The sequence below is a fragment of the Elephantulus edwardii genome, unplaced genomic scaffold (genome assembly GCF_000299155.1).
Source record: "Elephantulus edwardii isolate Elephantulus edwardi_28Jun2011 unplaced genomic scaffold, EleEdw1.0 scaffold00093, whole genome shotgun sequence".
Classification (NCBI taxonomy): Eukaryota; Metazoa; Chordata; class Mammalia; order Macroscelidea; family Macroscelididae; genus Elephantulus; species Elephantulus edwardii.
The window spans coordinates 1,779,381-1,830,162 of NW_006399843.1; the positions used below are offsets into that span (position 1 = coordinate 1,779,381).

Here is a 50,782-nt window from a genome sequence, read left to right on the forward strand (position 1 = left end):
CTATGAGTCGGAAACGACTCGACGGCACATAACAACAACAACAGGCCACCAGAGCTCCAGTGTGTGTGTGTGTGTGTGTGTGTGTGTGTGTATTTTTCCCGTGTTATGTAGTATTTCAGTAAATCATTGGTCCTTAGTGCTGCACAGTATTCCACTGTGTGATTGTACCCTAATGTCTCAATCCATTTGTCTGATGATGGTCATTTGGGCTGTTTCCATTTTCTTGCAATTGTGAATAATGCTGCTATGAACATAGGTGTGCAAATCTGTTTCTGTCTGATTTCTGAGATACACTTTCATCTTAACAGTAATTCATAAACAGAAAAAACTAAAATTATTTAAAATTAAAACTTTAAATGTTTTTATAAAGGCTAAATTTTAGAGCACTCTAAAGCTAAAACCAGAAGGAAAAAAGTTATATGTATTAACTGTGGTTATGTTTCATACATTACCTTCTGATTAGGGGACATTTATGACCATAAATGCAATGAAGTCAAATAAAATAGCGTTTGAGTGTGGCTGTGAATTGGACATTGTCTAGGTTTCCATCCAGAGAGGTAAGAATCCTGCAGTGAAATGTAGGAATGTGGGACCAATGTAAGAAGTCATAGGTCATTTCCTCAAAGAAGTGGGGAACTGCATAGACTTTTTTTATAGTGCCTTTCCTGTCACTGATCTTAATATGTGTCTATTTATAATCTATTTTAAAGTGATAATACTCACTAGAAACTTGCGCAGTGTGAATACAGATAATCACATCATAAGCCATTGTTCTGCATCTTGTTATACTCAAACTCACATGCTAACTGTTCTATAGGTACTTGTAAGCTTTTATCTTTGTTATTTTGTGTATGTTTATGTTTAGGAGTTTAACTTCTCTATTGAAGGATGTCTTGCTCAGAAGGATGGAGAAAAGGAAGACACCAGATATGATGGATTGACCCAATAACTGGGGCAGTGGGGGTAGGAGTATCAGAATCAGTGACATTGGCTCAGAGCTTCTATACATAGGGGTCGCTATAAATCACAGGTGACTTGATGGCACATAACAACAACACTGAATTTCTAAAAATATATGTTTGTAAGCTAATTATCAGACTCAAATTATCTTGTTTGTGCTGTAAGAGATTATTCACTATGTACAAATATTGTTTTGCGATTTGTGTTTGTGTTCGTGTTGTGTTTTTGTGGTGTTGTGTGTTTTTTGGTTTTTTTTAATGTAGGCAAGTTAGGAGTTAAAGCTAAAGAAGTAAGATCAAACGTGGAAAAGAAGGACCAAGCAAAAACATAAAACAGATGAAACATGGGGCCAAAAATGAAAAGACTCTGATTTGGGAAAATTGTGCATGATTCATTCAGCATGTATTTCTAGGGTACTTCTCCATGTGCCAGGCACTGTGTTACTGCTATTATTAGGAGCCATTCCACTGACTATGGCTCATAGCAACACTCGGAACAACAGATCTGAACATTACCCAAACCTTGACCCTCCTCACCATCTCTGATGTGCTGGAGCCCATCGTTAGAGTCACAGCACCAATCCATCTTGTTGAAGGTCTTTCTCTCTTTTTTTCACTGACCCTCCACCTTTCCAAGCATGATGTCTTTTTCACAAAGATTTGCCCCTCCAGACTGTGTTGGGCAGTGGAAAAAAACAATGAACAGCAACATAGGGCAGGTTTTAAAGATAGAAACCTTTATGCCTTATGGAATTTACAGTCTCATCAGGGAGAGCAAAGAATTTGCCAGGAAATCAATTCTGACTCATGGTGAACTCACATACTACAGAGCAGAACTGTTCCATACGGTTTTTATACATTCACTGATAGGTATTTTCCTCTCTCCTCCTTCCCCAGTCCACTCTGTAATGCATGTCCTGTTCCATGGATTAATTGTCCTACACACAATGTTTAAGCACTCATTCCTTTCAGATTTTTCAGACAGTATTCTTAAGAGAAGCAGAGTATCAAACCTTTCGCTTCTACTGCAACTGGCAGACTCTTAACTACCAAACTATAAGAGCATTTAATAAGGGCAAGATGTATATTTTTTTTAAAAGTCAATAATTAAGTTGAAATTTGAAAGGAACTTGAGTATAAAATAGGCCAGAAGGGAGAGACTAGTGGAAGCTCTGGGAGTGTGTTCTCAGGCAACAGAACCTTCATAGACAAAGATCCTGTGGTGGAAAAAGCATTTCTGAAATTGAATGGCTGATGTGAGCGTAAAAACAGTAAGAAACTGCTAAAGGATTTTAAGATGATGGGTGAAACAGATTCATCTGGAAAAGGTCAGCAGACTAATATGGGAAAATTACTTCAAAGTAGAAAAACACAATAGGAAGTCTTTGTAGTGATGTCAGCTTGGATTAGAACCTGGTAAGTGGGCAAAGGTAGAAACCTTTGTGAGAAATTTAGTAAATGAACCACCCAGGACTTTGATTACATATTGGATATGGAAGGTGAACCATAACAAGGTTTCAGAGATACCTCACAGTTTTCAGGTTGCAAAGCAGGATGGATGGTGCCTTTATCTAAAACAAGGAGCATCAGAGGAAGTTCTAGTGGTTTGTTTTGTTTTGTTTTGTTTTGTTTTGTTTTGTTGGGAAAAGGAAGAATATTAAGAGAGTAGATAAAAAATTCAGCAAAGGTATTTTTTTACATAAATGCATGGAGCTGTCAAATACAAATATGGATATGTAGCTAGAAAGTCAGTTATATATGGGCCAGCTGTGACGTTTGAGAGTCACCACCTCCTTAAATCATAATGGGCGGCGAGCTCTGGTGGCCTAGTGGCAGGAAACTGCACTGCAATCCCAGAGGTGCACGGTTCAAATCCACCAGATGCTCTGCTGAAGAAGGAGGAACAATCGCCTCTTGTACCAGTCAGATCTAATTTGACGGTACACATATTAAAAAAAAAAAAAAGACAACAATAAAAAAAAATCATAATGGGCAAGATGAGAAAGACATGCCTGAAAGATTAGGTCAGTCCTGTGCACCCATTCACTATATCTATATAACTATCCAGCATGATCAGAGTCTTAAAAACTCGGTAGTGACTTGTTTGCTAAGAAACAAGCTTTGATAGCTAACTGCAGATCAAATCATCAATATTATCTAATTCAACCACATAGAGTCGTTATGTATCATCAAGTTGGAACTGATTCACAGTTGACCCTCCAGCAGGTTTTCAGAAGTAGCAAATAGGGAAGAAATTGCCTATCTTTCGTGGAGCAGCTGTTAGATTTGAACTGTGTGCATTCAGGCTGGCAGTGCAACTCCTTACCACTAAGCCGCTGGAGCTCCTTCTATAAAGCAAGCTATTTATAATACATATATATTTTATTGAATTTTTTAATGTAATGCTCATTTTATGCTCATTTTTCTTAACAATAAAATTCATGTCTCATTTACTACTTTTGAAAACATAAATGCCTTTTTTTAATTTTTATTTTATTGTTTTCTCTGTGTGTGTACCGTCAAATTGGATCTGACTGGTACAGGAAGAGGCGGCACCTCCTTCTTGGCAGAGCATCTGGTGGATTTGAACTGCATATCTCTGAGATTGCAGTGCAGCTTCTTGCCACTAGGCCACCAGACTCCCCTACAAAAATGCCTTTTTAAACAATATGAAAGCATTTTTTTTAAAGTACTTACACTTCTACTCTGCATACATTTTTTTAATGTGTATGAGTGTTTTAAAACACAAGCTACTCTCATTAGGTAATTCATATTGGGACTTTTAAAATTTAAAAACATAAAGCGAAGAAAATACGCTTAGCAGTTGTTGTTGTCATGTGCCGTCGAGTCGCTTGCGACTCATAGCGACCCTATGTACAACAGCCCTAAACTCTGCTCTGTCCTGTGCCAATCGCACTGTCTCTGACACTGATGCGTTTGAGCTGTGGTGCTGGCAAAGAGTATTGAGAGTACCATGGACTGCTAGGAAAACAAAACAGATTCATCCTGGAAAGGGTTAAACCTGGTGGCTCCTTGGAGGCAATTATTCTGAGGCTCCATCTAACATACTTTGGGCATATTGTAAAGAGAGACTGGTCCTTGGAGAAGGACATAATGCTTGGGAGGGTGGAGGGACGGCGCAGGAGGGGAAGGCCCTCTATGAGGTGATGTTTAGCAGGTCAAAGAAAAAAAAACACCCTAAGTTTTCTTCCCTATTACAATAAATTTCTATTTTACTGAAATGCACATTTAAGAAAAAATAATATTGAGTCCCTAGATGTAATGACTGATATTTTTTTTTCAATTTTGTAAACTGTTCTTTTTAAATGAAAATTATTTATGTGGAATAAAGAACTTGAACTAATATGAAGCCATTTCCAGGAGGTGTGGAAAAGTCTGGAGATCTGCATGCTTTCCTGCAAGTCAGCATTCCTCCTTCCTCCTACAGCATCTTTCATTCTCTTCCATAAATTATAGCTACTAGATCCATCTTCTCAAATCAGATTAGTTCCGGAGAAAACCTCTACACTGATTATTCTGTCTGTCTTTTACAGTGCGATCCAACAGTTATGTCTTGTTATTATAAAAACTTGTTGCCTTCAATTCTATTTTGGAATCAAGCTTAAATATAAGATTTTTACTGGTAAACAGTTTTATCTTATGCCAGGCTTACCATTCTTGCCTTCCTCTATTACATTTGTAACATCATTGGCAAATACGCACCAAAACTCACTAAAAATCACTGCCATCAAGTCAATTCTGATTCATAGCAACTTTCTTTTCTCATTTTTATTTTATACTGGTTTATTTACAAAGTTCATATGCATTGTTTTTCACACCAGATCTTTCCCATTTCCTTTATCACCACCCCCATCCAACTGTGTGATCCTATGATTAACACCACCTTTCCCCATCAATCCTCACCCCCCCGCCCCCGCAGTACTCGCACTCATTCTGCAATAATGCTCTTATACAGTATTTGTCCTTATGGGTCTGAGTTAGTTCACTTACCATAATCATAGCAACTTTTTTGAAGTGTTACAAGAACTAAGGTGTGTCTGACTCAAGCCTTGTATTTTCAATTGCTTCATATACATGAGAAATCTGAACAATAAGGAAGTCCAAAGAAGAATTGATGCCTTTGAATTATTGTTGTTGCAGAATATTTAATATACCATGTACTGCCAGAAAACCCAATCAATCGTCCTTGGAAAAAGTACCATCGGCATACTGCTTAGAAGTGGTGATGTAGGAATTCAGGACATGTTAATAGGAGGGATCAGTCCCTGAGAAAGACCTCATACTTGATAAAGTCAGCAAAAAAGAGGTAGCCCCTCAATGGTATTGCATGACACAGTGACTGCAACAATGGGCTCAAATACCAACTACTGGGAGGGAAGCACAGGGCGGGGCTGTGTTCAACTGCATTGTGATGGCTGCCTGTGATTAGTAATATTTGTATTATGTTTCAACAGATTTTTATTGTTTTGGGTGAAGAAGGTTTCCTCAGTAGTCTGGGTCTCATTCAGAAATTCCTATATAAATTGTTAGTTGAACTTGGTTGCATCCTACATAAAATGTAAACGTTCTCATTATTCCTATTCTTGTGATTCTAGTGATGTAGTCTTTTTAAATGCTTATTTTGAAATCTCTTTGAGGTTCTTCTCTCTTAAAAAAACTTACAGCCTAGAAAATTCTGTTCACTAGTTCTACTGTGTCACATGGGTAACTAAAGGTCAGAGTTTACTTGAGAGTACTTAACATAAACAATATGAAATTTCAAATTAAGCTGTGGATTTTGTATGGACATTATTTCCTATATGTGAATTTTTATATTTTCTACTGTTTTTCATAATTATATGTTAGCATTCATATCAAATAGAAAAATGTCTTTTTAAAATTACTATTTGAAGTCATATCTTTTCCCTACTATGTCTCAGTCAGTTTTCTTAATAGTTTCTCTCTCTTGGATGGTATGTCCATCTCACTAGATAATATTTTTCAGATCTATGTAGCATTTATACCATAGGGACTTTACTCCCTATCTTACTTAATTCTTATAACAACTTTATTTGAACTTGAAACATAGTAACTAACTGTTTCAACCTCATACAGCTCATCTCATAATTTTTGTTGTACTGCAATGAGTTACTGTGTGTAGAATGAAATTAAACCTTTCTGGCCTAACACTGACTCCTAATTACCTGCATCTCTAATCATATTTCTCTGACAGTGATGTGTCAAATGCGATAATGGTTACCTGTGGCAGACAGTGTTTGGTGGAGCTCCGCGATTAAAACAAGCTTACAAGCAGAAGTGGCATCTACTTCTGAAATAGCTTGCCTCTGGAAACCCTATGAACCTAGAGAAAGGATGAAAGTTATACAAATGTTCAGGTCTTTCATTCATAGGCTCTCTATGAGTCACCTATGACTCGACAGCACTTAACAACAATAACAACAGCTAAAATATAAAAAAGATAAGATTTGCACCCAGGACTATCTGGCGATGAAGTACAGATGTCAAACTACTACACCACACTGTTTTCAAGAGTTTCTATATTCTTCAAGAATTGGGATGTTGCCAGTTAACTAAGCAAAATGGAAGCAATTCAGTATACTTCCAAGACAATTCAGCAATTTATCTTTCATACCATGGTAGTCAAGAGAAAATTACTTTTGGTAATGAAGATAAGTAATTTGAGGGGAAAAAAATAACCCCTCTTATTGTTTTTGATCAATGTTTCAGTCAAAAAAGTTCAATCATAATCTAAGGACAGAAATGCTATTTTAATATGAGAAGTAGATCTTGGGAAGAATGGGACTTACTTTTCTTTTAAACGTAGGGAGTTGTGGTGGCATAATGTGTAAAGCTGCGAGCTCAAGTCTGCATATGTCTGGACATTCAAATCCATAAGCTACTCCTCAGGAGAAATATGGGCAATCTCTCATGTGATTTACTGCCTCAGAACCCCCCCCCCCCCCGGAGGTTCAGTATGAGTCATTATTGATTCAATGGCAATGTTGTTGTTAGGTGCTATTGAGTTAACTACAATTCATCATGACCTTGTGAACAATGACTCTGAACCTTACCTCATTGCCACAGTCACTACGTACATCCATCTCATCCATGGTCTTCCTCTTCTATGTTGATCTTCTACCCTTCCAAGCATGATGCCTTTTTCTAAGGACTGGTCTTTCCTGGCAATATGCCCAAAGTATGTGAGAAGGAGCTTCAAAGTCCTTGCCTTTACATAGCAAGCTGGTTTCACTCCCTCCAGGACAGATCTGTTTGTTCTCTTGTCAGTCCATGATAGGTTCATACGCTTCTCCAGCACCACAACTCAAAGGCACTGAATCTTCTTCTTTCACCTTAAGTCATTATCCAGCTCTCAGATGCATATCAAGCAATTGAGAGGACTGACATCATTACTCTTTAGTACTCTGGAGTGATCTTCGATGGCAACGAGTCAGTATTTATTAAGAGATATTTTTATGATTGAGGAGAAAGTTTGTAATATGCTAAAGTTGTAGAATTTCTGAGGAATAATGGCTACATCATGAACTTTCAACTCTTCTCTTCAATGGAAATAAAACAAACCCACCGCCATCAATGGATTCTGATTCATAACCACCTCTGCCTTGTTTCTGAGGCCGTAAATCTGCACTAAAAGAGACTGTCCATCTTTCTCCTGTGGAGCAGCTGGTGAATTTAAACCACTGACCTTTTGGTTCACATTCCAACCTGCTACTCACTGTGTCCCCAGAGCTCCTTAATGACTTGAAAAAAAAAGAAAAGAAAATAAATTTGTCTTAGAAGAAATGTAACCAGAGTGTCCCTTGGAAGCAAGATGGTGAAATTGCATCTCACCTACTTTCAGTATGTTGCCACGAGGGACCAATCTTTATAAAGGACACCATGCTTAGAAAAGTAGAAAATCAAGAAAAAATAGGAAGACTCTCAATTAAGTAGATTGAAATAATGACTACAACAGTGGGCAGCAGAGATGGTGAGACTGGTGGAAGACCAGACCGGGTCTCGTTCTGATGAACCTTGGGTCGCAGCTATCTGGAACGATACCCTAACAAGAGAAACAAAGACCCTCTGGACAGAAGAATTTTTACACCATATTTAGTGTAAAATAGTCTTCAATTTTCCTAGTTTCTCCTATTGCCCCCTCTAACTATATTCATTAACTAATCCACAGTTGTAAGGCTGAATTATTAAAAACCCTTCATGCCTCTCCACAGAAAGGGGCAGCCTTTCCCTTCTGCTTGTTTTCTCTCTTTTTTCCACATTTTGAGTGTTTTTAAAGAAAAGGTTTTTTATAATCATAATGTGTAATAATATTACTAAATATCTACCTATATTGTATTATGCTAAGCATTTTTATCATAACTAATTGTCACAACCACCATCCATATAGATGAGAAATTTAAGACTCAGCAGAGTGATTAATGGATTTATTTTACCCAGCATCACAATCTCTGACCTATGGGTTAGTGATTATAGTTTGAGAAAGAAAGGGAGACAAGGGTAGTTCAGGTAGTAAAACACACATTAAACATATAGCAATACTGAGATTTGAGCCTAAATTTATTTTATTCCACCAAATCGTATTACCACCCAAGTTCTTTGGCTCTAAAAAGTCCAAAATACAGAACTAAGTAGTTTAATTGACACTACAAATCATTAACTACCTATGAGATACTAAATAAACATGTACTCAAATTTCCTGCAATCAATTTCTTAATAGTATACTTTGGTTTTTCAGGAATTATTATAAAAGTAAATAAAATATGAGCAGAAATCAATTAAATGTCTAAGTATAAAATAGAATACTCAAAATATACGTCCTGACCTAAGAGTACTACTTTAAAGATTAATAAATTGCTTTAAATGTCTTACAAAACTTTAATAATAGACATAAACAATGCATATTAGTAAAAACAGAGGCACTTTGTTGTGAAATTTAGAAGCAGATTCTTTTTCCCTCCTAATAAGGTTGGAAGGATTTCCTCTTACCATTGAAATAATATTTTTTCCCCACTGAATTATATTTAGTTGTCCTGAAAGAGATTTCCTAGAACAGTAAGCAACTATGTTCAGATGACACAATTATTTACAGTAGTTTTATTATTCATTTTCAGGAAACAGATTCAGGAAACAGAAATCAAATCACATTTGAAAGCCTTGTTTCTGGTGCACTATAATATATTACAGAACTAGTTAGGTACTAAAATCTATCACAATACTACAAGGACCTAAAAATGAAAAAAAAAAATCAAATGTATTCTAATCTACTATTTTCTAAATAATTGTCTGTATATTAGAAGTACTATGATAATAAGCTTCATCTCACATCCTTTGAGCATGTTGCTAGGAGAGGTTATTCCTTGGGAAAAGGTCATCATTCCTGTAAAGGAAGAGGGTTAGCAAAAAAGAAAACCCTCAATGGGATGAATTCACTCAATGACTGCAGCAATGGGCTTCATTGGTTTGTTCATAGGGTAGCTAGGAATTGTACTTGACTAAAAGTCATGTAACAGTAACAATAACAGCATGGGTATTCAGTAGTTAGAGTGAAAATAATTGTTTTGTTCAATGGAGATTTTAAGAATTTTCCCACCATTGATTTCACCTTTTAAAACTTTTTTCTCTCTATTTTGCTTAGGTTAAAAGCTATGTATTAGCCACTCACATAACCATGACTCAATCAATTTAATTCAAGAAAAATTTGGTTAGTATCATATGGAAGGTTCCGCTAAGCTCTAAAGAATAATAAAAAGATAAGACTTGAGGCATAGACATGGCAACAACTAAGAGATAAGGCAGGGAAGCTAAGGTCAATAAAGGTTTGAGATGCTGTGCAGTCACAGTGTGGGAGCAGTTAATTCCAGCTGAGTCTATGTGTAATGGAAAAGTTGGAAAGGAGCTAAGGTTGGCTATTAGGTACATTGAAAATACCCAGGGTATTACCTACAGACATTTTACTCCATCTATTGCAAGGCATTGGAAGCTTTGCTTAATTTTTTCTTTTGGTAACTATAATACATCATGTCTAAATTTTTAAACTAAAGATCCAATTTCAAAAGAAATAAAAGGTCTTGCTCTTGCTCTCCTTTCCTGCTGGCAGCATGTTGTAAGGTTTGGGTTCACCCCTGTTTTTCCAGGGCTCCATTACTCCTTTACCCTCTTTCTTCCTTTTCACTTTACGTTTCAGTAGCTATGTCTCTTTCTTATTACCTTAATACACCTTTCTCTCTTGTTCTGCTAAATTGCTAAAATAAAAAGACTTTGAGAATTCAGAAGGAAGATTCATATCATTTGAATAGATTGACACATGGCAAAGATACCCAATGTACTTAGCCCAGCTGACCATTACTTTTCGAAGAATGATATCCTTTACCTAGGACTAGCTCATCCTGATAAGCTGTCCAAATAATATAAATAATATAAATAAGATGTAAAGAAATAGAATATAAAAATACTAGAAATAAATATTCTGACCTAAGAGTATTACTGTTTTCTGACAAAATATACTGGCTTCTAAGGGGCACTCTTGCTACAAGACTTGTCTGTTCTTTTGACAATCCATGTTTATGCAATATTATTTGTTCACACCATGATTCAAAGGCATCAATTCTTCTTCAGTATTGCTTATTAATTTTCCAACTTTGACATGCATATGAAACAACTGAACATACCACAGCTTAGGACAGGCACACCTTCGTTTTTAAAGTGACATCCTTGCTCTTTAGCACTTTCAGTAGGCTTTTGAAAAACAGATTTCCCCTATGTAATATATAATAGGCAACTGTAATTACAGGTGCAAAAAAAGGTTGAAATTGCCAATGATTTCATTTTACATGGATCCCAGTCACCACACTAGAGGGATACTGCATTGCGGAAATCTTGCTGTCAGGGAACACTCCAAATTACCGCACCTTAATCTTTTCAATCACCTGCTACACATCTGAGAGGTAGACAAGGAATAAAGTTGACAGAACAATTGACTCCTTTTGAGTTGTGGTGTTGAAGAAGAGTATTGGATATCCCATGACTGCCAAAAGAACAGATAAATCTTGAGAAAAGCACAGCCAGAGTGTTCCTTTGAGGCATGGATGACAAAGCTCTGTCTCACTTTTTTTTTTCCATGTTGCTAGGAAAGGCTATTCTTTGAAAAGGAATATCATGCTTGGAAAAGTGGAGAGAGCGAGAAAAAGAGAGGAAAACATGCAACAAGATGAATTGACACAGTGACTGCAGCAATAGGCTCAAGTGTATCAGAGATGATGAGGATGGCACAGGATAGGGCAGGGCTTAGATTTGCTGTTCATAAGGTCAATATGAGTTGTATTTGATTGATCAGCACCTAGCAACAACATTGTCACTGAATTCTTTTGACTGCTGCTTTGTGTGTGTTGATTTTGAATGTAGGGAAAATGAAATGAATGGAAACTTCAGTCTTTTTGCCATAATTTTGCCTATTGGTCCTATTGTGAAGATTTCAGTTTTCTGTATATTGAGATGTAACACATATTGAAGACAACAGTCTTTGAGTTTTATCAATAAGTGTTTCAAGTCTTCTTAGCCTTCAGCACTCAAGGATTTGTTATCTGCACTTTGCAGGTTGTTAATGACTCTTCCTCCAATCCTGATATCATATTCCCCTTATGCCCGTATCACAGGTTATTTGCTCAGTATACAGACTGAATAGGTATGGGAATAGGTATGGGGGGGGACCCCACAACACCCTGATGCATACCTTTTCTGATTTTATACCATGCAGCATCCCCTTCTTCTGTTCAAACAATTGCTACTTGGTCCCTGTACAAGTTCTTCATGAGCATAATTAAATACTCTGAAGTTCTAATTCCTCTAAATGTTATCCATAACTTATTATGATTCCCACAATGGAATGCCTTTGCATACTCAATAAAAGAGAAATAATCATCTTTCTGGTAGTCTCTTATTTCAGCCAAGATCCATCTGGCATCAGCAGTGGTACCCCTCATCCAGCATCATCTTCTGCCCTAGTCTTGAGTTTCTGACAGTTTTCCATGAATATGCAATATGCTGTTACAGCTGTTTTTTAATGATCTTCAGCAAGATAGTGTGTGATATTACTAAGATTAATCAACAACTTCCATGCTCTTTGAGACACAATTGCACTGGGAAAATCAACTGTGAGGAACCTCTCAAGAGTACTGAAGAGCAATGATGTCAGGCTGGAGACTAAGGTGCTCCTGATCCAGGCTATAGTCTTTGCAATTATGTGTTATGCATTGGAGAGTTGGACAGTGAATAGGGACGATAGAAAGAGAATTGATGCCTTTGAGCTGTGGTGCTGGAGAATGAATGTCTTGTGAATTAATGTGTTGAATATACCATGGACTGCTAGGAGAATAAACAGGTTTGTCCTGGAGAAGGTGAAGCCAGAATGCTCCTTGGAGTCAAGGATTCTGAAGCTTTGTCTGACTTACTTTGGGCATGTTGCAAGGACGGACTTGGTCCTTGGAGGGGGACATCATGTTTGGCAGAGTGGAGGGGCGGCGAAGGAGAGGAAGACCTTTGACGAGATGGATCGATTCTGTGAGTGGAGTGGTGGGAATTAGCACGTTTGAGATGGCAAGGATAGAATGGTGTTTAGGGCTCTTGTACATAGGGTCGCTATGAGTCGCAAGCAACTTGATAGCACATATCAACAACAACAACGATTCCTATGGATTTCAATGGCCCATTATTAGATAGGTGAATAACCTGTCTGGCTTCCTAGTCTGCTATGGTCTAGAAACTCCACTGAAGCCTGCTACCATTGTGACCCTGCTGGTATTGTAAATCCTGGTAACATAGCTTTCAGTGTCATAACCATGAGCAAGCCACCACAATAGGAGCTGGATTCAGTGAAAAACTATCGTAACTATGAGTCCCAGGGTAGCACAGATTATTAAGTGTTGAAATACTAACCAGAACGTTTGTGGTTTGACCCCACCCAGAGGTGCTTTTGATGAAAAACCTGGTGAACTCCTGCAAAAAAGACACTGAGAGAGAGCTCTATGGAGTGCAGTCCTCCTCTACCCACACCAGGTTCCCGTGAGGCAGAATCAGCACCAACTGGTGGTTTAGGGTTTGGGTGTTTTTTAAATATCATGACAACTCTTCATACTTCTATTAAATTCTATTTTTATTTAACAATTGAGAATAAGGCCTTGATCCCTTCTGCAAACCATTAAAACGGTTTCTTAACCATAAACTTTGGCAGCTGTGTGTGCTCTTTGAGCTTGCTGATCTTGTATATATTGCTTACTTTTACCCCGCTGAATTGTGGCAGTCTGCTTCTGTAAAGATTCCAGCCTTGGAAACGTTGTGAGGCAGGTCTGCCCTGCACTGTGAGGTCACTGTGAGCTGAAATCCTCTAGACAGCGAGGAGTCTGGAGCTTTTGTCTGGCCGCTTCAGTTTCGTCATCTATAAAATGGAGGAGTAATAGTAGTCTCAAACTCCTGAATTGTTATAAAAAGTATGTGACGTAATGTCACATTCATTATGAACAAGCACTTAGTCCACGTTGTGAAGGTTTACGAAAAGTTAGTTATTCAATGGAGGAAAGACAATCACTTTGTAAAGCTGTATCCTTTGAAATCTACCCAACATTGGGTTGTGTATATATTTTTTTTGTACCGGAATGATAAGAGCCTAAATATTTCATGGGGGAAAAAAATCTTTTTTTTTTTAAAACCACACCAAAGAGTATAAGAAACTCAACTCTTGGCAGGTGGAAGGTGTAGGGAGAAAACTGTGCAACAATGAATTAATGGAAATCTGAGTTTTCTCTAAACTTTCTTTAAAATATAAATAAAAATTTTAAAAAATTAACAAAAAGTCGGGTGCGGGGTGGGGTGGGGGGGGATTGTGTACCAGGGAGGGAGTGTTTCTTTTACTTTTGAAAGAGAGGAATGAACTGGGGTGGGGGGAGGGCTAGGCGGGGAGAGAAGTGCAGCAATGAATGAATGGAAATCCAAAATCTCTGTAAATACTCATTAACATTATTAAAAAAATAAAGCTTAAGAAGAAAAATTTTTAAAAATTAACAAAAAGTCTACCCTGCACATGCACCAAGTTTTATTATTGAGTCAAAGCCTCTTTTTTTTTTTTTTTTAAACAGGCTAAAAAGAGGGACGAGATTCTTCAGTTATTAAAGAAACAAAGAGAAGAAAGGATCATGGTGAGATGGGCGGTGGGACACTGGGCTACGTCTGAGGGGTGAGCTGTGGTGACTTCCCTGTGGTGACTTCCCAGAGTTCTGATAGGTTAACACCTCAAATCTAGGTACTCATGCTCCAGAACTTTCAATAAACTAGAGGAGAGGTATAAATAGCAATCCTGGACAAACCAAATGTATCTTCAGAGTTTGAAGTTCTGCTTGTGTAGACGGTGAGGTCTTACTTTCTAGGAAATTTGCTGAACATGTATTATAAATCCATGAGGGGAGCTCTGGTGACCTAGTAGCAAGAAGCTGTGCTGAAATCCCGAAAGCTCACGGTTTGAGGCCACCAGCATAGGAAAAGGATGGGCAGTCTCCTCCCATGTGATTAACTGCATCTGAAAACCTGCCAGACGGTCAGCTGTGGGTCAGTTCCAACTCTGTAATACATAATAATAACAACATTAACATAGCCTTGTCCAGTGTTCTGCAGGGCTTGCTCTAGCTTAAATCGTAAGAAAACAAATGCTAAGTGAAGAAGAACAGCATCCTGTAAACTAAGAGGCTAATCTGTATAAATTATTTTATAATTTTACCTCAGACTTGTCTCAAGTAAGCACATTTCAGCCAGTACAGAAAGTTTAATTGTTCCTTTTTAGTTTTTGTTTTCTTTATTTTTCAGAAAGAAATTATTTCGCTCAATTACAAAACAAAGGCCAAAGTACACAATGCAAAGTAAGTTTACTTCTGTCAAAGTACTCTCACTTTTCAAGTTACTGTATACAGAATTTCTTACTCACTTTGCCCCTTATATCAAGACTCCCTCGAAATCTGTCCTACTGTGTTAGAGATTTCTTGCCTTAATTTTTTTCTCAAAGCCATTATAGGTTATAGATCCATTTGCATGTCAAGAAAACAGATTAGCCTTGAATCTCTATATATTCTTTTCTTGTACCTTTTTATTCCAGTTATTGTGTTAACCTACCAATATACTTTCTCAACTCCACCGTTTCCTACCCATAATAACTCTATCATCTTTAGCAGATCTATAGGCCTTATAGATCACCCACCATAATATCTATATCATGATCTATACCATATCATGACAAGGCATGCCTGAGATTTCTAAAACCAAGTTCATGTAGCAATAGCTTTACAGACTCTTAATGATGAATAAAATTTTTAAATGATGTTAGAAGGGGACCAGGCACATAGTCCAAAGGATTTTAAAGGGAGCCAGCTATCACCCATTAATCATTAAAGAACCCATAGCCAGAAGGCTCTACATTTTTTATACTATGACTGAGGACTAATCTAGCTAACTTAACTTTAATTTGGCAAATATTTATTTGCATACTAAATTCAGAGAACAAATAGAAGTTAAAGTAATTGTGATTTTTATCTTGAGTCTGACTCCAGTTAAGGTTATCTTTGCAACAATATGCATAAGATACAATGGATATGTTGTTGCAGGGAGGTGTCACTGAGTAGGTTTAACTCAAAGCAACTCTGTGTACAACATCATAGAACACTACTTGGTCCCCTGAAGTTGTCAAGTCATTGCCATGTTTGAGTCCATTATGGCTGCCACTGTGTCAGTCCATCTTGTTGACGGTCAGTGACATCACTTGGAGTTTGTGAGGGATGCGGATGGCCCTGGGTAACACTATCAGCGGGCATGACACTAAAATGATGACTATTTGTAAAATTTCTGTGCAGTGTTTCTGCAGAAAATAATTCTTTTTCATAAAATATCAATCTATCTATAGTAACCAAATCAATTGTCCTTATGTCCAGCGTGCATTTATTACTATACTTGCTAGAGTACCAGAAGAATGTCTATCTGTGTCTCATTGACAATGCAAAGGCATTTGACTGTGCAGATCACAATAAATTGTAGCTAACCTTGAGGAAAATGGGACTCTCAGAACACTTGACAATGCTTATACGAACCAATACTTAGACCAAGAAGCAGTCCTCAGAATGGAGCAAGGAAACACTTGTTGTTGTTGTTGTTGTTATGTTGTTATGTGCCGTCAAGTCACTTGCTACTCATAGCAACCCTATGTACAACAGCCCTAAACTCTGTTCTGTCCTGTGCCAATTGCACTGTCTCCGATACACCCATCCTCATTACCCCAATCACTGAATCAATCCACCTCATAGGGGGCCTTCCCCTTCTGCGCTGTCTCTCCACCCTGCCAAGCATAATGCCCCTCTCCAAGGACCTGTCCCTCCTTGCAACATGTCCAAAGTATGTTAGACAGAGCCTTAGAATCCTTGCCTCCAAGGAGACACCCGGTTTGACCCTTTCCAGGATGAATCTATTTGTTTTCCTAGCAGTCCATGGGTACTCTCAATACTCTTCTCCAGCACCACAGCTCAGAGGCATCAATTCTTCTATCCTCCTTAGTCATTGTCCAACTCTGATGTATGACAAGTGATAGCAAAGACCATGGCCTGTATCAGATGCACCTTAGTCTCCAGAGAGACACCATTGCTCTTCAGTACTTTGGAGAGGTCCCTAACAGGAGACTTTCCCATGGCAATACGTTTTCTAATTTCCTGGGTACTGGTGCCAAGAGTGTTGACTGTGGAGCCAAGCAAACTGAAGCTGTGAACAATCTCAATCTCTTCACCATCCACCCTGATGCTGCCAATTGGTCCAGTGGTGAGAATCTTTGTCTTCTTGACACTGAGCCTCAATCCATATTGGAGGCTGCAGTCCTTGACCCTCTGCAGCAAGCGCTTCAGGTCCTCCTCAGTTTCAGCAAGCAGGGTTGTATCATCTGCATATCGCAGATTATTGATAGATCTTCCACCAATCTTGACCCCACATTTCTCCTCATAGAGCCCAGCCTCCTGGATAATCTGTTCTGCATACAGGTTGAAAAGGTATGGAGACAGGACACATCCCTGGCATATGCCCTTCCCAATTTTGAACCGTGCAGTGTTCCCTTGCTCTGTTCTGATGACTGCCTCTTGGTCCCAGTATAGGTTTCTCATTAGCACGATCAAATGTTCTGGTATTCCCATTCTTCTCAGAGGAAACACTACATGGTTCAAAATCAGGAAAGGAGTGCATCCGGGATGCATCTCTGTGCCTTTTCAATCTGTATGCAGAATAGATCTTATGGGAAGCAGGGCTTTATAATGAGGAGTGTGGTATCAGATTTGGAGAAAGACTCATTAACAACCTATGATAGCCAGATGACAAAACCTTGCTTGCTAAATCTGAGGAGAACTTGAAGCACTTGCTACAAAAGGTCAAGGACTGTAGTTTTCAATATGGATTGAAGCTCAACATCAAGAAGACAAAGATTCTCACCTACTCTTATGTACCTCTCCAGAGTACTGAAGAGCAACGATGTGAGCCTAGATAACAAAAGTGGGCCTAATCCAGGCCATGGTCTTCTCAATTATGTGTTATGCTTCAGAGTGTTGGACAACGACTACAGATGACAGAAGAAGAATAGATGTCTTTGAGTTGTGATGCTGGAGAAGAGTCTCAAACATACCACGGACTGCCAAGAAAACAAATAGGTCTGTCTTGGATAGGGTGAAATTAAGTTTCTCCTTGGAGGCTAGGATTTTGAAGCTCTGCTTCACTTACTTTGGGCATGTGGCCAGGAGAGACTGGTCCTTGGAGAAGGACATCATGCTCAGAAGGATGGAGGGACAGCACAGAAGAGGAAGATCCCGGATGAGATGGGTTGATACAGTAACTGGGGCAATGGGGGTTGGTGTGTCAGAGTTGGTGAGACAAGCTCAGGACAGAGGGGTTCAGAGCCGCTGTACATAGCGTTGCTGTACATCGCAGGCGACTCAATGGCACATACAAACAATGACATACTAGGATGGGTTTGGAAGCAGGAGTGGCATCCACTTCCTAAACAACATGCCTCTGGAAACTCTATGAACTTTAATGAATGCTAATAGTTGTAGAAAGGCTTCAGGCCTTTTGTTCACAGGGTTGCTATGAGTCAAGCTCAACTTGAAGGCAATCAACAACAAAACAAAAACAACCAAAATACTGCTGAAGATCACCCAAAAACAGCTGAAACAGTACATAGACAGGAACTACCAGAAGTTCAAGTGGAGATTAGAACAGCCCATGGTACCAGGCACATCAGATGAATGTTTACAACTAGCACTGAGAAGAATGAGAATCCCAGAAACATTTAATTGTGCTCATATGAAATCTATACCTAGATCAAGAAGCTGTTGTCTGAATAAAGCAAGGGATCACTGCATGAAGAAAATAATGCATAATTCATGAGGGAGCTCTAGTGGCCTAGTGGCAAGAAATTGTACTGCATAGCAAAGGCACACAGTTCAAATACACCAGATGCTCTGCTGGAGAAGGAGGGACAACTTTCTCCTGTGCCAGTTGGATCTGATTCGACAGTATACAACAAGCAAATAAATAAAAATAAAATCTTTAAAAATAATGCATAATCCAAAATATGCATTACCAATGATAGTTGTCTACTGGTAAGAACCAGCATAGCAACTTCAAAGGAAAGCACTTGAATTCACCAGCTGCTCTATGGCAAAAGGATGAGAAATCTCCTCCTAAACAATGTATTACCTCTGAAAACTCTCTGGAGGGTCAACTTTGAGTCAGTTCTGACTTGATAGCATACAACAACAACAAAGAACGAAATTTCAGAAGTTTAACTGTGAACAAAATATGTTGGATAGAAGGTCTTCTCCCATGGGTCTTCTCCAATGTCTTTCAAATCACATTTCACATTTCCTATGTGACATCACATTTCATATGTCCTATAAAATAGAACATAATTCTGAAATGCATTTCAGAATTATGAATGTAGGCAGCATGAAAATGGCCAAATTTGGCTTCTACTAACTCTAGAAGTAGAACAGTCCTCTTCAACAGCATCCACAGCACAAAACTAATTCCTATAAGGTCAGGCATGGGATCCCACGCTCTTACACCAACTTCTATTAATTCCAACACCAATTTTGCTGCTGTACTGAGCCCAAAATCTATTGTAGTGACCACACAGATTTCACAAAAACCATATTCATGATTATGGGGTTTATTAGAGACGTTAATAGGTTATAATTCAGGTGACTAGCAAAGCTATAATCCTTCAGCCCAGACAGCTTCTCAAGTGTGGTTGCAGGCCCTTGACCTTCACCTCATGACTTAGGTCAGTGTTACAAAGTTCCTTTAGTCCTGCCAGGTAAGGGATCTTCCCTCAGTCCTCTAGCAAACTTGTGCTGAAGGCCTCTGGTTCTGGCTCTGTGAGGCAGAAGTCCCAGGTCAGCTGTCTCATATTGGGCTCTGGTTCTCTTCTTAGGCTCTGTTGCTTTGTGTAGATTGTGTTCTGGCTGGCACAGGAAGCTCTGGTCCAAAGGACATGCACTGCACTCTGCTTCCTCTTCTTGCTAATTAAGATTCTCATTTCAGCTGCTGAAATTGCTTGATATAAACCTAGTAGGAAGGCAAGACTAGCCAATTGCTTTTTGGCCAGACAAACACACCCTAATAGTTTGATCATCAAAGTCAATAGTTAGGAAAGCCATAGAACAATAAACCCTTGACACAACACTACTAATAAGTTTCCCTTAGCCACATAAGGACTAGACTAAACTTTGAAATTACTCATCCTGAATGCTCAGAATTTTGTTAAGGCCCATCCTCCTATCCAATCTCTGGAGGTAGAGAAAGGAATGGAATCAGTCTTCCCACATACATGGTTGCAAGTAAACTGTGTACATAATAAGAATCTCAAGACAGTTACTTTTTACTGGGGACATTTAAAAGTTGTTTTCATGCTACAGAATTCTTTGTACAAAAACTGATTTGTGTTTCTATCTACAGGAAGGTGATAACAGAGGCAGAGAAACAAGAGCAAGAAGATGTCAAAGCCTTGAAATAATTTGGTTGGCACATGGTGGAGGATGGCTATAGAGCTTCACTTTTGAAACCATTTACTCTCACTGGGATTACTTAGTTAAATGGGGAAAAGAAATAATTAAAGGTTAAATATGCAAACTTCTTGATGTTTTATCAATTATTGAATACTTATTGGATGTTATTATATTTAATGTAATTATGAATCAGAATTCAAGAGTTTGGTTTTAGGCTTTTTGATCTTTGATGTCACACAATAATCATCTTTGCCCTCTTATATCTTCTCAAGCTCCTGTTTATCATATTTGCACCTTAAGAATATTTCTAGAATTTATCAATTTAGCCTGAATCGATATAATGAATATCAAATACACTAAAAACAGGTCGTTTATATGCTTCAACCTGTGGGCCACCAGTAGAAACAATTATTAAAAAAAATAAGAAAATTCTTCAAAATGTTCTTACTTTAAAATAAAAACAAACCCCAAAACCAACACAACACTTTCCTAAAATTTGGTATACTCCATTTCTGGAGAATGTATATATTGGAAAAGAGAAGGCTGAGCATATGTCCCCCTCCAAATTGCCCAGTAGGCAGTCCTATTCACATATGCTTTCTTTCCTGGTACTTGTCACTGTATTAGGACCACTATTCACTGTTGGCCTCCACCAGAATTCCTTGGAATAACTCCTGAGATGCTACTTCTCCACAGTGCCATCAGAGGAGTGGATGTGGGGCCTTCCACATGTCCCCTTATTCATCTCACCCTTTATTTTCCCCACCACACGTCAGACAACCTCTGATATTATTCTTCAGTATTGGTGTGCTGCTATTATCAGGTGACAGTGAGTTGGAACCAACTCATAGTTCACCCTTCAGTAGGTTTTCAGAGGCTGTAAACTGCATGTAAGGAGACTGCTCATCTTTCTCTGGCAGAGCAGCTGTTGGATTTGGACTACTTGACTTTGAATTGACAACACAACTCCTTACCCAGTAAGCCACCAGAGTTTTGGGATAATCAATGGGCGTTATAAAGAAAGGAAGAGAAATATTAAAATTGTGCTATCCCTAATGTTTTTTGTCTAGAGAGTAAATAATTTCACTATCATTTTAGTTACATTAATCCATACCTTTTCAACCTATATGCAGAACAAATTATCAGGGAGGCTGGGCTCTATAAGGAGAAATGTGGGGTCAAGATTGGTGGACGATTTATCAACAATCTGCGTTATGCAGATGACAACCCTGCTTGCTGAAACTGAAGAGGACCTGAAGCACCTGCTGCAGAGGGTCAAGGACTGCAGCCTACAATATGGATTGAGGCTCAATGTCAAGAAGACAAAGATTCTCACCACTGGGCCAATTGGCAGCATCAGGATGGATGGTGAAGAGATTGAGATTGTACACAGCTTTAGTTTGCTTGACTCCACAGTCAACACTCTTGGCACTAGTAGCCAGGAAATTAAAAGGTGCATTGCCATGGGAAAGTCTGCTGTTAGGGACCTCTCCAAAGTACTGAAGAGCAATGGTGTCTCTCTGGAGACTAAGGTGCGTTTGATACAGGCCATGGTCTTCGCAATCACTTGTTATGCATCAGAGAGTTGGACAATGACTAAAGAGGAGAGAAGGAGAATTGATGCCTTTGAGCAGTGGTGCTGGAGAAGAGTATTAAGAATACCATGGACTGCTAGAAAAACAAACAGATTCATCCTGGAGAGGGTGAAGCCGGGCTGCTCCTTGGATGCAAGGATTATGAAGCTTTGTCTGACATACATGTTGCAAGGAGGGACCAGTCCTTGGAGAAGGACGCCATGCTTGGGAGGGTGGAGGGACAGCGCACGAGAGGAAGACCCTTGATGAGATGGATTGATTCAGTGACTGGGGTAATAATGGGGGCAGGTGTGTCGGAGATGGTGAGATTGGCACAGGATAGGGCAGAGTTTAGGGCTGTTATACATAGTGTCATTATGAGTTGCAGGCGACTCCATGGCACATAACAACAATGTCATAAAGTAAAATATGAGTGACTATATAAAAATCAACATAATTTGTAAACCATATTGATTTTTTTTTTACTTTTACTAGCTTATTTACAAAATTCTAATACAAATTCAAACAAATTCAATTTACTGTATTGAATTTCTTTTAAAAACATATAAAAGAGAAAAGGTTTGTAAAGTAGATTGTAAGGAGCCAAGAATTAAGCTTTTAGAGGAGGTCCCTCCGCAGGCATACCTGTTTCTAACTCTGCTCCGCTATCGTTTTTGTCCAGAAACTTCCACTTTACTCTTTCATCCCACTCTTCTGTCCAGAGTCCATTCATCTTTCCTCCTCACAAGCACTATTTATTCCAAGTCTATACTTTTAATCCCATAACTGTTTTCAGCAGTACAAATCAGGGTAGTCTAAGAGTGTAATGCATGAAAGGGAAAGAGTTGACTCGATGGCAACTACTTTTACGATGTGGAGGAATATTCATTTTCTTTATGTATCTACTGTTGTTGTTGTTGTTGTTGTTAATTGCCGTCATGTACAACTCAAAGCAACTCTATGAACAAAAGACCTAATGCCTTTCCATAGTTATCATTGTTTCTCCAAGCCCATAGAGTTTCCATAGGCATGTGGTTTAGGAAGTGGATACCACTCCTGTTTCCAAATCTGTTTCACTACTGAGAGCTCCACCAAACACTGTCCACATTGGGGAAACCTTTATGGTATTTGATACCCCAACAGCACAAGGTTCAGCATCACAGCAAACCCAGATTACCTCAGTACAGCAAAAAGAATGATGTACAAACTAGAAGAATATGTATCTACTAATCCCTTTCAAATGATTTCTCAACTCCTAACCAAAAGGTTAGGGAGCTCTGGTGCCCTAGTGATAAGGAATTACTCCCTCAACCCAAAGGCACATGGTTTAAATCTATGAACCACCCTGCAGGAGGAAGTGCAATTTCTTCCTTGTCAATTTACTGCCAGCAAAAACTCCTGGAAGGTCAGCTGTGAGTAGATCCCAACTCAGCGGTACACAACAAACAAAAGATTGGCAGATTGAGCTCACATAGAGATATCAACTGACAACAGCATTTTGCTATTGCTCACACATGTGCAGGTCAGCTGGAGTCTGGATGATCTTGCTTGATCAGACACCTCTGCTTCAGACTACAGGATCTTGGGCAGCTCTCCTCACTACAAGTTTGGTGATTGAAGTTGCACTGCTTTATTCATCATGATCTTTAGTAAGATATCTGGAGTATGTTTCTTTCAGAGAGTAATCAAAAAAAATCAGAAAAACAAACAAAAACGTGACACCTCTTATGAGCTAGGCTTAGAACAATCTAACTCATTCTACCAGCCAAAGTGAGTTACGAGTTACATAACTAATCACAAAAACAAGGGGTGTGGAAATACACTCTGCCCCTTTAGTGTGAGGGACTATGAAGTCATGTTATAAAGGGCATGAATGCTGGAAGAGGTGCTAAAATTTTTAGGCCAATACAGTCGTCCATCCCAATCTAAATGCATACTTTAACAAAGTCAGCGTTGATCAACACCCAAGATATCAAAGGGACTCGGTACCATATAAATATTTGGACAAATGAAGTTTCTTTAAATTGCAAATGTTGTCATATTGAGAATACTTTTCAATGGTCATTTGGTTCTGTACCGAGTTTTTCTGTGCATTTGCACATATAACCCTCATCATTGAAGAGATCCATATTTGTTCCCACTCCCACGAAAACTGATCAAACAGAATTTGGAAACTATCAAGCAATATCTCTAATATCACATGCAAGCAAAGAGCATTCAAAACCAACTAGAACAGTACATAGATAGGGAACTGCCAGAAGTTCAAGCAGGATTTAGAGAGGCCATGGCATCAGGGGTATCAATGCTGCTGTCAGGTGGATCCTGCCTGAACGTAAAGAATATCCGAAGAATGACTATTTATGTTTTATTGACTATGCAAAGACATTTCATTGTGTGGATTATAATAAGTTATGGCTAACATTGAGAAGAATGGGACTCTCAGAACACGTAGTTGTATTTATGTGAAACCTGTGCCTAGATCAGGAGGCTGTTGTACAAAGAAAGCAAGGGAACACTGTTCTTAAGTGTCATTGAGTCATAGGCGACTCAGCAATCCTATGAAGGAAAGTCCTCAACACTTGTGTGACTGTCATCTTTTCTCTAGGTTCATAGGGTTTCTGGAGGCAAGCTATTATGGAAGTGGATGTCACTCCTGCTTCCAAGCTTGTTTTAATCAGGGAGCTCCACCAAATGCTGTCCACCATGAGTAACCATTAACACATTTGACACATCAGTGTCACAGTGTTCATCTTCACAGCAACCACAAGTTACCGCTGTACGGCAAGTGGACACACCAGGGCTAGACGACCTAGAAGAATGTTTGAACAAAAACATTAAAAGACAGGCCTAAGGGCACACATGGTTTAAAATGAAGAAGAAAGTGCATCAGGGCTGTGTTCTCTCTCCATACCTATTCAATCTGTATACTGATCAATTTATTCGAGAAGCTGGACTCTCTGAAGAGGAATATGGCATCAGGATCTAAGGTAGACTCATCAATAACCTGTGTCATGCAGATAACATAACCTTGCTTGCTGAAAATGAGAACTTAAAGCATTTGTTGCAAAAGACAAAAAAAAATACAGCCTTCAATATGGATTGCAAGCATCTCAATGTCAAGAAAACAAGGATTATTACCACTGGGCTGATAGGCAACATCATGATGGATGGAGAAGAGATTGAAACTGTTTAACAACTTGACATTACTTGGATCCACAATTAAGACCCTTGGTACCAGCAGTCAGGAAATGCACTGCACTGGAAAAGTCTAGTAAAAGACCTCTCCAAATTATTGAGGACTAAGGTGCATCTGATTCAGGCCATGGTCTTTCTAGTCACTTGCTATGCCTCTGAGAGATGAACAATGAATAGGGATGGTAGAGGAAGAATTTATGCCTTTGAGCTGTGGTGTTGAAGAAGAGTGTTAGACATCCCAAAGACTGCCAAAAGAATAAATATGTCTTGGAGAGGGTGTGGCCAGAGTGCTCTTTGGAGGCAAAGATGATGAGGCTTCGCCTCACATACATTGGGCATGTTGCTAGAAGGGGCTATTGAAAAAAAGTTCTTCAATTTATGGAAAGTCAGTCAACACCAGATGTCAACTCAAGGGCTTTACCCTAAAGCAGCTCTCTGTTTGAACATTTTGATAACTAAGAATTTCTACAAAGAATGTGTTTTGGTATGAGAAGGTGTAGGAGCAGAGGGGTGAGGATGGGGGGTAATCAATAGTGTGGTACCATTTGCTAGGTGGAGGAAAAGGTGAAGGAAGTGGGAAAGATCTGGTGTGAAAAACAATGTATATGAACTTTATAAACAAACCAGTATAAAATAAAAATTTTATTTAAGAAAAAATAAATGTGTATTGGATGGGAGGCAAAGAGAAAGGCTATAAATGAACTTACCATAATGGTCAATCCTTGTCTCTTTTGATGCTACTGTTTTCTGAAGTACAAAACTTCCTCATATTATCAGCTGATAATAAAATAGACTCCCCCCTCAACTACCCCCTCCCCAAAATCCTGTTTTTCTATAATAGCAGTGGTTCAAGGCCTAGGAGCAGTTCTATTAACTGTGCTTTGGAAAGATGGGCCTATAGATAAATTGAAGCAACAACAGCTCACTCACTCTCTAATCACGTGGGAGGAAACTGCTAATCTTTCCCCTGCAGAGCAGCTGGGAGATTTTAACTGCCTGCCCTTGGGTTGGCAGTGCAACTCCTTATCCACCAGGCCAGGAGAGCTCCCTGAGGCAGAAGCAAGTGGGCCAGGCATGAGGGGCCTATGTTTCCCAACAGTTTCATTATGGGGCAGGGAGGAGAAATGAGATCCACATTTTGACACTTAATAGTCTTTAACTCCTATTATTTGAGGATAGCTGAAAACCCTTTACGTAAGAATCAAATGTAACTTAACAGTTGGAAGAGGGAGCAAACTCTAAGGGCTGGGTTGGTTCAGAAGGCTCTTCCAGAGGAAATGGGGTCCTTTTTCTCTGGCTGGATCTTCGGCTTTTTACCAATAGTGCAGCACTGATAGCGGTGTGTAATCTTCGCTCCTGCTTCACAACATACGCCCTGCAAAAACCGAAATCACTTCGTGCTGAGTTTAGGAACACCCGTCAGCTTGGGGTTGAAGGCCCTGCCCTCTCCTGTCAGCCAGGAGAGCCTTCACTTAGCCATCTTCTCCAGATACTACCAGACTCGCCTCCCCTTCGTGAGCTAAACTTGCTCCTACATGGATCATCCCTTTCTCAGTCGCAGCTCTAAGGCTGCAGTACACGCACACGGTGGCTGATCTCCCACTGTCTGCACCAGACCCGAGGCAGAGGGTGAACTTGGATGTGCCTGCACAGGGGAGTGGGAGACTAGGCCTTGTTTGTAGCCATAGGGAAACTCTTGATCTGATTTCAGGGGAGTCTGACAGATCTTCCTCCGCCCTGCCCTCTGGCCGTGAGGAGCCATCGCTTCTGGTCCCTTGCATGTAGACCTGATACTGAAAGGGCCAGTTTGACTCTAGTCTCTCCCGGCAGAAAGATCGAGGCCTCCTTCAGAGAAGATTTACAACCCTGGAAGGGTGGATGGAGGGAGGCTGTGTGTTGGGTTGTGCTCTGGGAAAGCGTAGGATCTCCAGGAAAGCTGGGACTGTGAGGCTCCCCCGAGACCAGCCCACCAGCCGGCGTCCTCTGCGCTGAAGGAGGCGGTCCGGCTGGCTGCCCTCCCCACGGTGACGTCTCCGGGGGCGGAGGGGCGGCGGCAGGCCAGGTCCGCGCCCTCCCCGCTTCTTCCCAATGCCCAGCCCGTCGGTCCTCTGGAGATGCTGTCGCCGCGGTCGCCTTGGCAGTTGTAACACACGCCGCTCCCCTTCGGTATCTGCGGGGACGTCGGAACCGAGCCATGCGCCCGCGAGCCCGGCTGCTGGCCACACTGCTGGCGATGCTGCTGGCGGGGCGGCGGGGCGCAGCCGGGCGCCTGCTGAGCGGTGAGTGCGCTCCAGGGCGGAGGCTGGGGCGCCGGACGGGGGCTCCCCTGCACTCCAGCCGCCGAAGGGTCCCTCCAGGTCGCCGCATCTCTCCTCTGGTCCTCCGCCCGCCCCACTCCAGGGCTCAGCCCTGCGGCCCCTGCTTCCGGGGCAGCGCTCGCCAGACCCCCGAACCCCAAGTTCCCAGAGCTGCCTGGGCTCCCGGCCCTCCCCGCCCCTCGAGCGCACACGTTCCTAGCCGTGCATAGGATGACCTGAGGGTCGGGAAGATGCAGGCCGAACGGGGCAGTAGGTGGCCCGCTCCTGCGCGCACCTGGCAAGAGCCCCGCGCGGGGAAGTCCGGGGATCCCTTCCCGGGGGTCCCTACTCCCGCCTGCCTGGGAGGCAGCCTCTAAGGCCGAGGGCATCTCTGCTTCACACTACTTGTCGCTTCTTGAACTTCTTGTCGCTTCATGGCTGGAAACACTAACTGAAAAAAGAGCACTTAGAAGTCGGGAAGCGGGAGCCCTGGTGGCGCTGTGGTTAAGGTGCCTGGATGCTAACCGAAAGGTCTGCTACTGAGCGCACCAGTGGCAGGAAGCAGGAGTGGGAGAGATGGGCAATCTGCTTCTGTAAACATATACAGCCTTGGAGACCCTACGGGGCAGTTCTACGGGCCTGTCCTCACTCACTCACTCACCGTCTGCCTTCTCTTAGGTGACCTTCCAGCGAGTTTTTGGAGGCTTGTAAATCCCTGGGGAGGAGATTGCCCATCTTTGTGCCGCGGGGCAGCTGATTCCAGGTGCCGCCTCTGGGTTAGCGCGACACCCTCGGAACTGTGCCCGCAGAGCTGCCCTCTAGGGTCGCTAGGAATTGGGCCGTGGCAGCGGGCTTGTTTCTGTTGGTGGAAATGGGGACAGCAGCTTACTGAAGCTGAGCGAGCGCGGAGGAGCCCTGCCTGGCCGGGGACTAACTCTTTGCTTCTTTCTTCCTGCCTTGCCGCTGCAGCCCCGGACTTGGACCTCCGAGGAGGTACAGCGATCCCACTTCTTGCCTGCTCAGTTGGTCGTGCATGCTGGGGAGAATGCCCCTTACTCGGGCCTCACCGAGGGTGTCCGCAGATTAACAGAGAAGGAAAGATGATGTGAAAACTCCTTCCACTGTGACCACTGCTTGTGAAGCTGATTTAAAAGATTCTAACTCTGGGGTCTGGGTGTAAGGCCTTAAAAGGGGCGGGTAGCTGACTTAGGGCTACACAGCTCCCTCTGTGGTGGGGGAGGGGTGGCCGTGGAGGACAGAAGGCCTGTCCACCCTTCCCCTTCCTGCTAATGAGAGGACACTTCCTGAAGGCAGCAGGGACCGATGAGCCCGGGCCGCCTTCCAGCTCCAGCTCTATCTCGTACCCCCAGCTCACTCAGGATGTGTGGCCAGCCTGGGTGCACACCGGAAACCCGTGTAAGATGGTGGTATTTCCTTTGGCAATCCAACTGTGGGGGCTGCCAGGGAATTCCACTCCTACTTACACAGGTGGCCAGTTTGGTGGGTTCCCCTTTCTAGTCAATGCCCTTTCTCCTCTGCTGTGGGATCTGGAGCCGCCTTAGGGAGTCCCCAGGGAGCCCTGGTGGTGCAGTGGTTACAGTGCCCTGCTACTAATGGCAAGGTGAGCGTTTGGAACCCACACTTGGGGCTGCAAAAGATTGAAAATGGGGCCCTCTGCTTCCCGGAAGATCCACAGCCTCCGAAACCCTAGGGAGCAGTTCTGCCCTGGCTTTTAAGGTCAGAATGCGCTCTGTAGGCTTGGTCTTTGGTTTTGAGGAATCACTGGTTCTTGGCTGGCCCAGAATCCTCCCAGACAGCGCTTCTGGCTTGGGGTGGCCCTGCCTCCCCTACCATCTTTTTACGGTGAATGTCCCCTAATTTTGGAGGCCTGCTGATTTGTTAGTGGACCAGCCTCAATAAGCAGCAATAGCAGAAAAATATCAGGGAAAGGGCAAAGATTAAACTATCATTTGTTACTTAATGAGAATTTTTGAACAGAACTGATGAGAGAAATTTTAAAAAAAAATTGCACAAGAACTCTCAGGATTCCTTCTGTGTGCCCTGTTCCCATTTAGAAGGGATAACTGTGACTTTTGGCCCTGTGTGCTGAAGAGTTTGGGGAATACTGAGTGCCATCTGGTTCTCCACAGCTGCAGAATAAGTTAGGGAAATGAGAGCATTCCAGGAGGGCTGGGAAGAGGCTCCCAAACCTCTGTCTTAGCCCCTACTCTACAGCAGCACTTGACACCCAGAACTCACAATTTGTCTCTCAAATTGCAGAGACTTCTCTTCTGGTAGAAATTTGGGTTTCACTTTTATACACTTGGCTTCAGAAACAGATGTTGTATGCTCCTGTGGAGGAGGAACTGGCATGTGTTTTATGTTCCTGCACCCAGCACCATATACAGGCACACAGCTTGCACTCAAAAAATGTTGACTGAACAAAGGAGCAATAAGGCTAATATTCCTAGCACAGAAAGACGTCAGTCACTCAGACACAAGCTAAGACAGTGTGTAATGGAGAAGAATGTATGAGAATCCCTTCCATTTTTCTGAGACAGTCTCCAGTCCTGTCAGTCAGCCAGACACAGTACATGATTGCCCAGTGCAACCTGAGTCTGGGGGCAAGTCAGAGTGAGTAGTATAGTTCAGTGGTTACTGGCACGACTATATTTAGATCTGGTTCTAACCCAGGCAGCACTGCTGTGTGACCTTAGGCAGATTACTTAAATTCTCTAAGCCTCAATTTTCTCATCTATAAAACGGGGCATAATCAATGTCTACAAACCCATTGGTGTTGAGCCAGATTCCAATTTATAGTGATCCTACAGGACAGGGTAGAACTGCCCCATAGGGTTTGCAAGAAAGCAAACTGCCACACCATTCTCCCATGGGATGATACTCATGGAATTAGTTCAAATGGCTCAACTTCTGCTTAACCACTGGGCCACCAGGGCTCCTTACAGTACTGACACTGAGGGCTTAGGATGAGGATTAAATGATATAGAGTTTATATGTAAATGTAAATACGCTAGCCTCCAAAAAGTTCAAACCAATAGCTGTTGAGTTGATTCTGACCCAGGTAACTCTATAGGATGGAGTAGAAATGTCCCTAGAGGTTCCGAGGCTGTAATCTTTATGGAAGTAGATGTTCCCATCTTTTTCCCATGAAGCAGCTGGTGGAGTCAAACTGCTGATCTTTCTTTTAGCAGCTGAGCACTTAACCACTAAACCACCTGGACTCTTGCCCTTAACATAGCTTCTGAGATATAAGAAGAAGTCAGAAAACTTAGCTGCTACCTAAGAATCCTGGTGGTACCGTCATTAAGCACCAGGCTGTTAACAAAAAGGTCTGTGGCTCAAACCCATGCAGCACTTCCATGGGACAAAGGCCAGGTAGGTAACCTGCCTGCCCCCCATGAGCTTAGATAACCTGTTTAGGAAGCTCAGTGTTGTCACAGGAGATGGATGGAGCTGACCCCATGGTGGCCAGCAGCAGCAGATGTTACCTGTAGACAAGATAAGATCTAATGCTGTTAGCTTCTGGTTACCCCAGACAGCTGAGGGGATTCCCAGTCCTGCTACAGAGGAAGAGGGTTCCAGGGTGGTGGGGGCCACAGCTAACTTTGGATTGCCCCTCTTCTGTGAAGAAAGACAAACAGCAACAACTCACTTGAAGCCATTGTATCCCTTGAGATCCCCTAATGGCATGAAAGAGACATGATGAATGATGACATACATCATTTGTATGTCTGTAAGTGAAATAATAAATCTTCACTTACCTCTCTTTTGAAGGGCAGTAAAAAATGCCTGCTTAATGGAACTGAACCATACAGTGCATTGAAACTGTGGACACTGTACACAATATAGGAATCAGAGTTTAAATTACTACATCTCCATGCTGAAAGGAGTATTGATTTGCTTCGGAAACCCTAGCTGTCATTCTAACAGTTCATTAATATGTAAGCAGGATTCCTGCTCAGACGTACTGTTCAGACACCCCTAAACACCCCTAAGACCGTATATTTTGTTGGATGCTGAAAAAAGGTGACTTTTTTTTCTTTTTCTCTAGGGCAGCCGGTCTGCCAAGGTGGGACTCAGAGGCCTTGTTATAAAGTCATTTACTTCCATGATGCCTCTCGAAGACTAAACTTTGAGGAAGCCGGAGCAGCCTGCAGGAGAGACGGGGGCCAGCTAGTCAGCATCGAGTCTAAAGATGAACAGAGACTGATAGAAAAGTTCATTGAAAACCTCTTGGCTTCTGACGGCGATTTCTGGATTGGGCTCAGGAGGTATGAGGAGAAGCAAAGCAACAGCACGCCCTGCCAGGACCTTTATGCCTGGACTGACGGCAGCACAGCAGAATTTAGGTAAGTAGGTACAATCCACAGCGGCTGGTACATTTGGCATCACACAAAGAGGGGACAGGCTGTCTAGATAACCGAGAGATTTGAACACAAGAGTTCAAAGAGATGTTTTCACACCAGTGTTTACAGCATTGTTCACGATAGCCAAAAGATAGAAACCACCCAAGTGTTCATTCAAAGACAAGAGGCTAAACAAAACATGTGGTTAGGTGCCATCGAGTGAAGTACAAACCCTTAGTGACCATGTCTGTCCTCAACAGATCTAAACCCTGTCCTCTCCTGTGCCATCAAACAAAACATAGCTTCTTCTATTTTCACCATGCGAGGTGATGAAAGTTATGTTCCATAAGGTATTCCTGAACAATGAATTAATGAATAGCGAATCAGCCTTGTCCAACTTTAGTTGGCAAATGTCACAAAAGAGGACTCAGATATCCCCTCATCCTACACAATGCGAATGCCATCAAAGGATCACAAGTATTGGTTTTGAGTTTCCAAATGAATTTTTGCAAGTAAGCAAATTTGCAAACCTGAAATCCATGAACAGTAACAATCCCGGCAGCCCAAAAGTATATGCCATTTGAATCCACCAGCTGCTCTGCAGGAGGACGGGCAATCTCCTCACATGCCATCAACCGCCTCTGAAAACCTGCTGAAGGATGAGTTATGGATCATTTCTGACTTTATGGTACACAACAACACTATTATGCATTTTGGGAACTCTGGTAGTCTAGTGGTAAAAAGCTGTGCTGCAATCCTAAAGGCACAAGGTTCAAATCTACCAGCTGCTCTGCGGGAAAAGGATGGGCAGTCTCCCCCTGTGACATTTACTGCCTCTGATAACCTGCTGGAAGGTCACAGTGAGTCACTTCCGACTTGACAGCACACAACAACAACAACAACAACACTATACATATTATATGTACAGATAATAAAATCTCATACATGCTATTATCAGCTCCTACTCATGCTACCCTATGTATGTCAGAGCAGGAAGGCTCCAATTCACTCACCAAAGCATTCAGTAAAGCTAGTACACGCAGCCTTCACATGGTCCCAACTGACATCTAACAGTGCTTTTTTCAGGTGAATGCAGCCCAACACCATGGTTCTGGGAGCTTACATATAGTGCTGCTGACTAAGGAACTTTTGGTCTAGGGCCTCACTGAGATTGAAGGTCTGTGAGGCTAAAACTTGGGATAAGATTCCAGATCTGAGGGAAATGTGATGATGAGTGGGAAATAAGAGTTAAGATCTAACTCTGTGAGTTGACAAAGAGTCAGGGCTTCAGGAAGGCTACAGTTTGGAGAAGCCTCCTAAACCCACAGCTTCAGAATGTCACACACACACACACACACACACACACACACACACACACACACACCCGCCCCAGCTTGCCGCCACAGCAGGCTGGAATGATTGTATTTTTCCATTTTAGTCCAAGTGGGGAAAATGAACACCAAAATGTATCCAAATGAATGGCTGGAGTCAGTTAGCTCCTACCAAGATAACACCACCTCTTCTTCCTTCTGGTGGTGGGATATACAGTGCCCAGGTGCAGCCATGGCTTATAGTTCATTAAGACTCTTGCTACATCCTCTAGCAGAAGTACCTCTGGGAATGAGGACTCTAAATTTGTAGGACCCCACATTGCAGAGACAAGCAGGGATTTCCAAAGTCACCCACTAGTAGTAATAATGGTAAATGGGGTTATTCCTGCTTCTACTCTTTGATTCTCAGATTCGTGTACTTTAAAGGACACAGACCTAAGATGATGATTCTTTCAAAAGAATTGCCTATAAGCTGGCAATTCAGCTGCACGTTCAACAGCCTTCCATCACTCTGCCAGGCTAAAAGTTTTATGATGCTGCAATCTGTGAAATGAGCAATCCATCTCATGAGTAAGTCCCTTCTCCTGCACCTCCTTTAGATTATGAGGGTTCCCTGAGGAGGTGTTATTTGTGACTCTGCGCTTGTAGATCAGATATGGTGTCAGTCTTTGGGTAGTGGTGCTGTTTAAGACCTTACTATCAGATGCATTGCCAGATGTGTGTCTCTTCTTGTCAAAATAAATCACTGCCTCTTTCAGGGTGAAAAGAATGTAGTCAGCTGCCACCAGATGCTAGAGTGAAGCTCTGTCAAGGGCTCAGCAGTGTAGCCTCCAGTTCTGCCAACATGCTACCTTGCTCACATGCTATTGTGCCACCACCAGGGTGACTGACAGCAGGCTACCTGAAGTCTAAAGTGTGTTTCTCTGGTTGTTTAATGCCTCTTCCATGGCGGATGTTCTCTGGTTAACTTTAACATGGGATAGAAACATTCTTTCACTTTATACTCACTCCCTTGTCTACTCATATCACTTCCAAGGTCCCTTAGTCCCTAATCTTCCCAATCAGTATTTCTTCTGGGATTTGCAGGGATCAGACTAGTGAATTAAATACAGCTATGATAGAGAGCACTATTCCTGAATCCTCTAAGGAATATGATTCCTGAATTCTCAAGGGAACACTGCTCCTGTTTCTCTAGGAAATACTATTCCTGAATTCTCTAGGTCTTTAAGGATGGCATCTTCTGTTTTTTATTTACTGATTTCTTGCAGGGAGGTTGGAAAGGAAAGTGAGTTCAATTTCAGAGATTTCTATTTGACCTTCCCTGCTATAGTTACACATTAGGCTGAGAAACCAGTGTGGGATTCTACCTTCTACTACATATATACTTTTTATGTATTTGGAAACTAAGGAATGGTCAGTGAGTGAGTTCTTTCAGAAGCTATGTCTGAACCAGAGCTCTAAAAACTAGCCCAAATATGTTCCCAGTCCAATGGGAGACCTTAGTGATATTTCATGTATTGATGTCAACTTTCACAGTTATATCTGAGTATATTCCTCACACCAGTGTACAGTTGCCAGAGTAAATGACCATAAGACTCTTTGGGGAAAGAACAGGAGGAACCATTGTCATGTTCACTTTCCTCCAAATCCCTTCCTTCTGGAAGCCTGCCTCTCCCTTTTATCAGTGGATTTGGAGTCTGAAAATAGACTCAAGTCCTGGATTTATGTGTCAGGCATAGTAACTTATCAATCTATGAGATGAAATAGCATAAAACCAATAACCATTGGGAAGAGAAACAAAACAAATCAGGGCCAGATGTCCCTCCCCCCCATGGTGAGAAGGTAGGGAAAAACTAAAGAGAAGCAAAGTCCAACCTCTTATAACTCTGACATATTCAACCCAGGAAATAGGCAGTAGGATTCAAGCAGAGCCAAACTGAAATGCTACCAGCAGGCCTACCTGTTGACTTTCTCTTTCTTAAGGCTGCGCTAAGCAGATGACAAGAGATAAGTAAAACAGGAGGGCCCAGCTAAATCATCTGAGAACCAGGGCAAGATCTGAGGTCCATATGGGACCCATAACCTGGCAGTCACATATCCAACCAGGTGCCTATCATTCCTATATTGTTAGTTCCCATTGAGGAGGCTTCCAACTAATGCTGACTTTATGTGTGACAGAATGAAACACCGCCCAGCCCTGTGCCACCTTCATGATCTTTGATATATTTGAGCCCATTATTGTGGCTATTGTGGCACTCTGTCTCATTGAGAGTTTCTCTCATTTTCATTGATCTCTGTTTACCAAACAGATCTCCTCTCTGGGATACCTCCTATCATATGCCTTGCATATGCAACTAACATTTGCTTTCTGATCCGCTAAGGGTTTGAAATTGTCAGTAAGCCTATACTCCCACTCAGCCAGGGGTTCCCAGAACTCCTCCATCATAACTGGCTTAGGTATAAACTTTAAGTTTTGTGGGGTTTTTTTTTATTGCCCCTGAAGTCTGTCTCATCTTTCTCCTGGGGAGCAGCTGGTGACCTCAAACTGCATGCCTTCAGAATTGAAGTGGAGCTTCTTGGCACTAGGCCACCAGAGCTCCTTGAAGTCTTTGTGGTCTGTCTGATTGGCATTTCCTGATGACATGTTCAAAGGAAGCAAGGCAAAGTAATCCACACTTCGCCTAAGGAGCATCAAATGTTATTACTAACTCAGGTGTCAGCCCCACTTAATTCCAGGTACCATTCGATTGCAGCACTATCTGAATGCATCCTTGAAGGGTGTGAGTGAGACACAGGCAATGGAGCAGCAGTGGCTGGTGGGGGCAGAGGGAAAATCAGCAGCAGCCCGCTCAGGTGGGCACAACTAAAAATGGAAAAAGACAGGGTGACATCCATGGACATAAGAGTCTCCACCCCCTTGCCTGCTTTGACAGCCTCTGCATTTTAGAAAGTCTTGCTCTCATGCTTCAGTTCCCTCCTATTTAAGTACCAGCTGCAAATGGAAACATCAGGTTAGAACTTTCCAACTGTTCCATCTGGAAAGATGTCTGCTTGCATAAAGGGTGTTGTTATGTGCCCTCAAGTCCGAACTGACTCATAGCTGACCTTCCATCAGGTTTTCACAGGCAGTAAATCACACAGAAGGAAACTGCCCATCTTTCTGGTGGAAGTGGACTACATGCCTTTTGGGTTACCACTCAGCTACCAAAACTTCTTTCATGAGGATTATTGTTGTTGTTGTTGAGTTGGAACTGACCCACAGCTGACCCACGAGACTGGATTTCCAGAGGCAGTTTAGTTATACAGGAGGAGATTGCCCATCTTCCTCCTGTGAAGCATTTGACGGATTCAAACCTCATGCCTTTGGGTTGAAGAGTAGCTTGTTATGACTAGTCCACCAGAGCTCCCTCCCTAAAGATTGTGGTTGTTTTTGTTATGTGCTGTCGAGTCACCTACGACTCATAGTGACCCTTCATACAACAGCCCTAAACCCTGTTCTTTTCTGTGTCAATCTCACTGTCTCTGACACCTATCCCCATTACCCCAGTCACTGACTCAGTCCATCTCGTTGAGGGTCTTCCTCTCTTGCACTTTCCCTGCACCCTCCCAAGTCCCTCTCCAAGGACTGGTCCCACATTGTAATATGTTCAAAGTATGCCAGATGAAGCTTCAGAATCCTTGCATCCCAGGAGCAGCCTGGTCTTAACCTCTCTAGGATGAGCCTGTTTGTTCTACTAGCAGTCCTTGGTATATTCAGTACTCTTCTTCAGCACCACAACTCAAAGGTATCAATTCTCCTTCTATCATCCTTGGAAATCCTGTGGGCAGTTCACTCTCCCCTGTCGAGTCACTATGAGTCAGAAACAGCTGCAGCAAATGTCTCTGTGTGTTTGTTTGGTGGGGTGGGGGGTGGGGGTGTCCCTCAAGACTAGACATGCATTTGTGATTGTTAGTGCCTGCAGAAAACAGGAGCAGGGTAGGAGCTGGTGAGGTAAGCCATCCTGCTTTTTAATACAGCTGACTGCTAAAAAAGAGAGATGGAGACACACACAAACAAAAACCAATTCATAAAAACCAAAAAAAGCAACCAGAGCATCCAGACTGGCCCTGCCAGTTGCTTTTTCTCGTAGTTACTTTGCAGACAACATACATTCCTCCCGGCAGAGACACTGTGCCAGGTAATTGATTGTGACAGTCTTTCTATTCTTTCTTTACTCTGTATCATGTTTAGAAGCAGAATGTGAAGTCATGGCCTCCTGGGTCCAGATGGGAAAAGGAAGGTGTTGCTGTCTGGGGGTATCTTCCCCCCCCCTCCCGGCGCCCGTTGCCTTCACTGTTGCCCCTTCCCTGCAGGAACTGGTATGTGGACGAGCCGTCCTGTGGCAGTGAAGTCTGCGTGGTCATGTACCATCAGCCATCCGCTCCCGCCGGCATCGGGGGCCCTTACATGTTCCAGTGGAACGACGACCGATGTAACATGAAGAACAATTTCATTTGCAAATATGCCGATGGTAATGAATCCTCTCCCGGATACACAGATGAATTCTCAACTTCTCTCATTCCACAAGCAGCTGCTGGGATCAGAAGTGTGTTTTGTGCTTTCTCTGGGAAAGCTTGTTGCAAATGCCAGCAATGTTAAGCATTTGGCATTCTTGCATGGGAAAGTGTGGTGGCAAAGGAAAGGGGCATCAGTTACGGAGATGAGTAATGGAGGGGGTAAGGGGTCTGATTTATGGATGATAAAGAAATAATTATTAGAACTTTCATGACATAAAAAGAGCTATGTGTGGACATCCCAAATTCCTATTCTTTCTCTTTGTAAGGTTGGCTGTAGGCATTTGGAAGAAAGAATAAGACAGGGAGCAGCCATTGCTCCTCCAAGACTTCTGATGGGTATAGGAGGTAGTTTTCTGAGGCTTTCAGGAAACTGAATAACAACTAGAGGATGTAGATCATACAGCACAGTCAGACATTGGATTAGAAATGAGTTCTGTTCCTAAATTGATCTTGAAATCAAATTTGTATATTAAGTCAGAACAGTTTGCATATAGTGTCAGTTAGTCCAGCGTTTATCAGCATCCAGCCTTCTAGGCAAAAAAGCATCAAAGAAATATTTCGACATACACTAAAATATCTTTAACAGAGTAAAACAGCACAATAATAATAGCAATAATGATGCTTTGATGTGCATCAAAAAGTAAAACCCATTTGATACTAAGGTCAGAACTCAAACCCAGTGCTGCCGAGTTGACCCCTGTGTACAGCTGACGCGCTGTTGGGTTTCCAAGGCTGTAAACTGCACGGGAATTTGCCTTTTTCCCCAGACGCAGCTGATATATTTAAACCAGCAGAGAGGTGTGACCTTTGCATTAGCAGCACAACTCTCTGTGGACTAGACCACCAAGCATAAGTAAATTTGTGTTTCCCTTGCTTATTTGGTAATTTGCCCATGAAATATCATGTTCAAACTCTCCATCTGCTCCATGTATAAAAGATGTCTACTTCCACAGAAATCGTTGCTGTGTACTGTTGAGTTGGAACCAACTCATAGCTGACCCTCTGGTAGTTTTCAGAGGCCATAAATCTCACAGAAGGAGATCGCCCATCTTTCTCCTGTGGAGCAGCTGGTAGATTTGAACCATGTGCCTTTGGGTTGGCAGTACAAGCACTTCCCAATAAGCCACCACCTTGGAAACCGTGAAGCAGTTCTAGTCTCTCCTGTGTGTTTAACTCATCAAGTGGAGTAAGAATCAACTTGATGACAGGTTTTTGTGTTGATTCCCCCTCTCCCCCAGGCTTAAGCAGGATTTTTGTAAATTTAGAAAGAGGCTTTGATTCTGTAGGAAGATTCACAAAGCTGAGAAAGAGACAGGCAGAGGTCAGACATACACACATAGAAGCAGGATCTCTGATGTGGTAAAAAAATGAAAATGTTACAAATTAACAAGTAAGCACATGTTTACCTTATTAATCAGCTAATTTAATAGTCTTTGTTATTGTAAACTATTTTATTTACCTTGAATTTTTCATCAAATAGGCTCTACCTGGGTGTACATAAATCAAACATCAGTAGCCCAGGGACTGCCTGCACACCAGTCTCACCAGTATTGAACAGAGAGAACAACAGTTTAAAGAGAGGCATCAGCTCCCTGGAGCTCCCTCTGCATGTACAATGAGCATTTGCTTCCAGATCTGTTAAGGATTTTGAATTGGCTATATGCTTCTAATCCCACTGAACTGGGATTTCCTGGACTCCTTCAAGCAGGCTTCGCTCTAAGCTTGAAGTAATTTTTTATCTGCCCCTGAAACTTCTCACCCAACCACTTGGCACTAAAAGCTGCAGTCTTTAGCCATATCTAGTTTAGGTAGGGCTAACTAATCCTATCACTTCTAAATTGCTTGCACTTGACCGTGCTTTTGCTTTAGTTTTGCTACTTAGAGGGAGTTTTCCTCCTCACCCCCTCAAATGAATTCTTTCCAGTGTTGAGGGCAGGATGAAAGCTGACTTGCAGAGCATTTAAGAGTTTGCCCTCAAGTGGTTTGCCATCATTATTACACTTTATTAGCTTTATGATTCAAATTTTATACTTTAAATAATTTTTTGAAATGTGACATTTGGAATTTTGTTTTAACAACCTTTTGTTTGGGGACTATGAACCTAGTTCATTTCATTACATTTTTTTTCTTGTTAGTTTTTTTTTTATTAATCATGCTGTATTACTCGGTTGCTCACTGTGGTTATGTAAAAGAATGGCCCCAGCTTTTAAAATGCATTGAGGAATTTAGAAGTAAAAAGGAATCCTAGCTATAACTTACTCTTAGGAGGAAAAAAAAATCATAGACAGATAACTAATAATTAAGTATGTCACTATAGTAAAATGATAACATTAATGGGATCTAGGTAAAGCATAGGGAGTGCGGGTGGCTTAGAGGCAGGTAGTTTGAATCCACTAGCTGCCCTGAGGGAGAAGGATGGGCAGTCCCCGCCCGTGTGATTTACAGCCTCCAACTACACGGTCAGGTATGCGTCAGTTCCAGCTCCATGTCAGTGAGTGAATGAGCGAGGTGAAGAATACTTGGGGATTCTTTATGTCGATTGAAAAAGATTTTCATAGATCTGAAATTCTTTCCATTTAAGAAGTTAAAAAAACCCCACACACAACTCCTCTGAGAAGTGGACTAGGGGAGGGGGAAGGAGAAGGGAGGGAGGAAAATGTGCAACAATGAATGAATGAAAATCCAATCTTTCTGTAAACTTTAGTTAAAATCACAATTTTAAAAACCCAGTAAAAACAAGACAAAAATAAAAAGCCATCAGAATATAAAATATGTAAATAAAATGAGGGTACGACACCCTGCTATAAGAATCATAGCAACTCACACCACATAGGTGCTCTGATGGCATAGTGTGTTACATATTATGTTATGAACCAAAAGGTCAGCAGTTCAAATCTACCAGCTGCTCGCTCCTCAGGGAAAAGAAGGGCGATTTCCCTTTGTACAGAATTAAGCCTCGGAAATAGTAGAGGGTCGTTATGAATCAAAAATCTTCTCAGCAGCATGCAGTCCCCCCCCCCCCATTGTACTTTAATTAGGAAGCTCTGGGAGGGTAGTCATAGGGAGGTGCATTGCTAACCCAAAGGCAGAGCCTCTCTTCAAATCCACCAGCTGCCCCTTGGGAGAAAGATAACTAATCTCCCTGGCAATTTGCAGCCTCTGAACACCTGCTGTTGGGTCAGTAATGAGTCAGCTCTGACTTGACAGCAATGATCTAAGTAATTGCCTTAAACACAAGTGTCCCCCTCCCCTTGCTACACAGTTGGAATGGAGTCTGGAAACATACTATGTTTGAATAATTAATGATTGCCCTTGAAATTCACCTGGTATGAATCCAACAAGATGGCACATGATCATCCCATTACAGCAGAGTAGCCAAGGGCTTGTTGCATGATTGTAGCAAGCACTGGGTTTGACTGTGTGGCCATTAAGAAAGGGCTGCATGCTATCCAGACAGGAACTCCTTGATTACTTTTTTCTGGGTGGGGGTGTTAAAAACACAAGTGTATTCAGTGGAAATCAGAGACAAATCATCTGGAACAGTGCATCAGGATACTTGTGCAAAGTCAGGGAAGTGCTGCATTAAGGTCTCATTGTTATTATGATTTTGACAGTGGATTAAACTATGGAGAGACCACAAAATGAGCAGATCATGTAATGCCACTGAATTTTTGGTGTAATAAAATTCTAATTAATTCATAGTTTCCTGTATTTCCAGACTTTGTGGCCCTCCTACAAAGAGTAAGGTCCTTCGAGGGCTGGAACTATTTCTTATGTGCACTTCTCTCACCACTCCCGAGCTCAAAGTTTTTCTCTTTATTATCTTAATTTTAATTTCTTTAACTCAAATCTTAGTTCAGCAGCACTGTCTTCAGCTGTGATATCTTGAGTAAATCACTTAGTATTCACATACCTCAAGTTTTCTTGTGTCTTAAACCAGAATAATAAGATTATAAGAATTAATTGAGTCATTTTTCTTGAACTGTGCCTATCACATAGTAGACACTAAGTAGGTGTTAAGTAGCTCTGGTAGCACAGTGCATAACATATCAGGCTGCTAAACAAAAGGTCAGCAGTTCTAATCCACCAGCTGCTTCCTAGGGAAGAGATGGGCAATCTCTTCCTGTAAGGAGTTAAAAATCAGCTGGGAGATTCAAAGCACCAGCGAGGCATGGTCTTTGGTTTGGCAAGTGTAACTCTCTACAGTCTGGGCCACCAGATCTCCCAACCTAGATTTACAACCTAGGAAATCCCACAGGGCACAGGAAAGGCTTAGGTTGAAAATACAAACTTAGGTTGTAAATATGGCCACTATGAATTAGAATCAATACTCCAGCAATGAATTGTAACATGATTTTTGTGGGTTTTCATTAAATAAATAAGTAGCTGCTTTCCACCTCTACCTATACACAGAGGGGGGTTGGGGACAAGGAAGAGAGTGAGAGAGATGATTAGAAATTTCTACCCTTTCTGAATGAGACTTGAGATCAGGCTTAACCCGACACCCCAGCCTACCCCACCCTACTAGCCTTAGGATTGTATTTCCTAATATCTTATCCTTAAAGCCCCTGTTTCCATGGACCCCAGAGCCTCTGATCAGCATAAGATATTCACTGCTCATACAGGGGTTGAATACATTCCCAACCAGAAGTGAAAGTGTTGGATGTCGGTCAGCATTCTGATCAGACTGGCTTTCCTGGGCTTTCTGAAATATCTATATTAACTCAAGTTCAAGGATCAAAACTCAATACCTAGAGGTTCATTATACTAATCATTTGGAAATTTTCATATTTAAAATACCATTTAAAAAATTAAAAGCCATCAAATTTGAGAGAAGGCTGATCAGACTTTGTTGTGTAAGCTCTGACCTTTGGGCAGAACTGTTTCTTTTGACTGACGAGCCCATTTCGTGACATCTGCTAATACGGTACCAACAGTGTCTGGATGACTGAATGAACAAACAAGTGAGTCCTGGGATTTCTCTATTTCACTCAGGTGATGTGGAAATGTAATTCTTTTTTTGTTTTCTTTCTACTACAGAAAAACCAACAGCTCCTTCTACAAGGCCTGGAGGTAAGCCTGTTGTTTGGGATTTGGATTAATTGGGCCTGTTTCCCAGCATGCTAATGAAAGCTTGACAGTTCATCCTCACTCAGAGACTGGAACGCTGAGCAGTCTATGGAGAACAGCTGTGCCTGGACACACACGGGCTGCTGTGAGTTGAGACAAAGGACACAGCAACTCGTTTGTAGTTTAGTTCTCTTTATAGGGCTAGAAGCTTGTGTTCTTCAGACCAGATTACTGAATAGAAGTACCACTGGTGGGAGCTCTGGTGACCTAGTGGCAAGAAGCTGCACTGCAATCCCAGAGGTGCACAGTTCAAATCCACCAGATGCTCTGCTGAAGAAGGAGGGGCAATCTCTTCCTGTACCAGTCAGATCTGATTTGACGGTACACACACAAAAAAAAAATTTAAAAAAAAGTACCACTGGTGTTAACGAGACAGTTCAGGCAGGTGTACACCACACCCAGAATGACAAGTATTTCATTAAACTCAATCTCTGTACTATTGTGTTGTTGTTACTGTACCATCAAGTCAGAACCAACTCATAGCGGACCCTCCAGCAGGTTTTCAGAAGCAGTAAGTCACATTGGAGGAAATGGTCCATCTTTCTCCTGCTGAGCAGCTGGTGGATTCAAACCACCTGCCTTCGGGTTGGCAGTACAGTTCTTGACCACTAGGCCACCACCAGGCCACCAGAGCGCCAATCTCTATTGTACTATTTTTCTCAAAGCTGAGAAACAATAGCTGCAGATTCAGTTGGAAATGTTACTTGTCTTTATTCACCATGTGAAAGGAATAATTTCATTTTCTGAGGCAAGAAGGCAAACTGGTACTTTATGATGCGCAGTGAGCTGCTGGCCCCCAGCCTTGGTGCCCTGGCACATCATGTGGCTGTTGGCAGCTACTTCTTGGCTGTTCTAACACCTCATCTTTGGCAGCAAAAGCTTTTCTAAAAAGATGACAACACAGAAACTTGTAGGGCAAAAAATGCAACCCATTACTTTTCTACTTTTATAAACTGCACTAGCCAAATTTCTGCTGTTTATTTGTGCCCACCTTGGCCCTCTTAGGACCTCCATGACTGCCTGACTTGTGGGGTGCCTCTCTGCAAGTTCTTAATCATATGTGTCTCTCTACAGGTGATAGAACAGAGCCAACAACCCAACCACTCTTAATAATTCCTGAAGACGCACAGAAAGAAGATGCGAAAGAAACATTTAAAGACAATAAAGGTGAGCATAGAACCCCCTTGAAACAAGTAGATGATGGAATTCTCTGATCACACACTGCGTTCCCATGACTTCTTAAAAAAAAGAAAAAAAGGAAGAAAGAAAAGAAACTAGATGTGACATCTGTGTCTCTGCAAAAACTACATTAAATGTTAAATCATCAGTAAAGTAAGCAAATGAACCTATCTTAAGATAATAAACTAGAACCCAGCGGCATGGAGTCAAGTCCAAACTATAACAACCCTCCATGAGGTTTCTCAGACAGTAAAACTTAATCAGGGGAGATTTCCCATCTTTCTTGTACTAAAGAAGAAATGAAAAATTATCATGAACATAGAACCTTGGGAACCACTCAGAGAATGAAGCTTGGAGACTATTAAGGGCATGGCTGAGAGAGTGGACACAGAAATAAGAACCAGAAGACACAGGTCATTATATATGAGAACTGTAGTTAATCAGCATCTATGATATGTAAGCCATGACTCAAGCCATGGTCTTTTACATCACCTGTTATGCATCTGAGAACCAGACAATGAATAAAGGTGACAGGAGCAGGATTGACGCTTTTGAGTTGTGGTGTTAGAGAAGAGTACAGGTGCCCATGGACTGCCAAAAAAAATACATATATTTCTTAGAGAAGGTGCAGCCAGCGTGTCCTTGTGAGGCAAGGATGGTGAAGTTTTATCTTATATACTTTGGGCATGTTATTGGGGAGAAGCTATTCCTTAGAAAAGGACATCATGTTTGGAAAGGTGGAGAGTCAGCTGAAGAAAGGAAGACCCTCAGCAAGAAGGATTGATGATTATACCATTTTACAGTCCCACCAACAATGTATAAGAGTTCCTTTCTTGCCACATCCTCTCCAACATTTATTACTTGTTACCTAGTTAAACTTTGCCACTGTTACTGGAGTGAGATGATACCTCATTGTGGTTATGATTTGCATCACTTATTGCCAGTGATTTGGAGCATTTCTTCATGTGTCTTGTTTGCCATTTGAATATCTTCCTCTGTGAATATTCTTTCCATGTCTTTTTTGCCCATTTTGAAACTGGGTTATCTGTCTTTTTCTTGTGGATGCCCAGGAGTCTATAAACCTTTGTTATGACTTTTGTCTGAGATGGTATTACCAAATGTTTGTTCCTAGTCTGTAGGTTTTCTTTTAACCCTGTTGGAAAAAGGTTTTGATGCATACAGAGATTTCACCTTTAGAATGTCTCATGCATCAGTTTTATCCTCTTCAGACTGAGCAAAAAAAAAAAAAGAATTTCAGGGAGTCATTTTAATTACCAAAGTTTAAAAATAAAGAGTCTGAGAGACTAAATTAAAAAAAAAAAAAAGATGGATTGATACAGTGAATGCAGCAGGGGCTTATGTCAGAAACTATAGGATGGCACAGGGTAGGACAGGGTTCAGATCTGTTGTTCTTAGGGTTGCTGTAAGTTGTACTCGACTCAACAGCACTTAGTAACGACATTTACATAGGATAATATTGACAACAGCAACTTGAAAGATGATGTAGGAAATTTGTTGTTGTTTTTATATACCACTGAGCCAGAATTGATCCATAGTTGACCCTCTAGTGGGTGGGTTCTCAGAGGCAGTTAATCACATAGAAGGAAACTGCCCATTCTTCTCCCACACATAGGAAGTTTGTCGTTGTTGTTGTTAAGTGCCATTGAGTCGCAGGCGACTCATAGAGAGTCCTCAAAGCTTGGGTGCCTTTCATCCTCTCTCCAGGTTCATAGGGTTTCCGGAGGCAAGCTATTACAGAAGTGGATGCCACTCCTCCTTCCAAATAGTAAGTTTAGGGGAGTTAATTAATGTTAATGAAGGAGAAACTGTCAGAAAAGGGGTAAGAATGGCCCCACAATTCAAAGAATGTAGTCAATCAGTATCACTGAACTATATACATGTAGAAACTGTTGAATTGGTGTATGTTTTGCTGTGTATATTCTCAACGATAACAATAAATCAAATTTAAAGAAAGGCATCCAAGAAACAAAGGGAATAGACAAAACATTTAAAAGGGTGGTTCGTAAAAGCTAGAAGAAATGAATTGGTGTACTAGATATCTGGGGTTTTGTCACTGTAGTTGTTAGGGACCATTGAGTTGCCTAGGATTCACAGGGACCCTATGGACACTTGGTCCTGCCTGAACTTTGCCCTATCCTGCATCATCCTCACCATCTCTGATGTGCTCAAGCCCATTGTTAAAGTGTCAGCATCTTGGTGAGGGCCTTCCTCTCTTTATCTCTGATCCTCCACCCTTCCCAGAATGATATCCCCTCCCAAGGACACACCCCTCCCGACAACATGCCCAAGTATGTAAGAGTTTCACCATCCTTGACCCTAAGGAATATTCTGGTTGCACTTTCTCCATGACAGACGTGTTAGTTCTTTTGGCAGTTAGTGGGATATTAAGTACTTTTCTACGGCACCACAAGCTAAAGGCATCATTTTTATCTTCTGTCACCTTTATTCATTGTCCAACTTTTGAATGTATATGAAGCAATTGAAAATATCATGGCTTGAAAGAGGCACACCTTTGTCTTTAAACTGAAATCCTTGCTCTTAAGCACTTTAGAGAAGTCTAATTTGGATCCACAATTAACACCCTTGTCACCAGTAGATAGGAAAACAAAATACTTGTTGTATTAGCAAAATCTGATGTCGAGGATTCTCTCCAGAGTGCTACAGAGCAACAATGTCAGGCTAAAGACTAAGGTGTGCCTGATTCAAGCCATGGTCTTTGCAATTGCTTGCTATTAACTCAAAAGCCTGACAGTGACTAAGGATGGCAGAAGAACTGATGCCTTTGAGTCATAGTACTGGAGAATAGTACTGAATATACTACAGATTGCCAGCAGAACAAATAAATTTTTTCTGGAGAAAGTGAAACCATGTTCCTTGGAGGCAAGGATGGCGAATCTCTGTCTCAAATACTCTGCGCATGTTGTCAGAGAGGCCAGTCCTTGGAGAAGAAGATCATGCTTGGAAAGGTCGAGGATCAGCACAAGAAAGGAAGACCCTCAAAGAGATAGATTGACCCAGTGCCTGTAGCAATGGGGTGAAGTGTGTCCAAGATGATTAGGTTGAATCAAGATAGAACAAGGTTCAGAGCCATTGTTCATATGGTAATTATGCAGCATAGTTGGCTCAACAATACATAACAACAAATTAGAAAGAGAGGACAGGTGGCCTGAAAGTTCAGTGGTTTCGAGTCATCAGCATCTCCACTGGAGAACTCTGAGGCTGTTTGCTTCTGTAAAGATCTGAAGCCTGGGAGACTCTATGTAGCAGTTCTACTGTGTCCCACAGGGTCACCATGAGTTGTTATCAACTCAACAGTAACTAGTTAGGGTATTGTTGGTATTAGGACAGGTAGAAAATGCTCATTTATTGATTTTAGCACATTCTTCTCTGACTGCTATTTTTTCCCCCTAGGAATATTCTCACATGAAAACATTACTGATGCTGCAAATGTACATTTTTCTTTTCAGAGGCTGCCTTGAATCTTGCCTACATCCTAATCCCCAGTGTCCCCCTTTTTCTTCTCCTCGTGGTCACCACAGTTGTATGTTGGGTTTGGATCTGTAGAAGGAGGCAAGTAAACTCTTCATCGTGTAAACTTTTGTGTCTTCTGCATGAGAGGCATGCCTTCAGATTCCAGTGTTGCCCTCTTCACATAACTAAAAACCACAGCACCAGACACTTACTCAGCATAACTGGGTTGAGGGTAAATAAATTCCTTAACAGACTTAAGGAATTCAAATGTGCTAGGCTTTTTAATTCATCATTCTGATTAAGAGCGTTATCCTACACTCATCTGTGAGAGACGGAAATAGACACAGAGACAAAGGATTTGTAATGATATGAGGGATAAAACTGTACTATTCACCCAGGAAAGTATGACCTCATTCAACATTCTTGTTGAGTGAGTGAGCAAAGGACTGAATGACAAGCCAAATAGAAATGACTATCCAACAAATTCTGGTAAAACCCTGAAATGAAACTACTTAATTCAAAATGGAATAGTACAAAACCTTTTAACTGGCCTTTTTTTTCTGTGAACACCCGAAAGTAGATTGCTACAAATAACTACACCACGTACCGTAGACTATTGCTATTAGAAGCTGGGTCATGTGCCACCATGTTCAGTCAAATCTAAGATTTAACTCCTTCCACCATCAATTTAAGTGAGTGAGTATGATTCCATTGCCAGATAGAACTCATTTAATAAAAAAATTCTTTATAGAATTATCCTAATTAAAAGAGTTAATACATGTAGAACTGGCATATAGAGTACATTTTGAAAAGTCAGCCATTGTTATGACTCTTTTTATTAATTCCTTGTATCCTAAAATGAAGACTTTTAGTTAAAAAGATTGCAAAGTTATTTTCCAACTGCTTACACTGCAGTTCTTCCTTGACTTCCCTCCTTTACACCAAATATTTAGCACTAGGACCTCACTCCAGAGGCCTAGTGATAAGGAGCTGTGTACTACCATCCCCAAAGCAGGACGTTCTAATACACCACTATGGGGGAAAGATGGGCAGTCTTCTTCCATGTGCTTTACTGTCTTTGAAAACCCAGTGGAGGGTCAGCTGTGAGTCAGTTCCTACTTGATGACATACAACCATAATATTTATCACCTTAATCAGGATTTTAAAATTGCAACATGGAAGCTGACAGTCTATTTATCTCAAGGGTTTTGAACCTAGAGATACAAGGGTTTGTATCCTACAAAGGTTGTATCCTAGAACCCATTAGGAGTCTAGTAGAGACTATGAACCCCTTCCCAGAAAAATAATCAAGAGGCATAAAATAAATCTTATTGCAAAAGAAGTCATTATAATGGTCTCACTAAATAAAGAAGCATTAATAAAGAACATCCATGTCTTATCATTTCTCAAATTCATTTTTGGAAATAGGTTGCTAGAGCAGTATAATATTAGTATAATTGCTTCCTCTGTAGCCAGAAGGATTCTGGTGACATAGTGTGCTATGTGATGCACTGCTAACAGAAAGATCAGTAGCTCAAGTCCACTAGTTGCTCCTCAGGAGAAAGATGGCCAATCTGCTGCCATAAAGACATACAGTCTTGGAAATGTGACAGAAGGTCACTCAGAGTTTGAATGGAGTGGATTTTATTTTTTTAGTTTGTAATTATCATAAACTCCCTGGGTTTCTGTTCAGCTGCTAACAAAGGGTTTGGCAACTCCAGCCTACCCAGCAGCTCTGAGAAGACAGACCTGGCCATCTCCTCCCCTGAGATCCCAGCCATCGAGATCCCTGAGGAGTACAGCTCTACACTGACGTGTGGCGTTGCCGAGGGTCGGAATTGACACAACAGCTACAGACGTAAAATTATCAGCATTCTGAAGTAGAGTTGAGCAGAAAATCTATTTCAAGCCATCTGTTAGAACCGGGAGGACATTATATGAAAATATCTATGATTTCTGTTGGTGACAAAACCACAGATGTTGCTAATTCTACTGCAGCATCCCTTCCACTGACATAATTAAAGGGCATGGCAGATTTCAATTAGAAAGTATTGTTTTTTAAATTAAGGATTGCATTCAAGAACGGAGCCAGCAACCAGACATTGGAGCTCTGGTGGTCTAGTCCATGAGGAGCTGTGCTGCTAACGCAAAGGTGGTTGCTCCAATGAATCTAATCCACCAGAAGCTCCGAGGGAAAGATGAGTACTCTTCTCCCATGTCACCTACAGCCTCCAAAAGCCCGCTGGAGGTACCCTATGAGTTGGTTCTGACTTGGCTGCAGTGCGAGTTTTTTCAAATGTGATCTTCCCCCCTACTCATTTCTAGCCATGGATTCTTTGAGAGTTCTGTGACAGATTGAGTTCTTTGACACATAAGAACACACCTGACTCTCTTTTGACCCCTCCACCCTAAAGCCCCAGCCTGTAAACTGAGGCAGGTAGAGAGGATGCCCAGGACTACTTCCTCTGGCCAGAGTAGACAAGCATGGAACATTCTCAGTCCCCTTGAGGACAAAGTGCTCAACCTTGGTTTGCTTTTTCCCTAGAACAAGGGAACAGCCAGGCTCCAGCACGAAAGAGCAACCTACCATCTGGCCATCTCCCCACCAAGGAATCAGCCCGGAGCTGGAGGTTTACAATGTCATAAGAAAACAAAGCGAAGCTGACTTAGCTGAGACCCGGCCAGACCTGAAGAATCTCTCATTCCGAGTGTGTTCAGAGGAAGCCACTCCTGATGACATGTCTTGTGACTATGACAACATGGCTGTGAACCCATCTGAAAGTGGGTTTGTGACTCTGGCGAGCACAGAGAGTGGATTTGTGACCAATGACATTTATGAGTTATCCCCAGAAAGAATGGGACGGAGCAGGGAGTCTGGATGGGTAGAAAATGAAATATATGGTTATTAGAATGCATGATGGGATTAAAAAACAAACAAAACATATACTGGAGAGAAAAAGAAAAGATGCAAAAACCTTCCTATTTTCTGCAAAGGAAAAGACTCAGAAGGTCTATGGAGATGTTAGCTTGGTCAAGCTCAGATGAGGTCATCGGGGTGAGCATGTGAACCCCACCAACCCCTTGTGGGTCCCCAAGTTTTGACTGCTCCCTGTATTCCAACTTCTCACCCAGCTTGACCATATGGGAAAGCACCTTGCTCAGGATTTTAGCACATGATCGATTCTCAATAAATGTTATTCATTGATTGTGTCTGCCTTTCAGGTCAGTGCTATAATTGTCAGGGACCAGGGTTATCATGTCAAAGCTTGACAGACTCCCCTCGGTTTCTACCTTTCCTGGGTTCTGCTTTTCCTGCCCTATACAGCAGCACACATAACCACAAGAAATTATAGCATCGAATATACATGGACCCTTACTGGCATGGTGGGTTAAGTGTTAGGCTGCTAGCAGAAAGGTCAGTGGTTTGAACTCACCAGTTGCTCTATGGAAAAAATAAATAATTAAAGAAATTTGTGCCTGTTAAGATTTACAGCTTCTGAAACCCAGTGGGGAAGTTCTGCTCTAGCCTATAGAATCGCTAGGAATCGGAATTAACTTGTCAGCAGTGGATTTTGGGAGGAATATATATGTTTGT

General features: G+C 41.6%; 1 protein-coding gene across 1 annotated transcript; it reads left to right on the top strand.

Annotated features, from left to right (window-relative positions):
• Positions 1-27,028: 27,028 nt before the first annotated feature.
• Positions 27,029-50,096, top strand: LAYN (layilin). Its single transcript, XM_006890766.1, has 7 exons — positions 27,029-27,113; positions 31,204-31,501; positions 37,183-37,340; positions 42,427-42,459; positions 43,591-43,683; positions 47,184-47,286; positions 49,733-50,096. The coding sequence occupies exons 1-7, from the start codon at positions 27,029-27,031 to the stop codon at positions 50,094-50,096; spliced, it is 1,134 nt and encodes a 377-aa protein (XP_006890828.1).
• Positions 50,097-50,782: the final 686 nt, after the last annotated feature.

Excerpts from the sequence above, each read along its gene's own strand:
- LAYN (XM_006890766.1), top strand. The coding sequence starts at position 27,029 with ATGCGCCCGCGAGCCCGGCTGCTGGCCACACTGCTGGCGATGCTGCTG. Across the intron at positions 37,341-42,426 it reads CATTTGCAAATATGCCGATG|AAAAACCAACAGCTCCTTCT; the intron begins GTAATGAATCCT and ends TTTCTACTACAG. Across the intron at positions 47,287-49,732 it reads GTTTGGATCTGTAGAAGGAG|AACAAGGGAACAGCCAGGCT; the intron begins GCAAGTAAACTC and ends CTTTTTCCCTAG.